At 40.2% G+C, this 72,089-nt stretch overlaps 1 protein-coding gene across 1 annotated transcript; it reads right to left on the bottom strand.

Annotated features, from left to right (window-relative positions):
• Window positions 39,757-48,793, bottom strand: LOC109226742 (ABC transporter G family member 28-like). The gene is made up of 14 exons (XM_019391588.1): window positions 48,394-48,793; window positions 47,475-47,551; window positions 46,958-47,248; window positions 46,727-46,790; window positions 46,464-46,610; window positions 46,263-46,297; window positions 45,524-45,597; window positions 44,046-44,905; window positions 43,302-43,598; window positions 42,323-42,811; window positions 41,850-41,998; window positions 40,714-41,003; window positions 40,499-40,629; window positions 39,757-40,265 (listed from the first exon to the last, which is right to left on the bottom strand). The coding sequence occupies exons 1-14, from the start codon at window positions 48,606-48,608 to the stop codon at window positions 40,109-40,111; spliced, it is 3,276 nt and encodes a 1,091-aa protein (XP_019247133.1). The 5' UTR covers window positions 48,609-48,793; the 3' UTR covers window positions 39,757-40,108.

Genomic DNA, 72,089 nt, shown 5'->3' with positions numbered 1-72,089 from the left:
AGGAAGAGCGGGTCTCAATAGCTTTTACCCGAATAGTGGTACGGGATCGAATTTCCACAGGGAGCTAATAGTGGAGTTGGATTTTCTGTCTAGTCTAGAGATGTGTTTGTACTCCTAATGTCACTTCAAACATTTTTGGTTTTCTTTGATTTTTATAACTACTATTATAAAACTAATGATTAAAACTAAATTATGCTACGAGAATATTGCTAAGTTGTATTTAATGGGAAGAAAGGCACTAGGGTCATGGCATCACCTAGGTGGCTAATTGACGGGTAGATGTTACCAAGGATAGATTGACATATTTGGGGCTTATGCTATAACCGTTGCACAATTGTACCCACTATCACACCTCTCGGTAGAGAGAGTGATTTTGCCCAATTGACTCTCTTGAGACCAATTGGGTAGGCCAATTAGATCAAGCAACTAGGGTTCAAGTAGGGTGATTACTCTCTCGAGGTTTAACCCGTTAATTGGGACTATCATTTCTCATGAGTCCATCCCAATTCCTTGTTGGGTCAATTTAGGGGTCATGGACTCTCTTTCTCAAGAAGAGTTAAACCCAGAAAGCTAGAATCAGTGTTTGCAACCACCAATCCTTAATTAAAAACTAAAATCAACCCAAATAACAAACACCCATAATCAATCTAACCTTAGATGGCAACACCCATCAGTTACCCACACTAGGGTTGAGCAGCAATCCTAGCTAATGGGTTTAGCTACTCATGCTAGGTACAGAAATTGAAGAAATAGATGAAGAACTAAGCATATTAATTAATTACTAAGAAGAAACTACAATAATAAAGAGCAAAAGTGCTAAAAATGGCTACAATATCGAGTCTCACGAGCTCAGCTGCGTTCAGAATATAAAACTTAACCTAAAAATGGTAAAATGTTCTATTTATACTAGACTGGAAAAACTGGACAAAAATACCCCTACGGGGTCAGTGCGGACCGTGCAAAAAGGACCGCGGCTGCGCTGGCTCTTGGACTTCTGGTTTCTGCTTCTCTGAAGTTGAGGACTGCAGACCGCGTGGAAATGCAGCGCGGCGGCGGTAGGAGTTGGTGCATCCGCACATAAAGGAGCGCGGGGCGCATTGCTTGAAATTGTCAAAACTTCAACTCTCTGAATCTCGTTTATGCGGACCGCACAAAAGTGTGAAGCGGCTGCGTAGCCTGCGCGGACCGCGAGAATCCAACCGCGGCCACGTAGCACTTCCACTGAATATGCCATGTCTCTGAACCTCCTAGTGCGGCCGCATCCACTTTTGCGCGGTCCGCACTAGGCCCTTTTTCCTCAATTCTCTAGGTCATTGATACTTGAGCAGGTTTCACTCCTTTGTGAGCCGATCTTTGACATTTCATCACTTTGTCGACCAAACCTGCAATCGAGCACAACCTATGAGCATTTTGGGGCTATTTTGTAGCAATTTATACTTAAAGCATAGGCAAGTAGGGGCATAAAACACGTTAAACTCCTAACTTATCAATGCCCCACGATAACCTGGGCGAGCTGACTGAGCATGCCTGAATGGGCGGCCTCTGCCATGCTGAAATTGGCCCCCATGATGAGTACCACTGAATCCACCCTGACTACAAGGCCTCTTAGCCTCCCTCTCAAACCTCTCCTGACCACGAACCATCTCAATCTGTCAAGCTATGTCAAAAACCTCATCAAAGGTAGCACCAGACACTCTCTCTCTGGTCATATGCAACCAAAGCTGATAACCGAGGCCATCTATAAACCTCCTGATCCTCTCTCGATCTGTGGAAACCAACCAGACCGCATGACGAGCCAACTCGGAGAACCGCATTTCATACTGCGAAACAGATCTGTCACCCTGACGAAGCTGCTCGAACTGCCTGCGCAGCTCCTCTCGGCGAGACTCAGGTACAAACTTCTCCAGGAAGAGAATAGAGAACTGCTGCCAAGAAAGGGGCGCTGCGTCAGCCGGCCTACGCCTCTCGTAAGCCTCCAACCATCTAAGTGCAGCCCCTGAAAACTGGAAAGTAGTGAATGAGACCCCGCTGGTCTCAAAAATACCCGCAGTCCGAAGCATCCTCTAACACTTATCCAAGAAATCCTGGGCATCCTCGCCCTCTACACCACTGAAAGTCGGAGGCTGAAGTCTCCCAAACCTCTCCAATCTGCGTTGCTCGTCCTCTGGCATAACCGGAGCTACATAACCCTGAGCAGCTGCAACCGGCTGGGCTTGTGGTGCCTCCAGTGTCTGCAATCTCTGAACAAACTTGTGTGGGCGGCGGGAGTCTGAGTGCCTCCCCCGGCCTGAGAAGTGGCTGCGGTAGTAGAAACTGCAACCGCCTGAGCAAGACTAGTGCACACGGTCAAGATCTGAGCCAAGGTCTCCTGAAGACCCGGAATGACAATAGGCAAAGCCGGTGCTTGAGCTGGTGCTGCTGGAGCGTCCACAACTGGGACCTGATCCTGAACTGGGGCTACTGGTGGATCTGCCGGTGCTGCCCTAGCTGTTGTGCGGGCTATACCCATGTCCCTACCACGGCCTCGACCGCGTCCTCGGCCTCTAGTGGCCCCAGCTGGTGGTACTGGTGGTCGTCCATCCTGAGCGGTAGCGCGTGTCCTCACCATCTGTGAGTGAATAGAATAACAGAAGTTTAGTACTAGAATCAACAAATTTGCACGATAGGAATTCAAGAATATGAAGTTTTTCTAAAGGTTCTGCAGCCTCCTGAGGATAAATACAGACGTCTCCGTACCGATCCGCGAGACTCTACTAAACCTGCTCATGACTCGTGAGACCTATGTAACATAGGCTCTGATACCAACTTGTCACGACCCTAAAACGGACCCGGTCGTGATGGCGCCTATCGTGAAACTAGGCCAGCCGACACAAACCCTAAACCAACCAGAAATTCATAATAAGTCAATTAAAGTCATTAATTAGCTAAAAATTCCATAACATAAGTCAAAATAGACAATGCGGAAACATAACACAGCCTGACATCAGGGTATCACCAGTCATGAGCAACTACATCTCGTCTAGGGATAAGAAAAGACAACATAGTCTGAAAGCAATTCTAAAACAGGACTAAATAAGATAGGAAGGAGAAGCACTGGGGTGCGAATGCCAAGCAGCTACCTAGCCAATTCCGAGGATCCGCTGGAAAGCAAATCAGCACTCACTATCGCAACCCGAGGCTCCTGGATCTACACACAAGGTGCAACGAGTAATGTGAGTACACCAACTCAGTAAGTAATAAAAGCAAAAGCAGCTGAGCAGTAATAAAGCACGTAAACCACGTCATAATGGTACAGCAAACAGTATGAGTCCAGAACAACACAGTAAAATAATAAAACTCGTAAAAGGTCAACTCAGTTCAGTAAAATCTATTAAAACATTTTTTTTCAATAGTTTCAAACGAGTGATGAAAACAGTGAGTAACAGGATAGAAACGTAAATAGCCCCTTGGGCAAAAACAAGTACCATAAACCGCCCCTCGGGCATATATCAACAGAACCAGCCCCTCGGGCTACATCACAATCACTCGTATCATCCTCTCGGGCAACAACATGAAACAACAACAGCCCTTCGGGCAATAGCACATCACACACTGGGTACCCGCGCTCACTGGGGGTGTACAGACTCCGGAGGGGCTCCTGCAGCCCAAGCGCTATCACAAGCCATCTCGTGGCATAACAAATCAGGCCCTCGTCCTCTCATATATCACAAATCATTGTAACATGCTGCCGGCCTCCCTTAGTCAGAACTCACTCAAGCCCCTCGGGCAAACAGTAAAATAGGTACTCGGCTCAAAATATCATTTATAACAACAAAAGGAGTAAATAAAACCCGAGTTATGAAACCAGTGAAAGTATAGCATGACTGAGTGTAAATATTACCAAAACAGTAAGGAAACAGTAGTAAAAAGCTCCTAAGGGTCCAAACAATCGGCACAAGTCCCAAACACGGCATTTAGCCCCAAACATAGTAATATTTTCGAAAACACAATAATATTGAATAATGTTCAATCAAATACGTGACTTAACAGTCGTACGGGACGAACCAAGTTACAATCCCCAACGGTGCACGACCCCACACTCGTCATCTAGCGTGTGCATCACCTCAAAATAGCACAACGATGTGAAATCTGGGGTTTCATACCCTCTGGACAACATTTACAATCATTACTTACCTCAATCTGGTCCAAACTCTAGCCCGCGATGCCTTTGCCTATCGAATTGGCCTCTGAAAGCTCTAAATCTATCCAAAACCAGAATATACTTATCAATATATGCTAAAGGAACAAAACCCACTCAAATCCTTACATTATCACGAGTTCGTACATATCAAATGTACCAAAATCCGACCACAAACGACCCCTCAAATCCCTAATCAAAGGTTTCCAATTTCAAGCCCTAGTTCTTCAATTTTTAACCCTTAATTTCCATAAATTACAAGCCTAATCAGTAAGGAAATGCCATAGGATCGAGTTTTAGGTTCAACAATCTTGCCTCAACGAAGTTCGCTTGAATTCCCTCTTCAAAATCTCCCAAAAAGCTCCAAAACCGACTCAAAAATGGTCCCGCAGACGCGCCCAATGAACCGCATCTGCCGCCAATCTCCAGCTAGCCCAAATCCGCTTCTGCGGCCTCCTCCCCGCATCTGTGGCATCGCACCTGCGGTCCCCAATCCGCTGTGCGGAAACAACTGAAGCAGAAAATCTGCAGCACATTCCAAAATCCAAACTCTCCGTCAACCATCCAAATCCATCCCGAGGCCTCGGGACCTCAACCAAACATTCCAACAAGTCACATAACACTATTCAAACTTGTACCAACCCTTGAAACACTTAAAACGACATCGAAACACCAAATCACACCGGATTCAAGCCTAAGGGCTCCAAAAGCTTCCAAATTTCGCTTTTGATCAAAAAGTCTACCAAACCTTGTCCGAATGACCTGAAATATTGCACACACGTCCCAAATGACACACGAACCTACTCCAATTTTTGGAATTCCATTCCGACCCCTATATCAAAATCTCAGCTACCAACCGGAAAACGCCAAAATTCCAATTTCGCCAATTCAAGCCTAAATCTACCCCGGACCTCCAAAACACATTCTGATCACGCTCCTAAGTCCCAAATCACCTCCCGAAGCTATCCGAATCATTAAAGCCAAATTCCGAGATCGTTTGCTCACAAGTCAACTTCTGGTTGACTTTTCCAACAAAAAGGTCAACTTAAGAGACTAAGTGTCTCATTGCTCTACCAAACCATTCCGAACCCGAACCAACCAATCGGATACCACATAATACATTTGAACAAGACATAAAGAAGAAGAAATGGAGAAAACGGAACGGTAACTCATGAAACGACCGGTCGGGTCGTTACACTTCCCCCGCGGGTTGGGTTAGGTGCCATCACGACTGGTGGATTTTGGATCGTGACATTTATGAGATATATTAAGAGATCCAATAGTCATTCAATAATCTTAGTTATAATTCTCTATCTTCCTCTTCTTTCACCGATATTTATTTTTAATTATAAAAATGATATGCCAATAAAATGCATAATTGAATGCTCGAATATTTCTCAAGTGTTACTTATTTTTTCTTCTTTTATTTTCTTTCTCATATCCAAACCGTCAAGCAAATGAGAAAGTGTTATCCTTTCTTGAATATCAAATTAATTACTCTTTTTTCCTACTAATCTTATAAAAAAGTTAAAAAAAATCAATATCTCTTGATTAACCAGATGGCATTACAACACAACTATCTTCTAAATTAGTAGAGAGAAGTCAAGAAAAATATCACTTAAGAGATACATAGTTGTAAACCACACAGAGAAGCGTAATAAATTTGAAAAAACTGGCGAGATAGAGTCTTTAAAACTGTCAAAAAGCCACTAAAAGGTACCAAGACACAAATCATGTCAATTGTTTCTGGATGAGGAAAATAATCTTATTGTCTCAAATTGTCATTTGCTTTGAGCATGTAACCATACTTTCTTAGTTCTTTCTAAAATAATGAAATAATAATCAAATTCAATATAAAATTTAGTAGAATCATTCCTATTTTTTATTTAAAAAAGAGCATTTTAATGCAAGACAAAAAGCCAAAGTTATTACTAACTATATATAAATTCTCACTATAACTATAAGCCTGCAACATAAAAACCAACAATGAGAAAAAAAAAGTCAAAAAAAAAACTTATTTACAAAAAATTTCTAATGAAAAGGAGAAGCTGGTCAATGAAGAAGAAGAGACAATGAAAGAGAAGATGTGCTTTAGTATTTATAGTAACTAAACTACAAGTAGTAACTTATATTTATAGAGTAATTGATGTTTTAACTAAAATACCAAACAAGAGGGGAGGCGATTTGTGTGGTGTCCAATTTTTCGCTTAAACTGATTATGGAAGGACCTGGTTCTTCTAAATATTCCTTAACCTACTATTGCTGAGATAGTAAATGCGGAAAGTAAAGAGCACAGGTATTTTATGTGGAAAACACCTGGCTCAAAAGGTAAAAAAACCACAACCCAGTAGGATTTTCCCAAACTCTCCATAAAATCATTGAGCCAAAAATTGCATTTACTAAACATTTTTGTAAACCTAGGATTAACTCTAATCCCGTTGTGGCAAACAGCCTCTAATTATTGCGACAACTTCAAGTTAACTCTAACTTGAATACTCTGAGTACCTATTACAATTGCCTCTAGATAAAGCTGAAAGGTACAATATGAAAACACCTACTACAATTGAACTAGAATAAAAGACAGACACTTGGAACTGGTTCTTCTATCTGGTTCATGTAGCTTCAGGTTTGCACACTTTAATCACACACGAACTGCTTGCAAAATGACTTGTTATTTTGCTCCAATTCACGTTTAACTTCAGCGTTTGTGCATACCTGTAAAATGAGAACATCCTGAAATATAATAGAGTTAGTAGATTAAGAAATAACTAGAGTTCTAATGCTACTCTTCCTTGGTGGAAGAGTTCTAGTTGATCTCAACTCTTAACTCTTCCCTTATATTGGATAGTGTTCTCTTTGATTAAGGAGTCCTTCTCCTTATCACTTATGCAACATTTTCGATCAGGAGATATCAATTATACCAAATTAAGCTTATCTCCTTCACATGCATCCCTCATGCTCGAATCTGCCCGTGTCTATAGGGATGGACCTAGAACATGCCTGAGCTTCCTTTGTCAATCTTCAAAACAAACCTTCACTTGGGCCAACAAATTCCCCCTTTTTGATGATGACAAACTCTGTTCTTTTCCATATGCTTAGGCCCTGTTTAAACTCAGCTCAACATCAACACAATGTCAGAAAATTTTTTCCTTTTTATCGCTTATCATCAAGGGCCGGGTACATTAGGTTATAAACATCATTGTTCAAAGTGTAAAGCACAACCTTTTTCCCCTTTTTGGTATCATCTAAAAGTTGCATAAAAAATGTGATATAACCAGATTTTATAACTTACTCATGGCCACTGGGCTACTTCAAATGCAAACATGGATTAATCATCATAAATCAAGCTAAGAATTTTAACCATCAAAGAAATAGAGACAAACAGTTAGAGCAAATGACACCGAATTTCATTGATGATTGATAAGATTCTACCACAAGGCATAAGAAGAAATAAAAATACCGGAAACATGAGCAAAAACAAACAAAAAAACCCGAACTTGGTCACTGGTTGATCTACACTAGGCTAGGAGGCTTAAGGCTGGGAAGGACCAGGAGCTTGGTTTTTGGCTTGGAGGAGTTTCAGTGTATCCTGAAGAATGCCATCATTCTTCTCCTTTTCTCTTTCCAGCTCAGTTCTGAGAGCATCTCTCTCAGTCTCCACCTCAACCAACCTCTTCTTCAGCCTTTCAATCTCAACATCCTTAGCCCCACTTTCTTGCACCAAGGCTCTGACCTTGGTATTCACTGGTACCTTCTTGGATGAACCAGGTTCTTTAGGAGTGGCATTGACTTTATAATGGCAAGCAAGCAGAGTATTAACCCCAAAATGATCCTTGTTTGTACCAACCTCCCACTTCTTCATAGGTACCTTTAAATGTGCAAGCAGAGTTGTGAGAATGAAGCCATAGGGAATGACATGAGACTTGGTGCCACTTATAACCCTATCAAGAAGCTGGATTATAAATCCATGCCAATTAATTTGCCTCCCACTATCCGAACACTCAATGAGGACCAAGTCTATAAAGCTTGCAATATGCCTCCTTTCCTGCCTTGGCAGAATGCACTTGTTGACGAATTCAAATAGCACTTCGTGGGGTGGCGTCATCTCACTCTTGTACACATCCTTAGGCTCAATTTCCTCCTTATTGTCACCAAATTTTCTGGTAACGGCAAGGGCAGTAGGAAGATTTTCTAGGCTTGGCCACTTGAGCTTTGTATAGTCATTGTACCCCTCAGCAGGTACACCCATAATTTCTCCCAACTCCTTCATATCAAAAGAGACTTGCACTCCTTTCACCATACTAGTAACCCTTCCATTTTTCACTGCAGCATTTGCCATAAACTTAACAATATCATTCCTGGCCAACCTGCCATCCATCTGAAGGACCATGTCCTTCCAGCCTTGCAACTCCAATTTTTCCAAAAGAAACATCATTCCTTCCTCCTCCAAATCCCTGAGAAGTCTGCCCTTCAGAATTATTCTCTTGCTAAAATTGGCCATTTTGTCCTTCTCAGTGTCTGAGTCATCTTCTTCCTCTCCACTCCATTCTTCTTCCTCAGCAAGTTTCACTTGTTTTGATTTCACAGCAGACTTGGTCCTTTTTGCCATAGTGGATGGTTCAGCAGACTTTGACTTTGTAATAGAATTCTTAGTGGAAGTCTTTACTTTTTTGGGTTTGGGAGTCAGAATCTCCACTTCTTCAGTCTCTTCTTCATCTCGAAGGACTAGGTCTATCTCATCAACATCAACAGCCTCAACAGGCTCATCCATCTTTTTCTTTCCCTTAACAACCGCTTTTCTTTTACTTTCCTCCAAGGCTTTCTGGTGTTCTGCCTCATTCTGCTTTAGCTGGCTTCTTGTGTCTCTTCCTCTTGTGGGAGGACTTTCAACAGTAACAGAGGGGGCAACCTTCTTTTTCTTGTTTTCCCTAGCAGTGCTAGGGGTTTTAACCTTTGAACTCCCTCTCTTCTTTAGATTATAGCTTTCAACCACCTTCTTCAGTAGGTCTACGAGGGTTTCTTCTATAGATGAACCAGGTTCATCTCCATTTTTTCCAAGTTGAATAAGCCCTTCAACGGCTTCACCAAACCTACTTCTCCCTATTTTCTTAACACTCTCCTCTACTCTACCAGATTCCTCTTCCCAAACAACCATTGCACCTATGTCTTTGGTTAAACTCACAGGAGTGGGTGAAGAATCAACCACTCCGTTACCCTTCCCCTCTCAGCACTTCTAACACCCTTGCTCTCTTTTTCTTTTCCTTTTTCATTTTTACCACCAACTTCTCCTGCTATAGACCTTACCAACATAAATCTATTATCCAAATTTGCAGCAACTTCAGAAATGGTTTCAGGAGTAACTATAGAGCCAGAAGATACCTATTCAGTTTCGGAAGAACCAGTTTCTTCCCCCTGGATAGCATATCTGAACGATTCATTGGATTTCTGAGATTCCTCCTCCCTACTCGCCTTTAATTGTTCATTAATTTTCTTAATCTGCTCTCTACCAGCAACATCTTGCAAGCCATCTGTTTTACTCTTTTCTTAGTGGTTAGGGTTTTGAAGGAATGATAGTGGGTGAGGAGGTGGTTTCTTATGGTGGTGATAAAGGGTTTTCAGAAGGGTTAGACATTTCTGGGCTAGGGTATAGGAGAGAACGAGTTTTTTTGTGAAAGTAGAAGAGGAGAGAAATCTGAGAGAATTTGGCCAGCTTGAATATTAAGAAGTGAAGAAACAAATAACTCCTCATCATTATAAATTAGTGGAGTTCTATTGAGTAACGGCAGCTTTGCTGAAGTCTAATCAGACTGCAATTCAGTTCGAAAAGACGTTCAAAGTTTTCCCTAGAATCTAGGCAGTTTTAATGCGATTAGGACTCTTTTGAACAGAACTGGTTCATATGTAACGGATAAGTCTAAAAGAATTTTGGAATTAGGTAGGACTCTGCTCATGACTCAAATATTGTTATTACAAATTATGTAGAGTGTAGAAAGCATACCTATCGATCTTGATGAACCAGGTTCTTCACTAAAGCTTCTCTTGTGTTAGTCCAAATTTCCCAAGATAAAATATCATTAGAGATTAATGAGTCATATTAACACATGCCACAAGAGTATACTATTGGAAGTATGAGATTGAGCAAGATCTAATCTACTTATGTACAAAATTTACAAATTTTCTAACCAAAAAAAAAGTTCATTCAATTTTTTTTATTGTGAGATTTTGAACTGATCCTTTTAGGTGATCTTAATCATCCCTAATTCTAACATATTCCTTTCAAAGTGATCTCTACTTAGAGATTTTGTGAAGATGTCAGTTATTTGTTTGTCAGTAGCACAAAATTTCACAATGATCAAACCCTTTTCATAGTTGTCCCTCAAAAAGTGATGCCTAACATCTATGTGCTTAGTTCTCTTATGATGAACTGGGTTCTTGGTCATACTAATTGCACTAGTGTTTCACAAAAGATGGGGATGCAACCAACATCAATTCCAAAGTCCATTAAATGTTGTTTAATCCACAACAAACGAGCACAACATGAATCAACAGCAACATACTCAGCCTCAGCAGTAGATAAGGCCACAGAGTTTTGCTTTTGGGTATCCAAAGACACAAGACATGAGCCAAGAAAGTGAGCCATACCTGAGGTGCTCTTTCTATCCACAAGAAAACCTGCATAATTAGCATCAGCGTATCCCACCAGATTGAAATTACTACCTTTTGGATACCACACACAAAGGTCAGTGGTGCCTTTTAGATATCTCAAAATTCTCTTGACAGCAGACAAGTGAGACTCTTTTGGGTTTGCCTAAAATCTTGCACAAAGCCCTACACTGAAAAAAATCTCAGGTCTACTAGTAGTGAGATATAACAATGACCCAATCATTCCCCTATAAAACTTCTGATCAAGAGATGAACCAAATTCATCTATATCCAACTTTGTAGTTGTTGCAATAGGAGTGTCAATTTCTTTGGAATCTTCCATTTTAAACCTTTTAAGCAACCCTTTTACATACTTCTGCTGATGGATCATAGTTCCATTTGAATTTTGTTTAATTTGTAAGCCTAAAAAGAAATTAAGCTCACCCATCATGCTCATTTCAAATTCACTCCCCATTAGTTTAGCAAATTCTTTACTTAGCTTATAAGTAGTTGCTACAAGGATTATATCATCAACATATATCTGAACTACCAAGAGATATTTACCTTTTTCTTTCAAGAACAAAGTATTGTCAATTTTACCTCTCTTGTAGTCATGCTCAAGCAAAAAATTTGATAGCCTTTCACACCATGCTCTTGGAGCCTGCTTGATCCCATAAAGTGCCTTGTCAAGTTTGTACACATGATCAGGATATTCCTTGCTTTCAAAGCCCGAAGGTTGCTTGATAAACACTTCTTCTTTGAGATAGCCATTAAGGAAGGCACTCTTAACATCCATCTGATGGAGGGTGAATTCCATGTAAGCAGCAAAGGCTATGAGGAGTCTTATTGCTTCCAACCTTGCAACTGGAGCAAAAGTCTCATCATAGTCTATGCCCTCCTCTTGACTATATCCTTGAACCACCAATCTTGCCTTGTTCTTTGTAACTGTTCCATCTTCATCGAGTTTATTTCTGAAGACCCATTTTGTGCCAATTACTGATCTGTCCTTGGGTATTGGTACCAGATGCCAAACTTGAATCCTTTCAAATTGGTTGAGTTCATCTTGCATTGCATTTACCCAGTCTGCATCCTGCAAAGCCTCAGCAACATTTTTAGGTTCAATAAGAGATAATAAAGCATCAAAAGCAAAAAGATTTTTTAATGAAGATCTGGTTTTGATTCAAGAGGTTGGATCAGTGATTATGTTCTCAATAGGATGAGAACTTTGATATTTGTAAGATTTCACAACCCACTAGTTTCCTCTTGATGTTCCTTCAATGTTTTGTTGCTGTGTAGCAGGTTCATGGACAGGTTCCCTTGAGGCTTGAGAATCTGTTCCTCTTTGTTCAGTTCCCCCTATCAGGTTGCCCTGGGTAGAAGAACTTGTTCCATCACCTGTTCCTTCCTCTGGTACAGCTTCAGTCTGGGTTGTGGTTTCATTTAAGTCTCTTACCAGCCCAATTCCTTCATCATCATGTTCCTGTCTCTCACAGAAAGAATGTTAGTTTCATCAAAAACCACATGAACACTTTCTTCTACACACATAGTTCTTTTGTTATAGACCCTACATGCTTTACTAGATGAAGAATACTCCCTCATCACTTATGGGATCAAACTTACCTAGGGAGTCTTTACCATTATTATACACAAAGCACTTGCATACAAATGCCCTAAGATGGGATATGTTTGTTTTTCTCCCTTTAAGTAACTCATAGGGAGTCTTCTCCACAAGAGGTCTAGTCATGCACCTATTTATGATGTGGCATGCAGTATTTACAGCTTCTGCCCAGAAGCTATGATGCAGTTTACTAGAAAGAAGCACAGTCCTAGCCATATCTTCAAGTGTCCTATTCTTTCTTTCAACTACTCCATTTTTTTGTGGAGTCCTAGGAGCAGAGAAGTTATTATCTATGCCATGCTCATCAAAAAATTCAGCAAATTTAGCATTTTCAAATTCAGTGCCATGATCGGACCTAATTGGTGCAAGTTGATTACCTAGTTATTTCTGAGTTTTTCTAACAAAAGAAATGATCATATCAAATGCTTCATCCTTATATGTTAAAAAAAATGTCCAAGTAAACCTATAGTAATCATCAACAAGCACCATTTCATATCTTTTACCATCTCTATTTAATGTTCTCATTGGACCACAGAGGTCCATATGGACCAGTTCCATCGTCTTGGTGGTACTTTTCACTTTCTTGCATTTAAAAGAGGATCTTACCTGCTTCCCTTGCACAAGCCTCACAAATTTTATCTTCCTTAAACTTGATGTTAGGCAACCCTATCACTAGGTCATTGGAGACTAATTTGTTGAGTTGACTCAGACTTGTATGTCCAAGTCTCTTATGCCAAAGGAGGGTATCATTGTCCAACACACTTAAGCAAGTGAATTCATTTTCTGAAAGAGTGGACAGGTCTACAATATAAATATTGTTTACTGTTTTTCCCTGCAAAACAACCTTTTCAGTGATAAGATTAATCACAAAATATTTGGCAGAGGTGAATGCTACCAAGTTACCTCTATCACACAGTTGTGATACACTAATTAGACTGTATTTTAAGCCATCTATCAAGTAGACATTCTCAATAGAGTGAGAATCCGTCTTACCTACCTTTCCAACCCCAATGATCTCACCTTTCTTTCCATTTCCAAAGGAGACATTACCTCCTTTGAGGTCCTCAAGTGAAAGGAATTGGTTCTTGCTTCCTGTCATATGCTTTGAGCAGCCACTATCCATGTACCATATTTGGCTGCTCCCCTTCACTTGGACCTGCAAAAGGAAATCAGGGGTTAGTCTTAGGAACGCAAACTAGTTTGGGTCCCTTTCTATAAGCAAAAGGATGAATCAAATTCTTTTTAGCCCAACTTGGTAGCCTATTCTTCCCTTGAACAAATTCTTTGTTCTTTTGGCTTGCCTTTTCTTTTGCATTGCATTCACTTTTATAGTGACCAGTTTTACCACAGTGAGTACAAATCTTGTTCTCAAGAAGTGTAAGGTACTTGCTTTTGGGACCCCATTTAGGTGGCAGATTCCCAAAGCCAAGTCCTCTTCTATTGCTATTATGATGTTCCTGTAGCCATGAAAGTGCATCGGAGGACCTGTTCCATTTACAAGTTCTGTCTAATTCGTGCTTGACTTTGCCTAGATCCTCCTTCAAAATTCTTACCTGCTCATCATTCTTATACCACCCATCTTTTAGTTTACCTATATTTCTTCTAGAGTGAGTTGTGTGCAGTCAGTTGTCTTCTTACTTGTTCCTATTTTCAGTTTTAGGTTTTCAGATCTAAGTTCTAGGACATTTGATTCAAGTGCATGAACCTGATTCTTTAAAGCAGTATTTTCACTTACAGTCTCACTAACCCTAAGTTCCAGGTTCTTACACTTTGCTTTCAAAATCACACATTCCTTAGACAGCTATTCCTTTTCATTGTTTACATCCTCAGATTCATCAATGAAATCTAGAAGTAATTCAGATAGCTTTTCTTTGGACAAAAATTTAATCTTGTCTTTGAGATGAATCACACTTACCTAAGATTACTCATTAGATTCTCCAATGGCCATAAGTGTTTATTGATCTCCATCTTCATCATATGTGCTTGTACAACAAAATATATAGCAAGTGTAGTATGAGTACGCAAACAACACGTACCCAGTAGTATCCAGTCTAATCTCGAAGAAGTAGTGACGAGAGGTCGACTCCGACACATACTAGTGGTCCGACAGTAATGTACTAATAATATAATTAGTCGTGGATTTTATTAAAAATAGCAGTAAACTTAAGGAAATCATGAATCAAGTAAACAATCCTTTGATAACAAGGGATTTCCAAATTCATTTTCATCATTTCTCAATTTATCTCGGACCAGGGAGGCAATATCATTATTTATAAATTTCAAGGCAAGCAACACAGGCATGCGCAAATCATGCCGAGGTTGTACGGCTCGATCCAACATAATATTTAAAATGTGCACTGCTAGAGGGTCGAATGGCGCGAACCATAGATACATATATTTAATCTGCTGAGGTATTCGGCCCGTTCCACAAAGATAAACACATTCAAACACTTATTCAAGAATTCATCAGGGAACAATTGTCCAAGGAAATGGCAATTTATCTTTTAACAGTCAAGAAAATAATGTTTAGCCTTGTACAAATTTATTTACCAAGTTCGATATGATTTAAGCACTTTAAGTTGACAATAAGGTTGTTGCAAGCAAAGTATAATTTTGGGTCCTAGACTACCCGGACTTAAGCATAATAGTACTCGTCACCACGTGCGTAAGTAGCCCCACAAATAGGAGCACATATTGATTTATTTCACCTATGGGGTAAATTTCCCCTTACAAGGTTAGAAAGGAGACTTATCTTGCCCCCAAGTTCCATAACCGACTTCCAAGCCCTTCCGACGACTCAAACCAATGCTCAACGCTCCAAAACTAGCCAATAATTATGCAACCCATTAATATATACTCAAATACTCATTATAATCCAATTTATAACAATTTCTAACCCCGACCGAAAAGTCGATAAAAATCACGCTCGGGCCCACGTGCCCGGATTCCAAAAAATTTCGAAGATAAACTTTACCCATGACACCACGAATCGAATATATAATTTATTTCAAATTTCATGTCCAATTTCGTGGTCAAAATCCAAAAATATAATTTCTAGCTTTTTCTTCAAAAACCCCAAATTTCTACTAATTTCCAAGTTTAAATCCTTATACAAACCATGTATTTAACTTGTAATAAGTGAGAATCACTTACCTTGACATAGATGATAAAAATCTCCCTTCCAAGAGCTCCAAAAATCGCACAACCAAATAAAACATGGAGGAAAAATGGCCAAATCCCATCTTCAAAACAATCTGCCCAGGCCAAGCCCTTCTTCGCGTTTGCGAAGGACAAAAACCCAACTGCCTTAAATTCCTCTTTGCGTTCGCGGTCCCACACCCACGTTCGCCAAGGCTTAGCACTTCTAGGCCCAGCTCCCTTCCTTCTTCGCGTTCCCGACCACTGCGTCGCGTTCGCGTAAGCTTGACCAATTCTTGCCTCGCGTTCGCGTCCACTCCCGTTCGCGAAGGTCAAATCCAGCAGCCCCAAAATTTCTTCTTCGCGAACGCGGGACTTCCTTCGCGTTCGCGAAGAAGGAAACCAGACACCAGAATCAGCAGTTCCAAAACAGCTCCAAATGATCCGAAACCACCCCGAAACACATTCGAGGCCCCCGGGACCTTAACCAACTATACCAACACATCCCAAAACACATTAAGAACTTAGTCGGGGCTTCTAATCACATCAAACAACGTCGAATTCATGGATTGCACCTCATTCCAAGCTTAATGAACTTTAGAATTTCAAACTTCCACATTCGATGCCGAAACCTATCAAATCACGTCCGATTGACCTTAAATTTAGCACACAAGTCATATTTAACATTACCAACCTACTCCAACTTCCTAAATCGGAATCTAACCCCGATATCAAAAAGGTCCCCTTCCAGTCAAACTTTCAAATTTCTAACTTTCGCCAAACGACTCCAAAATGACCTACGGACCTCCAAATCCACTTCCGGACGCGCTCCCAATACCAGAATCACTATACGGAGCTATTCTCAGACTCGGAATCCCAAACAGACATTGATAATATTGAAATGCACTTCAGCCCAAATTTATGAAATTCTTCCAAAAATGCTAACTTCCACAATAGGAGCCGAAACGCTCCCGGGTCATCCAAAACTTGATCAGGACATACGCCCAAGTCCAAAAACATCATAGAACATGTTGGAATATTCAAATCCCGATTCCGAGGTCATCTACTCAAAAATCCAATATTAGCAATTTCTTCCAACCTAAAGCTTTCGAAATAAGAATTTTCTTTCCAATTCAACTCCGAACTTCCGAAATTCCAATTCCGACCATAAATACAAGTCATAATACCTAAAGTGAAGCTTCTCAAAGTCTCAAACCGCCGAACAACGAGCTATATCTCAAAATGACTGGTCGGGTTGTTACATTCTCTCCCACTTAAATGTACGTTCATCCTCGAACGTGCTAACAACTGCTCTGGAGTTGTCCGAAATCATTGTTTAACACCTCGTGCACCTACCCGTGTTGCCGCAACTCATTTGAGCACACCAGCTCGAGCCAGTCTGAAGATTCTCCCTTTTTACTTAGCCAAATAAGCCTTAGAGTCCAATTCCAACATTCGAAATTCTCTGCCATGATTGTTCCCATTATACGAACACCGTATCAATCACTACACGATGCACCGATACATGATTGCATACCTTTCCTGAATTAACGCTATGCACTTCATAACTCACATGACTATAATAACATCCTCTAATAACAATAGCCTAAATTCCACGAATCTAATGCTCACAGTGCACCTCATGACATATATATGTCTTGTTCAAACTCTTGCAATACCGCCACGATAGAAGAGATGTGTAGAAATTTATAGCCAAATGCAGAGTCAACAAATCATTAAATCTCTCCTCATGACTAGAATCATCACCCCATTATGAACCAAATAATGGTATTTGCTCTTTAATGTACTTCATATAATCCGATCGCACTGATCCCAGATCCAATAATCTCGTCTCAACCAGTATAAGATGTTCAGGCAATAAGCCACCTCAGACGCAGCCAAAAGTCTCATGTGATCCCATAATGTGCCAATAAGCTACAAACTCGAACGTGATACGTAAGGAAAACGAACTCTGGAAGGGACTATGCAACCCACGTAAATAACTAGACAACCGAAAAGGTGTTATGAACCTTCCTCAGAAAAAGGGAAACAAAACACACAAAAATGGATATAAGGGATTGTACTCAACATCACACTGTTGCGACGTGCAACCCGATCCAAACAACATACCCGTGACGGCATGCCACCCGATGCACACATAAAATTTATATAAGGAGATACTTACCATCCCGAAAGTTCTGGTTTATGCATAATATTTTGAAGTGGGTGAGTTGTTACAACACAGATGGGGTGACATTGAAAGTATGGTTTAGCTTCCTAGAGGCACTTATCAAAGTGAGCGCTAACTTTTCTAGGTGGTGATATCTAGTTTCGGCCTCACCTAAGGTTCGGCTAACATAATAAACAGGAAATTGTGTACCTTGTTCTTCCCGGACTAAGACTCCACTTATCGCTATCTCTGATACTGCAAGTATAAGTACAGCTGTTCATTTGCCCTCGGCGTATTAAGTAGCGGCGGGCTCGATAAGAATCGTTTAAGCTCCTCCAAGGCCTATTGGCATTCTGGAGTCTATGTGAAGTTATTGTTCTTCTTCAGTAACGAGAAAAATTGATGGTTCTTATCGTAGGACCTCGAGATGAATCGCCCCAGGGTCGCAATGCGTCCGGTTAACCTCTGCATGGCCTTTATGTTGTCTAATACCGAGATGTCCTAGATAGCTTTGATCTTCTCAGGGTTGATCTAGATCCCTCGTTTGGATACCATGAACCCGAAGAACTTACCTGATCCGACTCCGAATGCAAATTTTTTTGGATTCAGCTTCATGTTGTACTTCTTCAATATACGGAAGGTTTCCTGCAAATGCTTCAAATGGTCCTCTACTCCCAGGGACTTAACTAACATATCATCAATGTAAACTTCCATTGATTTCCCTATTCGTTCTTCGAATATCCAGTTTACTAGGCATTGGTAAGTGGCACCAGCATTTTTTAACCCAAATGGCATTACATTGTAACAGTAGGTACAATATTTAGTGATGAACGAGGTTTTTTCCTTGTCATCCGGGTCCATTTGAATTTGGTTGTACCCGAAGTAGGCATCGAGAAAATTGAGAATCTGGTGGCCGGCCGTGGCATCGATCATGCGTTCGATATTAGGCAGAGGAAAAGAATCCTTGGGACATGCTTTATTTAAATCCTTGTAATCTACACACATTTTAAGTTTGTTTCCTTTATTAGGGACTGCTACTACGTTTGCTAGCCATTCGGGGTATTTTACTTCCCGGATGGACCCTATTTTAAGAAGCTTGGTTGCCTCGTCTTTGATGAAGGCGTGCTTGACCTCGGACTGGGGTCTTCTTTTCTGCATCACTGGATGGAACTTCGGGTCCAAGCTTAATTTATGGGTGGTGATTTTCGGTGGGATCCCTGTCATATCGTGGTGGGACCAGGAAAAACAATCCATGTTAGTTATAAGAAATTGAATAAGTTTTTTCCTGAGCTCGGAGGTTAACCTAGTGACCAGGTATACCTTTTTATCGGGTTGATGCTCGATCAGCGTGACTTGCTCCAGCTCTTCGACTGTCGATTTGGTAGCGTCGGACTCATCAGGGACTATGAAGGATCAAGGAACCCCGTAATCATCGTCTTTGTTAGTCCCATGTTCGTCCTGCTAGGTCGAGGCTGGCATCGATGATTGGTATTTGGCTTCCTATTTTGCTTTCAAACCTGAGACCTTTGTCTATGAGAGTGTTGGTATTAGAATTACTTCATCGACGGCAAACATCTCTTTTGCGGCAGGTTGTTCCCCGTAAACCGTCTTTGTCCCCTCTGGTGTTGGAATCTTTGATACCTGGTGAAGGGTCGAGGGCACGGCCCTCATGTTGTGGATCCATGGTCTTCCGGATAGGGCGTTCTATCTCATGTCCCCCTCGATTACGTAAAACTTGGTATCCTGGGTGGTACCGGCTACGTTTACTAGCAACGTTATTTCTCCCTTAGTAGTTTTGCAAGACATGTTGAATCCATTTAGCACTCCGGCGGCGGGTACGATCTGGTCCTGTAGGCCGAGCTGTTCTACGACCCTCGATCGAATGATATTGGCCGAGCTACTTGGATCAATTAGCACATGTTTAACTCGAGTTTCATTCATGAGTACAGATATTACCAGTGCATCATTATGGGGCTATGTGATTCCTTCCGCATCCTCATCATTGAAAAACAAAGTCCCTTTTGGCATGTAATCTCGAGTTCATTTTTCCCTCGTGATTGATACTTTGGTACGCTTAAACATTGGACCTTGAGGAACATTGACTCCTCCGATGATTATATGGATGACATGCTGTGGTTCGACTTGTTCATTTGTTTGTTGGAGTCCCTATTTTTGAAGTGATTCTTAGCTCGATCGCTCAGAATCTCCCGAAAATGCCCGTTGTTGAATAACCGGGCTACTTCTTCTCTTAATTGCCGACAATCTTCCGTTCTTTGGCCATGGGTGCCATGATGTTCGCACCTTTGGTTGGGATCTCTTCGAGTTGGATCGGTCAGCAAAGGTCGAGGCCATCTGGTATCCTTGATGCGTCTGATAGCTGATATGATGGAGGTTGCGTCGACATTAAAGTTGTACTCTGATAACAGAGGTGCTTCATTGAGTCTGATAGGCTTGTCGAAGCCGCTCTTGCTCATGATCCCTCGAGAGCTCTAACATCGATCACTTCTCCTTTCATTCCGTACAGGATTCCGCCTAGGTCCGTTGTTCCTGTGTGGAGATATGGTTGGTATCGATCTATGTTCGACCTTGGTTCTCGATCAATATCCCTTTTAACTCTATCGACGAGTCTGATAGGATAAACGGACCCGAAAGGGGACCCAAGTTGATCTTCCTCGACCCTGATCTTCGACTGATACCGATTGTGCACATCGACCCAAGTGATAACTAGGTATTCTATCAAATTTTGCTTCAACTGCTGTGAAGCCACCGAACTTTGAACGTTGAGACCTTGAGTGAAGGCTTGATTAGCCCAATCGTCGGCTACCGGTGGCAAGTCCATCCGTTCTATTTGGAATCAAGACACGAACTCTCTGAGCATCTTGTTTTCCTTTTGCCTTACCTTGAAAAGGTCTGACTTCCTCTTTCGACCTTGATGGCCCCGGCATGTGCCTTTACAAAAGAATCTGCAAGCATAGCAAATGAGTCAATAGCATTAGGCGGTAAATTATGGTACCATATCATAGCACCCTTCAACAGGGTCTCTCCGAATTTCTTTAGTAGGACGGATTCAATTTCGTCATCCTCTAGGTTATTCCCTTTCATAGCGCACGTGTAAGAGGTGACGTGCTCGTTCGGATCAATCGTCCCATTATATTTAAGAATCTCGAGCATGCGGAACTTCTTGGGCATTGGCTTCGGAGCCGCACTCGATGGGAAAGGTTTGCGAATTTTTTGGAATCCAGTCCTTTCAATATTGGTGGTGCTCCCAGGATTTGATCGACCTTGGAGTTATAAGTTTCCACCTTCTTGTCATTTTCCTCGATCTTCTTTTCCCCTGACTCGATTCTCTTTGTCAATTCTTCGAGCATCCTCATGATAGCAGGATTGGTCTTCAATTCTTTCTCGCTCGATTTCCTTGAAACTGATTCGACCTTGTGTACAATTTTCTGGGATGGTTCGAGCTCGACCCTACTCGGTGTGTGATTCTGATTTTGGAGTTGGGCTATGGCCTGTTGGGCCTACAACATTTCGAAGATCACTTGCAAGTTGACCCCGCCGTCCTTGCTGCCGCGTGCACTTTGAGCAGCTGATCGATTGTCCCCGTAGACGCTGCACTCGGGATCGACTGCCAAATTAGCATTGAGGATAATTTCACTGTAATCCGTGATAAAATCCTCACAATATGCATCCCCAAGCACTTGGCCAACCATTGGCTTCCTTGCAAAAAGAGAGGAGAACCACTGCTCAATTCCAAACGTGAATCCAATGCTCACTTGCAGACTATATATGTTCTTATCCGCTTTTCTTCCTGGTGGAAGGCACCTTCATGCTGCTAAACATGCTTATTAAGAGAATTTAAGGATCAAGAATTTAGTATGATAGTATCCATGTTTTTGCCTTTTCAAATTCACAACGCATATTGGCCAAATTATATGAATGAATTGATTTCATAATAAAAGTTGCAATAAGTACACAGTAATAATTAATAGCTATTATTTAAATAATTACATTTTTTTGAAGGAGGAAAAAAAGTCTTAAAATGAAGGAAAATAACAAAAATCTGAGGAAAAAAAGATAAATATGAATCTTGGACAATGAGAAGTGCCATGTCAGCACTTAATTTCCCTGCTTTTATTTATAATATATATATATATATATATATATATATATATATATATAATTATATATATATATATATATATATATATATATATTATATATATATATCTTCTTCTCTCGATGATCACATGGTAAGTCCCTGTATTTCACATATCCCTCTCCTATTTTTCGCTCTTATCTCTTGGTTATTGTTAGTTGTAACATGTGAAACTCTCACGAGCGCAAGTTTTGCCAAAAAATCCCAATAGTTAAAACTTTGACACTTGTTCTCTATTTGCTCTTAGCTCTCACTTCTCTTCCCAAGTCTAGCAAGGCCTTCCCTGACCACCCTCTCTTATCTAAACATTACAGATGTGCCAACTTCGACTATCAACAAGAGATAAATATTGTCTGGACAGATCTGTGCGATTCAATTAGTGGCTTAACTGTGGAAAAAAAGACTATGGAGCTTACTTACAAGTCACTATTGTCTTGTTTACAACAACAACAAACCCACTATAATCCCATAAGTGGGATCATGGGAAGGTAGTGTGTACGCAGACAAAACTACTATTGTCTTGTTTACGTGTTTAAAATAAATGTTGGAAGTCATGGCTGTTTTGGTGGTGTATTGGGAACTGAGTTTATACATATCGAAGTGATTGAAAGATGACATGTCATGACACGTAGGCAGATCAAAGAATGATGATTAGCAAAGAGGCACGAGTTGCAACAGATACGAGCGGAAGCACAAGAAGAGGCACGAACAAATATTCAAAAAGACTCAACGCTCGTACCTATTTAAGTCTAAAAGCTGAGAAGAATGAACCTGACAGCACAGGAGAGCCCAGATACAGTATTTAATAAGAATTAAATACTGAAAGCGTTAGAAAATCTGTATTAAATTACAATAATTATGTAACGTAGCATTTAATGCCTTTAATCGTCCATAATGACCTTATTATGACAAAGGCAAAACGTATAACTTAGAAATAGCTATAAAAGGGAGAAGACTAATCATTTGTAGGGACACACAATATCAACTGAATATACTGATTTACTTTGTTTTCTGCTATCTATCTTATTGTCATCAAAAAATCAATTTCTTTTATTCATTTACGATTATCAGTAACTCGAGTTCTTCTAAAAATAAAGCTTTGACCGAAATTCTATTTTTTGGTTAAATAAATTGGTTCCGTTACCGAGAATATGATAATCTATTCTTTCTTAACCTAACCTATTTCTTTACATCAACAATCATGTCAAATGTTAACGATAACACCCAAGGAAACCAAAGAAACTATCAACTCCAAGGGGACCCACAAGATGTTCACACTCCGATTCCTTCTCCACAAAGCTCGCCTCGGCAGTCTCGAGAAGGAACTCCTGATGGATCTCACTCAAACGCAAATGCTCAATTTGACAACGATGAAGCTATCAATGAAGCTTTGCAGAAGCTGATCGCTCAACAGCTCAATAAAGCTCTTAAGGCCTTTGTCAACCAGTTACCTGTTGCACCATCAACACCAATTCCAAATACCAATACTTTGGAAAACCCTCGTTCTGGGCTTGTTAATTCAGGCAGTGGCGGAATTCCCAGTGAGTCACGAGATGGAGAACCAGGTAACTTAGTCAATTCCGATTTACAAAATTTAGTTTTAACGTTGCAGAAATAGCTCAAGGAGCAAAGTGACATATAGAGCAAATACCTGGAGTACCGCCTGTAATCAAAGGAATAGATATGGATAAATATTCATAGCAAACTTGGAAGCCAAGCGCTGCTCCTCTACCAATTCCAAAGAAATTCAAAATGCCCGACATTCCAAAATACGATGGAACAACTGATCCACGAGACCACGTGACTGCATTCACAACTGGCATAAAAGGCAACGACTTGACCAAACAAGAAATTGAATCAGTATTGGTCAAAAAATTTGGTGAAACACTCACTAAGGGAGCATTAACATGGTATTCTCTTTTACCCGAAAATTCCATAAGTTCTTTTACTGAGCTTGCAGATTCATTTATCGAAGCACATTCGGGGGCTCAAAAAGTCGAAAAGAGAATGGAGGATATTTTCAAAATCAAACAAGGGGACTCCGAGTTGCTCAGAGAGTTCGTGGATAGGTTTCAGCGTGAGAGAATGACGTTACCACATGTACCAGATAATTGGGCAGCTATAGCTTTCACTAGTAATTTGAATGAGAAAAGCTCAGAAGCCACGAGGCGGCTCAAGGAAAGTCTTCGTGAATTCCCAGCAACGACATGGAATGACGTTTACAATAGGTATAGCACGAAGTTAAGGATCGAAGAAGATATTATCTCACGATCTCAAAAAGAAGAAAAGGTAAGTTCAAGATGGGCGGAAACAGAAAAAAGGTCCGGTAAAAACAGGTAAGAACCATATATGGGCCCAGCTGGAAAAGATTCACAGTCAAAGCATGATCATTCAAGGTACGATCATAGATCTAGAAATAGAGAATCGGGCTCATCATCGAGGTGTGGAAATGATCGTAACACACGTGAGTCACGAGATGATGATAGAAATTTGAAGGCACGATTTGGCGGTTATAATTTTAATGTAAGCACTTCCCAGCTCGTAGTTGTTTTATGAAGCATGGGAGATAAGGTGTGGTGGCCAAAAAAATGAGGTCAAATCCAAACAGACGCAATCCCGAACACTGGTGCGAATTTCACAATGATCATGGTCACAACACGGCAGATTGTAGGTTGCTACAGGGTGAAGTTGATCATCTGTTGAAGCAAGGATATCTCACTGAGTTATTCAGCGAGAAAGGTAAGCAAGCATATATGAAGAATAGGCAGGAAACCCCTAAACCGCCTTCTCCAAAAAGGACCGTTAATGTTATAAGCGGGGGCGAAGAAATCAATGGTGTGACGTATACAGCAGCAAATAAAGTTTCCAAAGTCAGGATTACCCACGGGAAGCGGGTGCGAAGAAAGCATTACGTTTGATGATGAAGATGCGGATGGCGTATTAACTCCACATAACGACGCACTGGTAATATCTTTACTTATACATGACACTAATGTGAAACAAGTTTTGATTGATCCAGGTAGTTCCGTGAACATTATTCTACTAAGAGTACTATATGAGATGCAAGCTGAGGATAAATTAGTACCAAAAGCGCATACTTTGTCTGGATTCGACAATTCCAGCGTTGTGACGAAAGGGGAAGTAATACTTACTACATTCGCAGAAGGAGTTGTCAAAGATACGAAGTTTCAGGTAGTGGAGATGGAAAAGGCTTACAACATAATTCTAGGGAGGCCATGGATCCACGAGATGGATGTTGTTCCATCGACCTTACATCAAGTCATTAAATTTCCATCACCATGGGGAATATGTCAAATCCGTGGAGATCAACAGACATCCAGGAGCATCAACTCCGTAGCAGATTCAAGTACGAGAAATGAAGAAAAATAGCAATTACAGAATCCAGTTGAGGATACCACAACGCAAACTTCAACTGAACAGGGGCGAACAGATGTGGATTCAAGGTCCGATTCCATTGAAGAACCAGAAGAAAACGAAAATATCAAAACAACGATCGAAGAGCTGGAGGCTGTAGTATTATTTGTACAATGGCTTGAAAGGAAAATCTACATAGGGGCCAATCTCAGCCAAGACATGAAACGTAAGTTGATTGAATTTTTAAAAGCTAACGTGGATTGTTTTGCTTGGTCCCATTCTGATATGACAGGTATACCACCGGAGGTAATGACTCACAAATTAAATGAAGACCCGTCTTATCCACCTATCAAACAAACGAAGAGAAAGCAAGGAACTTTCAAAAATCAGGTGATTCAAGATGAGGTCCAAAAATTATTAAAGATTGGGTCTATCCGCGAGGTAAAGTATCCTAATTGGTTAGCCAACACTGTTGTGGTACCTAAAAAGAATAGTAAATGGCGAGTTTGTGTAGATTACACAGACCTTAACAAAGCTTGTCCTAAAGATTCTTTTTCATTACCACATATAGATCAACTAATTGATGCTACTGCACGACATGAGTTGTTAAGTTTTTTAAATGCATACTCAGGATACAACCAAATCAAAATGGATCCCATAGATGAAGAAAAAACTTCATTTATAACAGACAGGGGGACTTACTGTTATAAAGTAATGCCTTTTGGTCTCAAAAATGCTAGTGCAACATATCATAGACTAGTGACCAAAATGTTTCAAGAACACTTGGGAAAAACTATGGAGGTCTATATAGACGATATGCTCGTTAAAACTCAACATTCAGGGGATCACATATCACACTTGTCTGATACGTTTCAGATCTTGCAAAAATTCAATATGAAATTAAATCCTGAGAAATGTGCATTCGGTGTTCCATCAGGTAAGTTTTTGGGTTTTCTTGTTTCTAACCGTGGTATTGAAGTAAATCCCGCACAGATTAAGGCCATTGAAGAAATCCCTAACATGCTTACAAGCAAAAAAGAAGTGCAGAGGTTGACAGGAAGAGTTAGAGCCTTGGGGAGATTTATTTCCAAATCATCAGAAAAGTGCTTTAAATTCTTTTCAGCTCTTAAAAAGCAAGATCAGTTCGAATGGACTGAGGAATGTCAACAGGCACTCAAAAATTTGAAGACATACTTATCAAATCTGCCATTGCTCGCCAAACCGAAAGTTGGAGAAAGATTGCTCATCTACCTTGCTGTCTCCGAAGAGCGGTAAGTGCAGTGTTAGTTCGTGAAGATCAAGGTAAACAATCTCCGATTTATTATGTCAGCAAATCTATATTAGATGCGGAGACGCGGTATCCTCAATTAGAAAAGCTTGCACTTGCACTAATCATGGCATCTAGAAAATTAAGGCCTTATTTTCAGTGTCACCCTATTGCTGCAGTAACTGCTTATCCATATTACACAAACATGAGTTGTCAGGTAGGTTAGCCAAATGGGCTATAGAATTAAGTGAATATGACATCACATACCAGCCTAGAACCGCGATAAAATCTCAGGTGTTAGCAGATTTTGTGGCTGATTTTAGCCAAGTAATGCACCTAGAAGCAGAAAAAGAATTACAGGTGTTCAACGGATCTAATCCTGGAATTTGGACCTCATTTACTGATGGTTCGTCTAATGTGAAGGGTGCAGGCTTAGGCATTGTTTTGGTACCACCTATGGGTGAGACCAGTCGGCAAGCCATTAAATGTTATTCTATAACTAACAATGAAGCAGAGTATGAAGCTGTGGTTGCAGGTTTAGAACTAGCACGGGAACTCGGCATTAATCAGATTGTAATCAAAAGCGATTCGCAACTTGTAGTTAACCAAATGCTGGGGACTTATACAGCCAGGGAAGCACGAATGCAATAGTATTTAAAGAAGGTACGGGATCTGATCAGGCAATTCCAAACCTGGAAAGTTATGCAAATACCAAGAGATGAAAATGTCGAGGCGGACGCCCTAGCCAATCTCGCATCTGCGGCAGATGTGTCAAGCAATGAAAATGCTTCCGTAATTCATTTGTTTCATTCAGTACTCGATCCAGATAAAAATGAGGTAAATTTTAATAACTTAACCTGGGATTGGAGGAATGAGATTGTTGCTTTTTTGTAGTATGGAACCGTCCCTAAAGATAAGAAAAAAGCTCACTCGCTTCGGAAAAAGGCTGCTCGATATTGTTTAAAGCAAGGCAATCTTTATCGAAAAATGTTCGGTGGTCCCTTAGCAAGATGCCTCGGGCCTTCTCAGACAGAATATGTAATGAGAGAAATACACGAAGGGCATTGTGGAAATCACGCAGGAGGAAGATCACTGGTAAGAACCATGATTAGAGCAGGTTATTATTGGCCTAAAATGGAAGAAGAAGCGGAAAGTTTCGTGGCTAAATGTGATAAATGTCAAAGATACAGTAATAACATGCATAGACCTGCGGAGTTGTTACATCCGGTTATTGCACCGTGGCCTTTTATGAAATGGGGGATGGATATCGTGGGTCCACTACCACAAGCAAAAGGACAGGTAAAATTTTTGCTTGTACTCACCGACTATTTTACTAAATGGGTGGAAGCAGGAGCATTCAAACAGGTGCGGGAAAAAGAAGTTAGAGATTTCATTTAGCGAAATATCATATGTCGATTCGGTGTGCCAAAGGAAATCGTGTGTGATAATGGCCCTCAATTTATAGGCGCACAAATCATAGAGTTTTTTCAAAGTTGGCAGATCAAAAGGATTACATCCACACCTTATCATCCGGTGGGTAATGGCCAAGCTGAGTCAACAAACAAAGTCATTATCAACAATTTAAAGAAGCGTTTAGAGGAATCCAAAGTTAATTGGCCGGAGTTGTTACCTGGTGTTTTATGGGCATACCGCACAACAACAAAGACAAGTACGGGAGAAACACCATTCTCATTGGTTTATGGAGCTGAAGCCTTAATTCCAGTTGAGATAGGAGAGCCAAGAACGAGGTTTACACAAGCATTAGAAGAATCCAATGACGAAGAAATGCTTATAAACCTTGTTCTACTTGAAGGAAAAAGGGAAGTTGCATTAATAAGAATGGCAGCACAAAAGCAGGTCTTGGAACGATACTACAATCGCAAAGCACGCCTAAGATACTTCAAGATTGGGGATTCGTGCTCAAAAATGTTTGCCGATCTACGAAGACAGCTAATGCGGGAAAACTGAGTCCAACCTGGGAGGGACCCTACAGGATTCATGGTATCGCAGGAAAAGGAGCATACGAGCTGCAAACGATGGATGGATAGATACTACCTTCACATTGGAATGCCGTTCACTTGAAAAGATACTATTTCTAAGGAATACCCACGGTCAGGTATCCGTACTCTTAAATTTTATTTTTGAATTGTTAAAATTTTACTAATGATTTTAGAAGATAGGCAAAAAGCTAACCCGTACTAAATGATGAGTCACGACCCACAAGGCATGTGGAATCAATTCTCCCGGTCTAGGGTTACAATTATTCTGATAGAAATTGAAACGGGTTAAGCAGTCTTCATCTATAATCGCACCTTCGCGTCCCGTATGTTTTTCCTTTTCAGGGAAAGGACCAAATGAGAGGAATAATCAAGTGCTCGAGACTTCATACTTCAAAGCTCAAACACTTGGGGGACTATATAATATACATAGACATGTGTATAAAGAAGGCAAAGAAGATTGGGAAATAATCAAAGATCAAACCTGAGAAGTTCACTCATTGAATGAGTCAAGTGCAGAGTAAAGTCACGAGCTAAGGCCAAAGAAAAACCTTATTATAGTTAGGGTAAAGGCAATGTACTGAAACGGGTTATAAATAAAAACCGTGTGTTCATTTTCTTTTTTGAAATCTGTTATAAGAAAAACAGTTACGAGAAAGTTATAGAAGTAATTCAAATACATGTAAAGTGTTACTCAAAACTAGACAAAGTTCAAATAAAAACTTATCAAAGTTATTTCAAGAAACATGTGTATTCCTATTTCGTTCATCGTATATTAACACCATTATGAAGTTGAGACGTCTTCTTCATTAAGTGTCGAATATAAAAGGGCCCTCTTTTATAAAATTCATGATTAATTCAAGTATTCATGAAGTTAAAAATAAAAGCATTTTTGAAAAATAAAAATGCAAGTTATTCAGTAAGTCCTTAAAAAAAATAAAGGCAAGAATAAACAAAACAGAATCAAACAGCAACGAAAACTTCTTCATATTAGAAAAGTTTAGACTAAGTATGAACTTAGTCATAAACCAAATGTTATTTATACAAAATGCCCCATTAAAGGTCTGGGGACTTAACGTTTTCAATAAACCCTTAAAAAGACCAAGGGTTTCCACCACATACCATCAAAAGAAAAAAAAAACAAAGGAATTTAAACAACATAAGCTTTTCACTGGGAAGTTGAAGGAATTGAAGCAGGGACATCAACAGCAGCGGGCTCAACTTGACTTGAAGGAGTGAAGATACCCGTATCATCTTCAAAATTTTCAGAAGCTTCAGCCACGGGAGAAGAAAAATCTTGGCTCTGCTGAGTCTTCTCAATAGTCTCTTTGATCTTGGCTAACTCAGATTCCAAGTTAAAATTCTCTTGGCTAGCTTCAACGAGGATATCATGGCGAGAATTTTAAAATGCCCAACTCACTTCAATGGCAGTTTTATCTTCAAGGATTTCATAATCTCTTTCCGGGTCAGCAATTTCATTTCTTAACTTTTCATTTTCAGCCAAGGCAGATTCATAAGAAGCTTGAAGAGAAGCGTGGGAATTTTCTAAAGAACAAACCTTATCAGAAGATACCCGAAGGTCTTCTTGAGTTTGAGTCAAATTCTGCACGAGTTCACCAGCATACGCTTCTTTTTCACCCAAGAGAGCCTTCAACTCTCTAATTTCTTCACTTGCCTGGGACAATTGCTCGGAAAAAGAGGTTTCCAGATGAGCCTTTTCCTTATCTGCTTGTTTTGAAGAAGCTCTTTCAACTGCCAATTCTGAAGTCAAAGCCCGTACCTGCTGCTCTAAGGTACTTTTACTTTCTTCTAAGGTTTCCACCTCGATTTGAAGACTATCACACTGTTCCTTCCAATTATCTGCCTCCATTTGATAGTCACGCGTTAGTTGTTCTGAGAGGTAACTCTTTTCATCATCTCTGTGCCAATTAAGTTGACCTAAGCAAAAAAGAGAAGGGAAGAATTAGAACTCTGAAAAATAGAAAAAGGATAAAGTAAAGCTTGAAAAAGGGATACCTTTAAAGAAGCATGCACTATATCGTTCATCAAGGTCAAAGAATTGTGGCTATCAAGCTTAGCTCTTTCAACTGGACCAATCAAAGGTTTTAGCCACACGTGTGCTTGACCTGATTTTCTTAAAAGGTTACCTTCAGCAGGAACTTAAATGGTGACTTGCCTCACAGCAGTACTCTACTTGAGGAACCAACCTCAGTATGATGAACAGGTGGAGGAGGAATTGTTGAAGGAGGAACAGTAGAAGCAGTAAAAAGAGTCTGGGGAGGAACGGAAACAGCCACGATCGGCAAAGAAGGAGTCACAGGAACGGAAGTAGAAAAAGAAGCCCGGGGTGCTTCATCAGAAACCGGACCAAAATCTTCACTACCGAACCCATGGTTAAAAAGCTGCTCAACAGAATCACGAGCAGCAGCGGGAACATCATCAACATCATCAGGGATCACCACCGGGGCTTCAACAGACTCGGTAAGAGGAATAGAACGGCAGGGGAATGCTTCATCATCAGAGATAATACGTCTACGAGCCCGTGGCCTTGTTACCAAGGAACCCCCATCTTCCTCTTCTTCAGAGTCTTGGTCATCAACGGCTTTTCTTTTTGATGAAGAGCCCAAAATTATTTCTTGGGCCCTTTCCAAAAAAATACGAGAAGCCACGACCGCCTCAACACTAATCCCTCGAACAGCAAATCCTGATAAAAAGAAGGATTAAAATAAGTTCAGAAAAAAGCAATATGTGAAATTAAAAAAAGAAACTTTTACCGTGAGTTTTCACTTTCCAACCAAATCGTTGGGAAAGAGTCTTCCAAGATCTACCCTCCATTGGGGCAGTATTCAACAGCTTTCCTACCCAAACACAGAAATTGGGAACATCGTCCACAACAACCATGGTTGCTGGAAAAGAAAAGGAAAATTAGAATAAATAATCATCAAAATTGAAGGGAAAAAGGTACGAGAAAATTACTCACGAGCAAATTCCACTTCTCAGGGAAGGGAACATTTCCATCACCCACCAAGCCAACGGTGGGGGCAGCAACAAACCTGGCATACCAGCCACGGTCTCTGTCATCCTCTGGACTAACCAGAACTCTTTTGCTCCTTGCTACTAGAGTGAAAACACCATTGCAAAAGAGTCTGGGGGAGTAAAGATGAATTAGATGGGAGAAATTAAAAGGCACACCGGCCATATTGGTCAAATGCCTCAAACAGGCAACAGCCCTCCACACTATAGTGCCAATCTGACCTAAACATACGTCGAAAAAATGACAGAATTCTAGAATGACGGGGTCAATAGCAGGTTTGAATCCTAAGGTGAAAGGATATGTATAAACAAAGGAAAATCCCGTCAAATAAGAGGTTATTCTTTGGTTCGCATTAGGAATTATGATGGGGAAGTCATGACTTGAATGGCAGTCTTTACGAACTAAAGAAATCAGACCTTCAGTGATCTGAGTTGGGTAAATATCAGCACGATCTAAAGAAGATACTTGATTTCTAAGAGACTCTCTATCATTATAGAAAGATAGTTCCGCAGGAACTATCTCCTCTACTAGAGGTTCACGAAGAGGCTCAGAGGATTCCTTACCTCTAGTGGAAGATCTATGTGAAAGAGAACCTCTGGTTCTAGAAGAAGGGCCAGAACTGGATAAAGGAAGAGAAGAACCATGTATGGATGAAGACCCTAAATTACGTAGTCTACCTCCTCCTTTTCTACTCCTATTAGGGACAAGAGGAAAGTTATCAACTATGGGGACTCTCCTAGGGTTAGGGTCTGGCGAAGCTATAACAGTACCAGGAAGGTAAAGAACAAGAATTGAATATTCTAAAAGTTTTACGAGGAAGATGGAAACAAGAATTAAATACTCTGAAAGCGTTATGTGGAGAAGACAAAGGTGAAAAACTATACTAGGAAGCAACCGTCAAAGGAAAAGGTGCAATGATGGAAAGGTCATAATGAGAATTGTCGCTTCGTGATTAGTGAAGCCGTAGAAAAGCCTTAAAAAGCGCTGCAAAGTCGTAGAGCCAATAAAAGGACGCCACGTGTAATGAGCATTAAATGGAAGTGACAATTGAAGCGTCGATTCTATCATAGCATTAATGGCGGTAAATATTCCCGCTTTAATGAAATCCACTTCCCAAATATTCAATTGATGAATAAATGGCAAGTGGAGGGACTATCTGCATTGGGTAAAACTGAGTTTATACATATCGAAGTGATTGAAAGATGACATGTCATGACACGTAGGCAGGTCAAAGAATGATGATTAGTAAAGAGGCACGAGTTGCAACAGATACGAGCGGAAGCACAAGAACAGGCACGAACAAATATTCAAAAAGACTCAACGCTCGTACCTATTTAAGTCTAAAAGCTGAGAAGAATGAACCTGACAGTACAGGAGAGCCCAGATACAGTATTTAATAAGCATTAAATACTGAAAGCGTTAGAGAATCTGTATCAAATTACAATGATTATGTAACGTAGCATTTAATGCCTTTAATCGTCCATAATGACCTTATTATGACAAAGGCAAAACGTATAACTTAGAAATAGCTATAAAAGGGAGAAGACTGATCATTTGTAGGGACACACAATATCAACTGAATATACTGATTTACTTTGTTTTCTGCTATCTATCTTATTGTCATCAAAAAATCAATTTCTTTTATTCATTTACGATTATCAGTAATCCGAGTTCGTCTAAAAATAAAGTTTTGACCGAAATTCCATTTTTTGGTTAAACAGGTGATGCTTTTACCCGTTAGTGTTAAAGTGATTCTTCTTCCTTTATTAGCCCCTGCTTCTCTTTAAGCTAATAGATCAAATACTGAAAGATAATTTTTGCTCCATGTAATTGAATATATTTACTTGATTGAATTGACTTCCAACTTTATTTAACTTATCTCTCTGTAACTAAAGTTTGTTGTTGTCGTTTTATTAGCTTCGGTTGCTCAAACGGTTTTGTGGACATCGGTATTATGAGATGATTTAATTGTGGATAGGTTTCTTCTGAGGATAACCCAGGAAAATTACTAAATAGGTGAAGAATTTTGGGAGAAGCTGGGGAAGATATAGCTGAACTTTATCTTGAGACGCAGTATTTGGGGAAAAGACAAATATGATTTAAGATAATAAGGTAATAACTGATTTTATTGCCCTGAATTAGTGGTGATTCAGCAGCGAATGAGTTATTGGAGTAACAATATTGACCTGTACCGAATAGCTAATTTTCTTTGGTTTGCATCTATTCTTGATGGTTAATTTTGTTAGGACCGAAAAAGCAGGTGTCATGCGGAAGCTAGCAAAGCAAACGTTGAACGATGATAAATCACACAACAAAGAGAAATCTACCAAAAGAGACACAAACATTTAACGTGGTTCGGTCAACTACCTACGTCCACAATGGAGATGAGCAATCCACTATATAAAAAGAGAGTACAAAATATCGAGAGAACAACCTCACGAAGAGGCAAACACAAGTGACACTCTAACACTTGTCCCGCAAAGTTCTCCTCCTGAACATAACTCTCAAAGCCCATATGGCTACATTGTGAATGCTATTGAATGAGAAGGATGGATCTTCAATTTATAGAACTCCAAACCTTTTCCTACACGAAAAAGGACTAGCCAAATATGGGAGATTTGTAATTTCCTTCTACTAGAAGGAAAACCCAATTAAGGTAAATATGTTGCCCTTTCTTTCAACAGATAGGAAAACCAAATATGGTAAGAAAATCTGGACAAGCACCTAACAATTCTCCCCCTTGGCCTGAATTTTCTGACAAAATAAACTTCATCCACCTTCTTCAGATAGCCTTCAACAGGTCGCATCTCCAAACCTTTATAGAACTCCAAACCTTTTCCTACACGAAAAAAGACTAGCCAAATATGGGAGATTTGTAATTTCCTTCTACTAGAAGGAAAACCCAATTAAGGTAAATATGTTGCCCTTTCTTTCAACAGATAGGAAAACCAAATATGGTAAGAAAATCTGGACAAGCACCTAACAATTCTCCCCCTTGGCCTGAATTTTCTGACAAAATAAACTTGCTCCACCTTCTTCAGACAGCCTTCAACAGGTCGCATCTCCAAATCTCCACCATAAAGTTTGTCTCAACATGCTTAGCACACCGGTCAAATTTCTCAGACAAAAATCATGATTATCGTCAAATAGGTTGCGGCTAGAACTGAACCTGTCTCGAACCTCGCTCTGATACCACTTGTTGTATTGAGGAAGAGGCAAACCCGAAAATAAAGAAGATAAAGAACACCAAATATTAACGTGAAAACCCTTCAAATCGAAGGTAAAAACCACGGGATCACAAAGATCCAAAAAGCTCCACTATAACAATAAGAGGGTTATAAAAGTTCTCCAAATTGGCTACACAACAAGCTCCCCACACGGAGCAACAATAGCAACAAGAGCAACAACTAATCAATTGAAGAAAGAGTATAATCCACAAAAACGAAGCTACTATTTGAGGCTCAAAATCAGATGCTACAAGCCTCCAAATCCGATCTCCACCGTTCAAATCCAAGACCAAGATGTTACAAATACTAAGTCAAAATTTTAGCCCAATCCAACGGTTAAGGAATTAGAAAACGTGATTTTGAAGTTGGCTGATCGGAATAAAAATCTGCAGCAAAACAAATACTTTTCTTCTCTCTTCTCTCTTGATGAAAGCTCTCTCTAAATCACTATTATGTGCTTAAGTATTTCAAAGACTTGTATCAATGAGCATAGAATAATTCTCCAAGGTTGTCCTATTTATAGATCATGAGCGGTGCTTTCTCTTAAAGCCAAAACCCACTCAAAATAGGAATAAACACCGAATCCAATTCCGAATAGGAATGAAAATCAAAAGAGAATAGGATTAGGCTATTGGGCTTTTGGCTGGACAACATGGGCATGAGCCCAACAAACTCCCCCTCCAGCCAAGGGGCCAAATGTGTCTTCAAGTAGAGGAACTATTGACAGGCTTCATGCCTGCCAATTTTCTGCAAAATTCATGTTTATCTGCAGCCACCGCTTTTGTAAGCATATCCAAAGGATTTTCATCATTGTGTATCTTCTCAACCTCAAATAATTTCTCTTCCACGGCCATTCTTATCCAATGATACTTTTTATTTATATGTTTGGTCTTAGAATGAAAAGTGGAGTGCTTGGTGAGACAGATAGCACTCTGATTATCACAAAATAAGATGTACCTTGGCTGCTCAAAGCCAAGACCATTAATAAACTCCTTAATCCATAATAGTTCTTTGGCACCTTCTGTGACAGCAATATATTTGGCTTCTATGGTGGATAGAGCTATGCACTTCTGTAGTCTAGATTGCCAAGAAACAGCTCCCCTTGCAAAAGTGATCAAATAACCGGAAGTCGATCTTGAATTATCAAGATTGCCTCCTAAATCAGAGTCTGTGTAACAAACAAGTTCAGGCTTTCCATTGCCAAAGCACAGCTTCAAATCTGCAGTACCTTTCAAATACCTTAATATCCATTTTACTGCATCCCAATATTCTTTTCCAGGATTGGAAAGAAATCTACTAATAGTACCAACGGCATGTGCAATATCTGGTCTAGTGAAAACCATAGCATACATCAAGCTACCAACGACAGAAGAGTAAGGAATACGAGACATCTCCTTTTTCTCTTCATCAGTAGATGGACTCTGACTAATACTCAATTTGAAGTGTTTAGCAAGAGGTGTACTAACCACTTTTGCATCTGTCATATTGAACCTCTTGAGTACCTTCTCAATGTATTGTTTTTGGGACAGAAATAACTCATTTCTGTCTCTAGGTCAGTGGATTTGAATGCCCAAGATTTTCTTTGCTGGCCCCAAGTCCTTCTTCGCAAACGATTTGCTCAACTGCTTCTTAAGGACTGCGATTCTGGATTTATTCTTGCCAACAATAAGCATGTCATCCACATAAAGCAATAAAATAATAAAACCATCATCAGAGAACTTCTGGAAGAATACACAGTGGTCTGAAGAAGTTTTCTTGTACCCTTGTTCTTCTATGACAGATTCAAACTTCAAATACCATTGCCTTGGAGCTTGTTTCAATCCATACAGGCTCTTTTTCAATTTGCAGACATAATTTTCTTTTCCCTTAGTTACAAAACCCTCAAGTTGCTTCATATAAATCTCCTCATCCAAATCACCATGAAGAAAAGCAGTCTTCGCATCCATCTGCTCAACCTCTAAATCTAGACTTGCGGCTAAGCCTAGAACCACACGAATAGAAGACATCTTCACAACAGGGGAGAAAATTTCATCAAAGTCAACTCCCTTCTTCTGGCCAAAACCTTTAACAACTAACCTCGCCTTGTATCTAGGCGCAGAGGTATGGTTATCTTGCTTTATTCTGAATATCCATTTGTTAGATAAAGCTCTCTTACCTTTCGCCAATTTCACTAACTCATATGTGCCATTCTCATGGAGTGACTTCATCTCATCTTCCATCTCTTCGATCCAATGATCTTTGTGATTATCTTGCATGGCTTTATCATAATTCTCAGGTTCTCCCATGTCAGTCAAAAGTACATACTCATCAGGAGGATAGCGCATGGATTTTTGCTTCTCCCTTGTAGATTTTCTAAGAGAGGTTTTAGGAGCATTCGAAGTAGTTACCTGTGCAGGAATTGGTTGCTGATCAACCACAACTTCATCAACTGGAGCATCCATAACATCTATACCATGATGATCATTTTGATCTTGATCACTATCTCCATCATTGTCTTGGGTTCCTTCATGTACAATAGGTGCCTTAGCAAACTGGATCAATATCAACTAAGCTCTCATTACTCTGAGAATCTATCTTCTCAGCTTTCTCAATATCTTCAATAGTTTGGTCTTCAAAGAATATTGCATCACGACTTCTAATAAGTTTATTGTCAACTGGATCATACAAACGATACCCAAACTCATCTTGACCATAACCGATAAAGATGCACTGCTTAGTTTTGACATCCAGTTCGATCTCTCATTTTAGGAATATGCACACAAGCTTTACACCAAAAATTCTCAAGTGATCATAAGAAAATTATGACAAACACCTAACAATTCTCCCCCTTGGCCTGAATTTTCTGACAAAATAAACTTGATCCACCTTCTTCACATAGCCTTCAACAGGTCGCATCTCCAAATCTCCACCACAAAGTTTGTCTCAACGTGCGTAGCACTCCGGTCAAGTTTCTCAGACAAAAAAACCACGATTATCGTCAAATATGTTGCAGCTAGAACTGAACACGCCAAGATGAACCTGTCTTGATCCTCGCTCTGATACCACTTGTTAGGACCGAAAAAACAGGTGTCATGCTGAAGCTAGCAAAGCAAACCTTGAACGACGATAAATCACACAACAAAGAGAAATCTACCAAAAGAGACACAAACATTTAACGTGGTTCGGTCAACTGACCTACGTCCATGAGCAATCCACTATATAAAAAGAGAGTACAAAATATCGAGAGAACAACCTCACGAAGAGGCAAACACAAGTGACACTCTAACACTTGTCCCGCAAAGTTCTCCTCCTGAACATAACTCTCAAAGACCATATGGCTACATTGTGAATGCTACTGAATGAGAAGGATGGATCTTCAATTTATAGAACTCCAAACCTTTTCCTACACGAAAAAGGACTAGCCAAATATGGGAGATTTGTAATTTTCTTCTACAAGAAGGAAAACCCAATTAAGGTAAATATGTTGCCCTTTCCTTCAACAGATAGGAAAACCAAATATGTTAAGAAAATCTGGACAAGCACCTAACAAATTTACCTTGCTTTGTTTTTTCTGCACTATTTTGCAGTTGGTTTATCTGCTAAGCTGAATCGTGGGAAGCATCACAGGAGGCAAAGAAGAGAGTTAACTACTGATTTTTAAATAATATTCAATTAAAGAACTTAATATTGATTAACCTCTTTATTGGTTGTGGAAGTATTTTGTAAATTTTATAGTTGCCTAAATTAAGTATGTATTACGGTTATTCTTCTAGTTATATATTATGCTTTGGACCACTAAAGTGGAATTTGTTTCACTTGAATGGGTCATGTTCTTAATCAAGAAATACTGAATGTTATAACGCTAACTTTTTGTTAGTCCGCAATTTATATGTGAACTAGTGTACTTTTCTGCGCTTCGCCCACTAAAAAGAAAATCAAAATATGCTGAATATAAGTGTCTTAACATTTGTGAAAGAATTTTTTTTCTTTTCATGATTCAACCATCTTTTTAAGATTCATTTAACATCCTAAATGGCAGGAAGAATCCCATTTCGTGTCAATTCCGCATTTCATGCGATGGCAATGGGAAACAGGTTTTGGTTGTTCTTTGTTTACTTTTTTGACCATTGAAAAGAACAGCAATAAGTGGGCAGTGGGTAACCCATCCTTCCCTTTTATTTTCTCTCGATTTTCCATGCAATGACATGATCCATTTCATGTGGTGTTTCATTTCCCCCCCTACCACTCCCTTTAATTTTACCCCCATTTTATACAGTCTTCTAATGAGCAAAACAACCAAGAAAGTGCAAAAAAGAGAAGAAAATGTGATTATTTTGTATCGAACAATCTCCTCCAAAAGAAAATAAGCTTGAGCCAAAGTAGCAAATGAGTCAAAACCAATCTTCACATTGTTGTGGCAGTGTGGATGCACCATTTTTAGATATGGCCTAATGATATATAGTAGTTCAAAAATTGTCAACTAAGAAATTTGGGAAATCGATCAACTCCAAACAAGAACTTCCCAAACCCTACAAGTGGCCTGGAATTCAGGATAACGTAGTATATCACAATATTCCTTAGACCATGCCGTGTCGGTAATAATAAAATGAAAGGAGGTTTTCGGAATCTATTTGACTATTTAAAACATAGACATTTGATGCATCCGTCCATAAGTACGGCAATACAATAATACAACGTGCTAAAGGAATACAAGATAGACCTCTATTGAATGACTTTTCAGGTGTGGAATCCTTCTGTATATATGATTGTAAGAAAATTGGATTTCCTTCCCTACAGTACAGGTATATATTTCGTCATGCAAATTTGCAAGAATTTTTACACTTGTCCCTTTCTTTTTAATGAAACCAGGCATTCAAGTATAATAACTTTCCATTTATTTCTTCAATTAAACTCGCCAAATAAAACACACCCACTTTCTTTTTTATTATTCACAGGCATTTAATTGTACCTAATGAGAGGCGAAAGATTGGAATTGATTTTCTGTTGGCTCCAGAAATAGCTGCCATTACCAGCAGTATATTTTTCAAAAGACGGCACCTGCCATTTCTGTTGAAGGGTCATAGCTAATTACAAGATTCAGGAAGCAAGGTAACACTTCCAGAGAAACTAAAATTCGCTCATATGTACATTTACATTTCTGCCAAAATTGTTGACTTCAGTTGCCACAGACCATTTTACATTGTGGCAAGAGGATAGCCATATACAAGGTTCCTTTACATTGTGGCATTTTGTTAGTGAGTCCGCAAACATGCATTTTTCCATGTTTATGCTAGATTGCCAAGCAATGAACCAAGAGAGCAAGAAGACTTATTTTTTCTGGAAAGTCACCAAACAAAAGAATGCTACACAACGGCTGAGAAAGCCGACGAGGATGAGGTATAGCAAGCAAGGATACCAGTGACCAAGATCATAGTTCCTTGCCTTTAGTAAACCACATCTTGAGATCAGCCATACACCAGAGTACCTGGAAGCAGAATAAAAGAAGACTAGGAACTTTACACTTGAGTGAGTTGAAGAAACATTTTTAGTGCCAAACAGATATAATTGATTCTGAATGCCTGATGGTTAAAGACAAGCTAATTGTAAACCTAGCAGGAATTGATGATGCCGGGGCAAGATAGTTTTAAAGCATTAAAGAAATAAACCATTCCTGACATATATTACTAGATACAAAGAGAGAGATAGGATGAACCAAACCTTCTAGCTGTTGCAAGCAAAAATGCTTCTAAAGCCCACTTAGGAAAGCAAAAATTTCCTATTTCTGCCATAAGTGGGTCGCCGTCTTGGTTTGCAATGAGTGTCAAAACGACTGGTAACAACACTGACCACTGACAGACAAAATTAGTTTGTAAGTATAGAGTCACAGTAAAGAGTTCACATATTATATCACTATTAAAGTTCAAAACACCCACCAGTTGGGCTGGACCAGGTTCAAAGTAGATAGCCAAAGCATAAGCTATTCCCGTAACGCAGTATACGAGACAAAGCAAGACAAGATAATTATCCCAAATAGTGGATCTTGGATTATTGAAGAAATAGAACATTGATAGATAAACTGCAGGCTTTACAATTGTATTGAAATGGTCAAGTGTATCCTTGGCCATAAAGTAAGCCAAGCTGCTCATGCCGGATGCACTCTCTCTCCAGTAGTATACTTTTTCTAGAGCAAATGACCTCAATGCTGCAATCTTGCCAAGGAGAGCTGGAAGTCAGGAATAAACATTATGTTAATTAGACCCGAGCAATGTTTTAGCACAAATGAAAAAGGCTAATCTCAGGATTGCCAGTTAAAAACCTTTCATAAAGAATGGGGAAACATCAAGCAAAACAAACTAAGATACAATTATTTTTTAAAGTTTCATGGTTTTCTACCATGTAGACAAGACATACTTCCAGAGAAACAGATACCATGATTAATCATTAATCCAAGTTCTTAATCTTAATATCCGACTTTAAAATCATTAAAGTGTGAAGAAGATGCTATATTTGCTCACTGCTTGGAAGCTTCTGCTTTTCTTCTCTAACTTTTGCACTTCTACTATTACACTATCTCAGTTTCTGTCATATCTTACCTTTTCTGTGATTCAGGATGCTTTCTCTTTGTTAGTGATAATGATGGGAGTCATGTGACTAGTAATGAAGTTCAAATAATAGCAAAGAACTACTTTACTCAACTAGAAAAGAAGTTTCCAGCTTGATATGATAATTTACACAGTATGCTAATCTCCAAGAGCAGCATATATTTTTGCAAAAACTATTTCAAATTGTTAGAATGAAAAAAAAAATGGAGTTATTAGTGATGAGTTAGAGATAAACTGCTAAGAGAAATCATGATCTGTGTTTTGCAAATTTCTCAAGCAGAACTCAAAATTTGATGCACCGTTCTAAAACTTGTAAAGTTCCTCTTTAACATTTCCCTCTCAAAGTTTTGGAAATAAAAGCTTACCTGTCTTAAACTTCAAAGTTAAATGTCCTTTGACCAATTGTAAATGCTGAAGTAAAATGAGACAAGTGAACATATATCTGCTGTCTCAAAGTTTTAACTTACAAACTGCAATGACTGTATAAAGGTAACCCTGTGCTCCGAAGCTTTCATCACTCACTTTAGCAAGTGTTCCTAAACAGATCCCAGCAAGTAATAGTATAAGAAAATCAACCGCCTGTATCTTCGCTTCTCGTAGTCGCTGCTTGCCGAGTCTGACTAATATGCAGAATCAAATTGTTAGTAGATGCCATTCAACGAATATCACAGACAAAACTGAAATATTGATAACGCAAAAAACATGCTGTGCACATATTTTCCTCATAAACTGTGACTAAATACCTCACATGATATTCATAAAACTGCTTGTCTTAGCTACTATATAAATATATATAGCCTAATTATGGGAAAGCACATTGGACAAATTCAAAATATTCGAACACGAATTGAAGAACAAAATAAGTGACTTGCTAGCGTATCTTAACAAACAAATAAAAAGATTACTCTATAATATTAGAAATAAAGGGAGCTAGTCATACCTTCCAAGGAAATACCTATATTGGAGGAGGACACCAGGTGTTTTCCGATTTGACAAGTCCGCTGAGGCCAAAAGTTTGTGCTGTATATGGTCCTTCTTCTGTTCAACATTGGATTTGACATCCGACCACAGCTCTCCTGCAAAAGATAGATCAGGACCAGCCGCTGCAGAACTTCCTCCATGTGCTGAATTATCCCCAGCCAAAGAAGCTGCTGATCCCGAAGAAGCTAACATGTCTGGTGGTACTGGGTAACCATTATGAAGCATCCATCTAAGAGGAAGATCTTTATAGGTTACTCCTATACTTGCCGGGAGTTTATAAATTCCCTCTAAAATATCAATGAAGTGATCTGGAGGATTAACACGATCCGGGACATTGATCCCAAGTCCTGCAAAGTACTCTTCAACTTTGGATACTGGTCCATGGTATGCTGTAAGGCCACCTTTCGCTAGAAGTATCAAATCGTCAAACATCCTGAACAAAGTATAGCTGAAACAAGAGAGTTTCTGTCACTTAGTGTGAGGAGAATACAACTTTGGCTAACACGTGTATAATTAGATACAGAACAGGACAACTAATCTAATAAATCAATTAGGGAAATCAGCAATTAACAAAGAACTATCTGTTACGAAATTACTTTTGCAAACAAAAAGCAACGAAGATATTAAATATGAATGTGCAATTAAGGAATGACTTTGTGAGGAAATGTGTTATGCTCTTACTTCTTCTAGCTCTCTAGAAACAGGACTAATAAAGAAGCGTTTTAAGATGAGATCCAAAGTCAAAATGTTGTTCCACAACGTAGGAACGGAGAGCAAAATTCCTTTTGGTATGACTGCTGGAAACTATTCATGACCATGCCTCATGTTTCCAGAGTAAGTATTTCGGTTGTTATATTGGAAGATATTCCCAATATATAGTACAATTGGCATTTTGATTGGAAGACCGAAGAGATTAAAAGTATGTCTGCAAACATTACCTTGGTTGGTGAACCACCATGCATATATTCACTCCTTCAAGAGCTTCACGACGAAGTGCTCTAAGCAATAACTGAGAAGAAGAGCTATCCAGACCAGAAGTTGGTTCATCCAAAATTAACAAAGAAGGTTCTATAACCATCTCGAGCCCAACATTTACTCGCTTCCTCTGGCCCCCAGAGATGCCTCGCTTCTCCACTGTCCCCACAAGAGAATCTCTCACCTGTTGCAATCCCAGGGACTCTATGACTCTTTCAACAACTAAAACTTTTTCTGGTTTTGGCAAATCAGCAGCCAATCTGGAAGAACAATTCAACATTGACGAGCAGATGAGAATCAATTGCAAAGCTAGTAGTGGCAAACTAGAATGCGAACTGTAACAAACAGAAATAAGAAGCAAGGCTAACTTTTTTCCTGATAGGAGTAATAAAAACAGGTCCTAATTTTTGAAAACAACAAATTACTGGACTCTATAGCCTCTGAAGTAGCAGTCTCATGGTAGAAGGGAACTTACGAAGAAAAATGCACATAGTAAGAATTGAACTTTGGTAACTTGCAAACATATTTGTCAGAACATGTGGACAACAAACTCAAAACTCTAAACAAACTCACTGAGAAGTCAAAGATTGACTATTCTACTTGAAATCGAGGACAACTTTAAGTTCAGAAATTACAGCGACTTGGAAGATATTGAGTCAGCAATAACTAAACTATAGGTAGATAGTAACAAATCTATTGTAGCATACCTGCACCGAGCACTAAACCAAAGATTCTCCTCCACTGTCAAATTTCCATGCACTATATCATCTTGAGGAACGTAGCCAATAATTTTTTTGTATGACTGAATAGAGTCGGACTTCCCATTTATGAGAACAGAACCAGTTGTAGTACACCCTGCAGCTTTTCCAGTCAATGCAGAAAGAAATGTTGTCTTTCCAGCCCCAGATGGACCCATAACAGCAGAAACGCGACCAGGCGATAATCTCCCTGTTACACACCTCAATAGATGCTTGTTTTTTCCCTTCAAAGTTAGTGTCAAATCTTGGAAGTAGACTTCAATAGGAGGTCTGGGCCTTATCTCAAACTCACTTGCCATGTTGATTACTCCAGAAAAGGTCATATCTTTGTTCTGCTCCTGCAGAGCTTTTTCTTTCTCAATTTGCCCATATGCATATCTAAAAATTTGAGTCCTTGAATGCAATTGTTTACCCTTGTTCTTTTTAAAATTTTTATCCCCAGTCTCAATGTTGGAACCTTCACTATCAGGGTTCTCTGCAGATTCATTGATCATCTTCTTGAGGTTGTTTTGCTTCTTTGCTTTTGCTTGAGACATACCTGGGGGCAAGGGCAAGCCAGAATCTTTACCAGGTTTACTTTGATCACTATCCTTCTGCAGGTCCTGCCTTGTCGACTTTCTACGGGAGAATGTCTTTGACAATTGAGAACCCATGCTAGCAAGGTTAGATTTCCATTTGTTTTGTGCCTGAGCACTTTCCCTTGCACTTCTTGCACCGGCTTCTCTGGACTTGGCTTGTTTTCTTTCTCTGCTGCTTAGAACTTGGTCAGAACAGTTGTATATAATGAGAAGTATAAGCATGATTCCACCCTATTGAAAACGAAAAAACCAGTTGAGAAATTCTTGTGTAAAATCTGAATCTTAAGTATGTGCATCTTTTATGGTGAATAATGACTTGAAGAGAAACACCATATACATTAGAAATCCAATATCTCTACAGCATGAAAAGGTATACAGCATTTCTTTTTTCAGATAGAAGGAGAACCTGTAAAACAATTACTTAAAAGAGCATTTCATAGTTCCGTTAACACAAACATCCAAATTACCAGGCCCAAACAACTCTATATTCACATGGTTCAGTTGATATAGTCTGAATGTGTCAGTGTTATAATGAAATGTGTACCAATTTATGTTTTCACAGTCGATGACTAATAGATCAAAATGAAAAAACTTTCTAGAGATCAATAATCCTCTGATGAATCACCGAGCAACTAATAGGGCAAATATTGACTCTGTTAAAAGTCAAGATATTAGAATATATCTAGGTTAATAGTATAGAATATTCATTCAGATTATGTAATAGTTAGAAACCTCGGTATGACGCATAGACATGCAATGCTAACCAACTCAAGAGCTTTATTTCCATAAGCACAACAATAAAATGGATAGTCATTCACTGGATAACTTAAGAATAAGATGATGACTTACAAAAAACATTATACCATAAGCAGTGATATTTTGGTTTGCTGCCTGACGTTCACAAGTTGCAAATGTATAGCAGCCTGCATGAACATTCATCACTGTTACTCATTTGTGATCATTTGTCATGTTCAAGTCCCAAAATGTTTCACGAATTGTCAATCGAGAAGAACATGCAAAGAGTTCTTACTTAATATACATCCATTTTGTCGTCGCAAAAACATGTGCTATTGACTTGAAGTTACAAGACTACGTGATTCAAAGCAAGACAACAAGAATGTAGTCTCGCCTCACGAAAGCACAAGGAACTCAAATAAAACATCCTCTTAGGAGAAAGAATTCAAAGCCAATTGTTACAGTGTGCGAAGTAGATCAATTATTTTCACATCCTGACATGTCCTGGACCTTTCCAGCCATTATTATTATATTTTCAAATTTATTTGATCTTCAATGGTAGACAGAAGCTCAAGGAAAGACAATTATTGAGATGACAACAAGTCTAATTTGGATCTGAGTACCCAAGTATTTCTCTAACTGTATGCTACCTGGAGCTACAAGCTGCACACTCCCAAATAATATCGGTATGTTTTTGTTTCTTCCTCCTTTTTTTTCTCCCAGAAGATTTGATGAGTGGTTTTTAACCAGTACTAATGTCTAGAATTCATTTTCTGTTATTCGTATATAAAATAAGCAAAAATAACTAGAAATACTGAAATATAGCTGACTGTTATTGAAGAGATAGACTTACTTGTCTGTACTGTTGAACCAGCTCTGCAGTAATGTCTGAAAAATGCATAAAATAGCTGTAGGTTAGTAAATGGGGTTAAGCATGAGCTATGAACATGAGCAAAAAGATGCAACAGACTACATAATGTCATCTACTGGCTAAACTTGCTGGGGAGAAAAGAGAAGCATACATGAGCTACTCTTTTGGGAGAAAAATAAATACCCTTTATTGCAAGGATTCTTCTGGGTGGTAGTTGGACAGTAAAATCCTGCCGAACAAAAAAGTTCAGTAGCACTTATAAAATCAGCCCACACATCTGCTCCACCACAAGTATGATTGGTCTCTCCAGGAGGAAGTTGATATTGGTAGCTGCTTATTTTCAGGAAGGCGATATGATCAGGTCAAGAAAGTGAATGTGTGTGTGTGTGTGTGTGTGTGAAAAGAATAATAGTAATAACAACTCCAGCGGGAAATATGAAACTTACGGATCACATATACCAGTGGTCGTGTTGAGTTTTGCAAGAGGGCAATAAGCACCCATCGGACAGGCTTCAAGGGAAGAAAAGGAAGACAAACCAATAAGAGGGAAAGAACAAGATTATCAGCAAGGTATATACTAAATTTCACAGCTTCTGATTAATTGTTAGAGCAAACAAATGCAGAAATCAGTCCAAGATGCTGCCAGTTATTTTTAACTTGGAGAATCCAATACTTACGGATCATGCAGGTGAGACCATGAGGACAAAAGAAGCCTTCACAACAAGACTGACATTCTAGAGTTCTAGCTGGCATCTCCTTATCGTTTTCGAAGTCAACCTTAACATCTTTTCCAACACTACAAGCCCATCCTGGCTCACATCCAGAAATCCATGATGACAGATTACAGTTCTTGTTAGGTTTCAGGTAATTGGAACTTCTTGCTGCGCCACTTTCATCCGCCACTTCCAGTAAACTAGTCGAGTAGAACTTTATTTCTGCTGCCGTACACAACCGCTGCTGAACATCCCCTATCACGCAACCAAACACATTGTGAATATCAAGAATGAAAGGAGTTTCACATATTGATGATTAATCACAAGAAAAGTGAATCTATTATACTCAAATGTACTTGGTCAGAAACTATAATACTATATTTTAACATCATTCTGCAAGATTGTAATTGTGATCCGTATTATGAACTAGACAAGTGGATCTCAAACTAGAAAAGATGAGAATTTATCCAGCACTTGGTACCTTTTGTCGTTCTAAGACATGCTGCCAAAAAATCTGAGTTTTCGGAGAAATTGAAAGCAGCATCAAACTCTTCATCTCTGTAACATAATCAAAATTTATCAGCCGAAACCAAACTGTAACCTTCCATAGACTTGAATCATCAACGCCGAATATATATCATCACAAAAATGAAACAAATTAGAAGAAGAAAAATATTTCCATTCCCCTATATATAACACAAGATTATTGGCAGAATCTTTGAAAACTGACTTCATGATTAATGCTGATAATTTCACCAAATCGTTACTCATTGACTTATGTTGCTCCACATTTAATACTTAACAGAGAAGTAGAAGAATCTGCTCTTTCTAAAGTAGGAAACAAACAGATTTCTTAGGCAAGTGTGCTTTTACGACATACTACTACATATGCATCACAGATTCCCAGTGTTATTATTTCTTCTAGTATGATTAAGAAAGTTGGAAAAAAATGGTGTCCTATTCAACCAGAATAAATATTGAGAATTCATATAGCCAAACACAACTAATTTGGGGATTGAGCAGTTTCACGTGAATGGATACTCAGAGGTAAAAATGCCAGCCCGGTATACTAAGCTCCCGTTATGCGCGGGCCACAAGGGTCTATTGTACGCAGCCTTACCTTACATTTCTGCAAGAGGCTGTTTCTATGGCTTGAACCGGTGACCTCCTGGTCACATGGCAGGAACTTTGCCAGTGATGCCAAGGCTCCTCTTACGCCGAGGTAGAACGTGAAAAATTGAATTTGAAAAATTCAACTTATAAGACATTGGAACAATTAGAAAATTACAATGGCGTAACTTCTGTAACATAGCAAATTTAACAGAGAATTACATTTTACATGTTCCACGTTCTTATGCGCGTACAAAAACTCACGTTCATTCAATATAATAATGACTTACACATCTTCAATGCAAAAATCCAATTGGCCTTTAAGTTTTTGGGTCATAATGGCGCCCATATCCTTGACACGCGTAGCGAGAACACTCTTCAGTAGCTGAATTCCCATGGTGTTATTGGTATTTGCCTGCTGTCCAACTGCAGAATTCGCCATGGTAAGCAAAACCGCCAAAAATAAAATTACATTTTTGTGGTTCCCTTGTTTTAGTCTGCACATTTTTCATCAATATGAGACAATGATTCTATGGCGATTTTGGGAAATTTGTCTGTGATTTTTTGAAGAACCAAAAAGTGGGAAGAATGTGAGAGTTTAGTTTTGTCGGGGAAAAGAAATGGCGGGGAGGTGATGTAGGAAAGCAGAGAGACGAAACACGCTAAAGGGGAAACTGTATTAGAGTTCGAATTTTGCGGCTACCTGTCTTAAAATTGTGAACAATTCTTAAAATATAGGATCTTTTACTATTATTTGGTGGTCATTATTTTAATATTTCAATTGCTATATGAATTTTGAAAAATAGAATAGGTACTTAACATGTACTCTTTCCGTTTCAATTCATCCGAACTTATTTTTTTTAGTTCGTGCAAAAAAGAATGGCTTCTTTTTATATTTGGAAATAATTTATCTTTATGCAATGAATTATAGCCACACAAAATATATGTGCTTCATTTTACACCACAAGTTCAAAAATCTTCTCTTGTTTCTTAAACTTTGTGCTCAGTCAAATGAGTTCTCAAAAATTGAAACAGGGGGAGTATTAAGTGAATTTTATATACCCTCCTCCATTATACTGCAAGAACGAAACATTTTCTTCGGTGTTCTTATTTTGGAGTACAAGTTGATTTGTTCAGCTATCAATGTAAATTTAAAAGTTCCTTTTTTACAAAAATTTCATTTGAAGTTTTAGTTTCTCACCCTCTTTTTATTTGCTTATTCATTTACAAAAAAACAGTTTAGTGTTTTTTAAATAGTGAGTGAAGCTGAATGACCATTCATAAAATTATTTTAATATAGTAGTAATAGATTGTATACGGTCAAAATCGGGCTTGCCCAATTTTGTACAACTGACCAAAATTGAGAAGGAAGATCAAGGCTCGACCTCGGTTATGCCAGAACGAGGTACGGAGATGGATTGGTAAGCTCGTGGATGACCGATCGAGATCGAGGCCAGCCGTGATCGAGAACGAAGCGAAAAAGATATCGAGCAAGATCGAAGGAGGCCTGCTACGACAGATAACAGAAAGCCGAGATATCTGTGATGGGGCGAGGATCGTGGAGGAAATCTCGGCACGTATCGAGTCAGGATCAGATGTTTAGCTATCATGGGATTTACTTCTGTACTTAGAATTGTACCATAAATAGGATTCCTCTATTATATAAAGAGGGTCCTAATCATTTTGTAATCATCTTACATTCACGCAGAACAAAGCAATATATCAAATTTTCTCTTGCAAGCTCTATTATTCTAGTTCATACTTTTCAATAGCATACTCATTGGGTTCGAGGGCAGTCTAGCTCGAGGGCCGTAGTTGTTCATCACATTGGTTTGCTTTATTTTATTGTTAATTTCTAATATTAATTCTTTTATTTATCAGTTTGTGCCAAGTGAAATCACATATCCTTAAGAAGAGAAAGTCAGAGAAAAAGAAGTCATAGACTTCATCTGGGATCACATCATATGTCGATTCGAGATGCCCTCCGAGATCGTATGTGATAATGGAAAGCAATTCATCGGTAGCAAAGTGACTAAGTTTCTCGAGGATCACAAGATCAAAAGAATCCTATCGACGCCTTATCATCCTAGCGGGAACGGACAAGCCGAGTCGACCAATAAAACCATCATTCAGAACCTTAAGAAGAGATTGACCGATGCCAAATGAAAGTGGAGAGAGATACTGCCCGAGGTCCTATGGGCATACCGCACAACATCGAAGTCCAGCACCGGAGCAACACCGTTCTCATTAGTCTATGGCATCGAAGCTCTAATCTCGGTCGAAGTCGGAGAACCCATCATCAGATTTCAATATGCAACAGAAAAGTCAAATAACGAGGCCATGAATACGAGCTTAGAATTGTTGGACGAAAGACGCGAAGCTACCCTCGTCCGATTGGCTGCTCAAAAATAGCGGATCGAAAGGTACTACAATCGAAGAGCCAATCTTTGACATTTTAACATCTGGGACTTGGTGCTAAGAAAGGTCACCCTCAACACTCGAAATCCAAATGAAGGAAAGCTGGGTCCAAACTGGGAAGAACCGTACCAGGTTCTCGAAATTACCGGAAAAGGGTTCTACAAGCTCGGTACAATGAACGCCGATCAATTACCGAGCAATTGGAACATATCGCACCTAAAACGATACTACTGCTAAGGTACGACCTTCTCCATTTTCATTTATATTTTAAACTAACTCCTACAGGTGTTCGATCAGAAACAGCAATGGACTCCTCAACACGAAGACTTTAGGTCTGAAAGCACACATTGCACTCTTTTTCCCTTAGGCCGGTTTTGTCCCAAAAGGATTTTCCGGCGAGGTTTTTAACGAGGCAACCATTGATTGTGCTAACTTAGAACAAGTCAACAGTATCTGAGGCTTCTTTACTATCAACCTCGAATACTGGGGGACATTACCCTCGAATGTCAACTTTGTTGCGAGGAAATTACTTCATGGCATCAGGGCATCGATAGGAAAATTTGTAAGGGCCAAACGGTCGAACAAACCATGCCCCCGCATAGTTTGCTCGAGCCCTGACACAGAACATGTACGCATGTATAATCAATTATAAAGAGAAGTGTTTTTCCTTGCCAATATCTCATGTCTTAAAAAAAATTTCCTACTTTACAATTCATACTCTCAATCTATTATGTAAACAGGCTCAAGGGCCAATCATAACCAGAGTTTGGATAATTATCCCCATACTCGGGGACTGCCGTCCGAAAAATAAATGAGATCAAATTAGCAAAACTTCGTGTAGCACGCCGGAAAATTTCGAAGTACTTAAGCGTTATTAAGAAAGTTAATGTGTGCTAATTATATTATTTCGTATGCAGACGAGGACTATTAATATGATGGATATCAATTGGATATGATAATAAGTGTACGAGGTATATTATAAGTGATGTGGGGTCTAAGGATAGCCCTAAGTCCAAGTCAAGTTGGAAATTACATGATAGACTAAAGTTTCAAATAAGTACGCACATGACCTGACTTTGGATGGGCATATATAGATATATATATATAAAGATTTATGTGTATTACAATCAAATGAAAGGCCTTTGAGTCTAGTTTCTAACGCTTCAAACCATTTGTCGTTTGGACATTCCTACAAGAAATTATGACCAAATTATCAAAGGTTGGCGGAGGAGTCTGCAGATGCGAAGCATCCGGGGCCGCGTCCGAAAGAATGGCTGGCAGTGAAGTGCTGCCATAGCATCCAAGGCCGCGTCCGAAGCCCCGAAATCTGGGCCTATAAATACCAAGTCGGGGGAGAGAGTATTTTGAGTATTGGGGGTTAGGGTTCTTGAGGTAAAGGGGCGATTTTAAGCTCAAATCAAGTTCAATCAACCAAGGTAAGTTGTTAATGTTGTTTTGGGTTGACTCTTACTCAATATACACGAGTTCTAACATCATTCTTGCATCCAAATACTAGATTTCATCATCAAATCCTCAAGAACACTAAAATTACCAAAGTTGTAATTTTTCAAGATTGAGCTACTAAAGGTAATTTCAATGCTTCAAACTCGTTTATTATGAGTAGTTAGAAGTATTTGAAGCATTTGTTACAAGTTTTAATGGTTGAAAGATTGGATTATAAAACTCTTATTCATGGCATGAATAGTATTTTTGAGAAAATAAGAGAGAAGATGAATGGTAATCTTGGCGATGAAATTTATGAATACAATGAACCCATGGAATTACTTGTTAGCAAATGATGGAAGTGATCAACTAAGTAATCACCCGAATTGTATATTTTACAAGTGTTGATTATGGAAGAGGATAAATAGTAACTTGGCGGCAATGTACAATTGATGTAGTATCATTAGCGACTTCGAATGGGTATTAAAATATAAGAATGAAGTTGAATGGTCTAACTTGTAAATCTATTTGGCGATTTGAGTTGTTGGAAGCTTATATCCAACTTATGAGCCATACATGGATGTTGATCAATATCTTAGGTCAAATTTTGATATAATTAGGATATATAATTATAGATATCGACATGTTGGTGATGTTGAACATTTTAATCAACGTTGGGATGATGGAGGAGGATTGAAAGCTTGTGAATGTTAATAAAGCGAAAGCGGGGTAAGTTGATTAAAACTTACTCTTCTTCAGGGATTTTCTCTAAAAGCATGTTTCGAGTTAATACTTAAGTTGTTGCAAATGTGCTTTCGTGCTTGTGGGGACAAACAAGTACGGATGTCTCCATATACTAGAATATTATGTTGCATATGTAGTGTCATATCGTTTTATAGAATTTTATTTTAAATCGTATTGGCAAAATGACACTCAAGGTAAATGTTATAAGTTTTTATCAAAACTTACGTATGGACAAGAGTATATATATTTGAGTGCAAAAGATAAGTTTTCATGGAAAGTATTTCTTTTGGAAATTGACGAACAGAATAACACTTGTGGTTTCTTTTAAAGATTGATGTTAAATTGCTAAAGGCTTTAGTATGTAAAAGGTTATTTATTTAGTTTTTGTTCAAATGATTTAGATTTTTCTATAAATGTTATGAGTTGATAAAAATAGATCATTTGAAGCTACTATGCTATGAATCTATTTTTGAAGTATTAAATGTGTTGGGAGTTACTTGTGTTCACCGAGATTGACTTCGGATATACTGTGTTCGTTTTCATGAAACTACACGTGCCGGTGTAGGCGTAGATGGCCACTTTGTGGTATAGACTACGGCAGAGTGCTCTCCCTCGAGAGAGTAATATTTTGTGCTATTATTAGCATGGCTGAGTCGATTCGTACGGCACTATGATGAGACAACCTGAGCAAGTAGGGTATATGATACTTGCCACTAGGTACATAACCTAGTTGACCTTCTTATGTCGGTGATGGTATAGTACTCCCAATGAAAGGTAAGGATGATTTTCTTATGTTTAGACCTAAGGAGCCGAAAGTGATTTCAATGACTTAAAGCAAATGAAATTATTTTGTATGATTTTATCCAAAATCTTGGGTTGGTGTAAATATTTTAAAAGTTTATATTGTGGGTTATATTTCACTTGGCTTTTATTCAAAATGACAAGGCTCATGAATTGATAGAATTTCTTATCGTTTTATTTCAAATATTGGTGCATTATTTTTATAAAGTTTGTCCCAAGAACTTAAGTTAGAGAGAGTCTATGGCACTTATTGAGTACCGATGTGGTGTACTCAGCCCTTAGGGGCCCCCTCCAGGGCCCTACTTACTTTACATGTTTCAGGATGAGTATGATACGTGGCATGCGGCCAGGACTAGGATGACCCTCTTCCTGGTGAGGCACCACTCCTATTTCGTGGTAGCTATCATGTTGTTTTTCTTAATTTATGCTAGTCCGGTATTGGCCCAAGTGCTTAATTCTATTCTTTGGTATAGAGGCTCCATAGATAGTTGTGAAAGGTTGTATTAACGGGGTTGTAAACGACATACATGAAAATATAATTGTTTTACTTAGTCTCATTGTTATTATCATGAAATGTGATATGTGTGATTTTGAATTGGAAAATATTTATCATTTAACTTGAAAATGTATATAATTTTCAAGGAGCTTCCGCGGTTAAATTGATTTTCATGCATATGATTTGGGTGCATCATATGGGTTGGTTCACTCGGATTGAGTAGTGTGCCGGGTGCTGGTCACGTAGATTTGGTTTGTGACACTTCGAGATCGTAAGACCTTTTAGGCAACTCTCAATTTTATAGGCCATAGCCATCCCACTCGGGGACTGACACTTCGGGCAAGCTCGATGTGAAACAGGAAAAATAAGCCCAAGGGGAAAATCCTGAACTAAATAGGCTACGGCCAAATTAACGCGGATCGGAGACGTCCAATTTTCATAACAAAACAGGCCTCTGAATTCTTCCATAAACCGGATAAAAAGGCTACCCCCGGCAAAATCATACAAGGCTTCGATAATATCAAGCCTCGAAAACTCTAAAAGTTGAAAAGGGTAGAAAAGCCTTATATATATATATATATATATATATATATATATATATATATATATATATATATATATATATATATNATATATGTGTGTGTGTGTGTGTGTGTGTGTGTGTGATTAAATGATCATTCTACAAAGGCCAGATTGGTCGGATACAAAAAATTTTACAAAGGCCTAAGGGCTACTTTCACTCCGAGTTCGAGAAACCATTCTCACTCTATTGAAAGCCTAAGGACTGCCTTATTTCGAGTTCGAGCAGACCCTTACCTTGAGTTCAAGAAATCATTCTCACTCGACTAAAAGCCTAAATGCAACCTTATTTCAAGTTCGATCGGGTCCTCACTCAATCATTAAGCTTAACGGTTACATAAACTCAAAATTCGAGTTATCATTCGGGGTCCATCGATTAGAAAAGATCGAAGACAAGGCTTAATATCGGCCCTTACCTTTCCCAAAATCGTGGACCCTCGAACACGGCTTCGCGATATTATGCTAAGGCATTTTTACATGGAATAACAAAAAAGGAAAAGGATGACAGATTCATAAGTCGAAGAACGGAAGGAAATTTTATATATATATATATATCAAAGTTTTTTTTACAAGGGCCATATGGCCCGATCAAAAATTCTTTACAAAGGTCGATCGGCCTCAAAACAAAAGCGAGAAACACTAGGCCTAAGCAGCACGGTCTTTGTCGGAGGAAGCTTCTTTGCCCTCGGAGTCTTCTCCGTCATATCTGCTCACATTCTCGGAATCCTCATTGGGACATGCTAGCTTCCAAGCCTTTGCTTCCTCAGCCTTGGCGATCTCGAGCTCAGCAGATATATCAAAACTTCGAGAAAGGACCCCCTCGAGCCTGTCACTTCGAATGATCCATCATGCCTTTGGCCTATTCTAGGGTGGCTTCGGCATCTACTTTGTATTGGGCCGCAGTAGCTCGGGCCTTAGTATTGGCCACGGCCGCTTCAGATCTAGCGACCTCGAGCTCTTTGGCCAAACTAGCTAAATTGGATTCGAGTTTCTCGACCTTCTTCGCCTGAACCAAGGCATTCTCTCTTACATATCGAAGCTGCGATTTGGCCGAATCCAGCTCTACTTGAACGGTTTCCTTTTGTGCAACCAAAATGTCCATACATCCCTTGAATTATTCAGCTTCGGTTCGCACTTTATCTGTTTGCTCTTGGAGGCCCTTGATTTGTTCGAGCCTCTGTCGAACCTGCAGAATGGGATTGTTAGTTGTTATCCCCGACTCGTCCTCACTATCTTGAAGAACTCGAAATACCTGCTCAGCCATCTCAGCATGCGCATCTCGAGCCTCCACCAGGTCTTCCTGAAGCTTTTCACTAAGAAGCTTGTAAGTATTGCACTTCTCAGTGAGGCCCTGGACCTTGGACTTGTGTTCCTCTCGGACTCGAAAAAAGGCCTCGTGATGCAACACCGAAGCCTACGAGGAAGGAATAAATGTTAGAGATATCTACAAGTCAAAGTCATGAAAAGATAATGGCCCTTGAACTTACCCAATTCAGAGCATGCTGGGCCTCGTTGAACAAGTAGGCAACATCCACTACATCCATTTTGGCTTGGTCCTCCTCAGTGACCAAGCATCGAAGATAGCTAGCCACCCCTACGGGGGTAGAGAAAACTTGAGTATCTTCCGGGATCGAGATGATAAGAGGCCGCTTGCGCTCGGGGTCGACGCTGGGGGCCGGGAATTGGTTGGTCAGTTTAAATCTCGAAGAAGCCTCATTCGAGCTAATCTTCGGTATGTCTAAGTCACCCAGACCGGTGACGTATTCCACTTCAGCAAAATAGCCGCCGAAAAAGTCTTCTGCTCGTGTACCTCTTCGCCGGGGAAAGTCTCCATCGCCCGAGCATCCTTAATTGTCGTATCAGAGAACAAAGGCAATGAGGAGAAATCTCCAATCTCCATTGCCCCAAGTGAATCTTTTGGGGCTCCGCCTTCGTCACGGGAAGCATCGGGCGTGGTCTGCACCGGCCTCGACCGCCTCTTTAGTGGCCTCCCCACCTCGAGGCGAGGCATCTTTGACTCTTTCCAGTTTGGGCTCATCAGGTGGGGGCAAAGCAACTTCGGCTCCCGCCTGCCCAATGGTTCTTTGAACCTTGGTGCCAGCTCGCACACGAGTCACCAATCCAGAGCTTTCTTCTTCTTCTTCGTCTTCATCTTTGGTCTCGTCCATTATCTGTTGGACGGACTCCAGAGATACGTGGATGATATTCTCCTTAGGCTTACGGGGCCTCCTGGCCGGCCTTTTCTTTTCCGGTCCTGGAGAACTCGGAGCCTCATTCCTTTTCTTCTCTTTGCCCTGCTTCGCGGCAGATGGGGAAAGGAGTGCCTCTTCTTCAGCAGAGGGGGGGCTCATTGGCACATCCTTCCCGAGGCCTACAAAATGAAAAGGAGGAGTAAGTACAATAACAAAACCCAAATGAAAACCTTTCTAAGGAAAGAAGATTACAATGGTTACGAGCCTCCCATTGGCCCTTTGACAACTCCATCCAAGCACGCTCGAAATAAGTTTTTTATGACATCAATCCCTTGACCCATTGCCTCAGGTCGGAGATTAATTCCGGCACAATGGCCACAGCTGTAACACAAAAAACTTAGATGAGGGGAAGACAAGAAAGCAAAACCGCAAAAATAGATATTCAAAGATAAAGCAGTACTTACCTTTCATGTACCGCTTTTTAGGAAACGGCATATCTTCGGCGGGGATTAGATCTGAATTCTTTATTCGGACAAATCCGCCTATCCAACCTCGGTCTCGGGTCTCGTCTATGCTCGAGAACGGGGGTTTAGTGGCTCGGCGATAAAGCTTGATCATGCCTCCACGATAAAGCCGGGGGTTGTAGAGGCACATGAGGTGCTCGAGGCTAAAAGGATGCCCCTCGATCTTGCTTACAAAGAATCGGAGGAGGATCACGATCCTCCAAAATGACGGGTGGATTTGGCCCAAAGTGATATCGTACCTCTTGCAAAAGGCAACGATGATAGGATCTAAGGGATTTATCGTGAAGTGGTAGGTATAGACACTCAGATACCCCTTCCTGTGAGTTGTGATGGATTCCTCGGTGCTTGGCACTACTACATACTTGCCTACCCAGTTGCACTCCCCTTTCACCTTCTCGAGGCGACCTTCTGTAATCGTACATATGTACCTCAATAGGGTTCACATCAACCCGGTGTCGAGGGTGTATTCTCCACCTTGAAATCAGCAGCACTGGCACACTCCGTCGGAACGAAGTCTGTATGGGAATGTTTCGCGGCGGCGGACTTTGATGAAGAGGCGGTTTCTTTGTGTTGGACGGTTTTTGAAGTTTTAGCCATTCTTGTAAGTAAAGAAGGACGAAATGGGGGAAGAACGCTAGATGAAATGAGAAAAGAGATTTGGAAATACAAAGCTCTGAAGAAGGCAAAGATTTTGAAGATTAGAGTGAAGGAGATCTGTAAGTAAAGTTTGAAAGATGAAGAAAGATGACCTTATAGGTTGAAAACGACGGTTCAATACTGGTAGTGGCCGACCGGCAACTGACGCCCCTTAATTGCCTAGGGAACTGAACCGACGGGATATTTCCGTCACCTCTGCCGCTTACGTCATGATAAACTGAGGGAAAATTCGTAGACTCAATTCGTTTCTTGTCATTGCACTCTAAAAATAAGGGGGACTATCTGTATACGGTCAAAATTGGGCTTGCCCAATTTTGTACAACCGACCAAAATCAGGAAGGAAGATCAAGGCTCGACCTCGGTTATGCCAGAACGAGGTACGGAGATAGATTGTTAAGCTCGTGGATCAATGGCCGATCGAGATCAAGGCCAGTCGTTATCGAGAATGAAGCGAAAAAGAGATCGAGCAAGATCAAAGGGGCCTGCTACGACGGATAACAGAAAGCCGAGATATCCGTGATCGGGCGAGGATCATGGCGGAAATCTCGGCACGTATCGAGTCAGGATCGAATGTTTAGTCTATCATGGGATTTACTTTTGTAATTAGAATTGTACCATAAATAGGATTCCTCTATTATATAAAGAGGGTCCTAATCATTTTGTAATCATCTTACATTCACGCATAACTAAGCAGTATATCAAATTTTCTCTTGCAAGCTCAGTTATTCTAGTTCATACTTTACAATAGCATACTCATTGGGTTCGAGGGCAGTCCAGCTCGAGGGCCGTAGTTGTTCGTCATATTGGTTTGCTTTATTTTATTGTTAATTCCTAGCATTAATTCTTATATTTATCAGTTTGTGCCAAGTGAAATCACATATCCTTAAAATCACTTATAAGTTTAATTGTTATCCGAATTTCAGGGTAAACATAAATATAAAAAAAATAAGAACAAATAAGGTCGATGAGTAACTTTATTCAACCTCAACCAGACTTAATGTTTGTGGATTGTGTAGATTGGTGGGTACGTATCCATAAATTATTTAGTTGCACGTGAATTTATCCAGAAAATAGTACTATAGTTGCACACATGACCAAACGCACATCGTATGAAATTTTTATATATGTTTCATCGGTTGATTTTTTTTTTCCCAGCCTCAAATATTAGTGTTTTTGACAATTTGAATTTATTTTATAATATTTGAAGTTTTAGATACCTTATTGCTTTAGATTAGTAGCGTCTTAATTAAGGAGTACAACATTTAAAAAAGGGATTAAAAGTAACGGAAAATATATTTGGACAATTTAAGAAAGGCCCAAATGTCCAGAATGGGGGTATAATGGTAACTTCGCACGGCTTTTGAGGGCATAATGGATATTTAAGCATTTTCGTTTTCCAGATATACCCTTTAGCAGATTTGTTTTTTAATTTAATTTTTTCCCTCCAATTCTCTCTCATTAGTTTAATTGTCTTACCTTCTCTATGCTTCTTCCACATTTACACATGCATGCTACACTATTTTTCATAAAGCAATTTATACTCATATACATATACAATACCAATTAAACGAAATAAACTAAAAAATACGCATAGTATACTAAAATAATACGATTAAACTACTGTATTATAGTTTCTATATTACTGTATCACTAAAATAATATTGTATTACTTTCTAACCCTAACACTTAAATATAGAGTGCTTCAACAAAGAAGCCACTACAACAAATGTGATTTTTAACCACGAAAATATTAGCTACAATAGAAAATTTGTCACTAATTATCGATTTTCTGTGACAAAAATTATATTTCGTACTTAAATACATGAGGCACATACTTTTAGTGACAAAACATAAATTTCGTAGCAACATTTTTGTCTACTAAAGTTTCCCACAAAAAAATGAATTGGCGCCAAATATTGATTAATATTAGCCACAAAATTAATATTATTGGTGAAAAATTAGTTTCGTCACTAATGTTGTAGACAATTGGTGACAAATAATTGTTCATCTTAAAATTAGTTATATTTTCGCTACGAAATAGTTTCGCCACTAAAAGTTTTATATTTTTTTGCAACCTCAGTTTTTGTCACTAATAGCATAAACAAATTAGTGACGATCAGTGTATCATCTCTATTTTACCTATGAAATCATTAGGTACCTAAAAAGTTCATCACTAATTATTGTTTTTTTGAACAAAAATTAGAGTTGTACTTAAATGAACACGCACATATATTTAGTGAAGAAAAAAAAAATTCGTAGCGATAGTTTTTTTTTTACTCAGGTTTTCCACCAAAAAAATGGATTGTCGCTAATTATTTAGTAACATTAGTCACAATATCTAATGTTATTGGTGACAAACTAGTTTCATCTCTAATATTGTAGGCAATTAGTGAAAATCATTATTTGTCTAAAATTAGTTATATTTTAGGCTTTAGCGGTGAAAAAGCTTGGTGGCTAAGAGGGTGTTTGGCTAAGCTTATAAGCTGGTCCACTTTCCAGTAGGACTTAAAGTCTCTTTGTAGAGACCCTATGCAACCTTTGCACTTCCCAGTAGTCATATATCCGTTCCTCCATGCAGATATTACACATCCTAGCAGCCCCTTCTACTCCTCCATGCATCTATTACACTTCCCAGTAGCCCCTTCCACTCCATCATGCAACCATTACACTTTTCAGTAGTCAATTTCACTCCTCTATGCACCATTACACTCCTCCATGCAACCATTACTCTCCTCCATGACTACAATTAATTATCGAAGCTTGTCTTTATCCATCCGCTTATACAGATTTTGGAATCTTTTTTATCTTCTGCCATATAGTGGCAGTGCACTTCACAGATTTTGGATTTTTTTAAAATTTTTTTAAACTTCTGCCATATAGTGGCAATGCACTTCATAGGTTTTATCTCATAGTCTTAACCTTCAGCTTGGTGGTTGAATTCTAATTAATAAAGGATCGGCCTCCAAAATTTTGTATTGGTAAATACAATTTTTGATTTTTCCACTTCTCTATGAGCAAATTAATAAAGGAAGGCGGCAAGAGAGGTGCTAGGGATATCGAAGGGTTTTTCCGGCAGGCACCAAGGCGACTGGTGGTGGAATGACGTAGTCCAAGGTAAAGTGGAGGCGAACAAGGTAGCGTACGCGAAGTGGGCAGGGAGCACAAGCGAGGAGGAAAGGAGAGCGAATAGAGAGAGGTACAAGGTGGCAAGGAAGGAGGCAAAGTTGGCGGTCACGGAGGCTAAGAATGCAGCGTTTGGCCGCCTATACGAGGAATTAGGGGAGAAAGGCGGGGACAGGAAGTTGTTTCGGCTGGCTAAAGCGAGGGAGAGGAAGGCCCGGGATCTGGACCAAGTAAGGTGCATCAAAGACGAGGATGGTAGAGTATTGATGGGAGAGTCCCAGATTAAGCAGAGATGGCAGACGTACTTCTATGGTCTTCTGAACGAGGAGGGGGACCGGGATATAGCGCTAGGGGACTTGGGGCATTCGGAGAGTCTCCGAGATTTTAGGTATTGCAGGCGCATTAAGGTAGAGGAGGTCATGGGGGCTTTGCGCAAGATGAGTAGTGGTAGAGCGACCGGGCCAGATGAAATCCCGGTTGAGTTTTGGAAGTGTGTGGGTAGAGCAGGATTGGAGTGGTTGACTGGGTTGTTCAATGTAATTTTTAGGACGAAGAGGATGCCGGAGGAGTGGAGGTCAAGTACAGTGGTACCGTTGTACAAGAACAAAGGTGATATCCAGTGTTGTAACAACTATAGGGGTATCAAGTTACTTAGCCATACCATGAAGGTCTGGGAGAGAGTGGTGGAGGTGAGGGTGAGGAAGACGACGTCTATATCCGACAATCAGTTTGGGTTCACACCGGGTCGCTCCACTACGGAAGCTATACACCTTATTAGGAGGTTGGTGGAGCAGTACAGGGATAGGAAGAAGGATCTGCACATGGTGTTTATTGACTTGGAGAAAGCGTATGACAAGGTCCCCAGGGAGGTGCTCTGGAGATGTTTTGAGGCAAAGGGCGTGCCGGTAGCCTACATAAGAGCAATCAAGGACATGTATGATGGAGCTAAGACTAAGGTTAGGACTGTGGGAGGCGACTCGGAGCATTTCCCGGTTGTTATGGGATTACACCAAGGCTCTGCGCTTAGCCCGTTCTTATTTGCCTTGGTGATGGATGCATTGACACACCACATTCAAGGGGACGTGCCATGGTGTATGTTATTTGCTGATGACATAGTTCTAATTGATGAGACGAGGGTCGGTGTTAACGAGAGATTGGAGGTTTGGAGACAGACCCTCGAGTCTAAGGGTTTAAAATTGAGCAGGTCTAAGACAGAGTACCTGGAGTGCAAGTTTAGCGCTGAGTCGAGGGAAGTAGGCAGGGACGTGAGGCTTGGATCACGGGTCATCCCCAAGAGAGATAGCTTCAAGTATCTTGGGTCGATGATCCAGGGGGACGGAGAGATCGACGAGGACGTCACTCACCGTATAGGGGCGGGCTGGATGAAATGGAGGCTTGCATCGGGAGTCTTGTGTGACAAGAAAGTACCACCGTTACTCAAAGGTAAGTTTTATAGAGCTGTGGTTAGACCGGCCATGTTGTATGGGGCAGAGTGTTGGCCGGTTAAGAACTCCCATATCCAGAGGATGAAGGTAGCAGAGATGAGGATGTTGAGGTGGATGTGCGGGCACACTAGGATAGACAAGATTAGAAATGAGGATATTCGGAAGAAGGTGGGCGTGGCACCTGTGGATGTCAAGATGCGGGAGGCGAGGCTCAGATGGTTCAGGCATGTGCGGAGGAGAAGCCTTGATGCTCCGGTGAGGAGGTGTGAGCGGTTGGCCGTGGTGGGTACGAGAAGAGGTAGAGGGAGGCCTAAGAAGTACTGGGGAGAGGTGATCAGGCAGGACATGGCACGTCTGCAGATTTCTGAGGATATGGCCCTTGATAGGAAGGTTTGGAGGTCAAGCAATAGGGTTGTAGGGTAGGGGGTAGTAGGGCTGTGCGTACTTCATACCGGGGGTGAGGCGGGGTTGGATTAGGGTTAATCTTAGATAGCTTGCAGTTTATGTTTCCACATTATTCTTGCTGTTTATCTTAGCCCCGGGCCTTAGTTACTGGTTACTGTTATTGCATGTCATTTATCTTTTGTTTGTTATGCTTCTGTTACTATTATGGTTTCTACTGGAGTTACTAATGAATTGTCTCCTTCTCTTTTTCTTTTTTCTGAGCCGAGGGTCTATCGGAAACAGCCTCTCTGCCCTATCGGGGTAGGCGTAAGGTCTGCGTACACATTACCCTCCTCAGACCCCACTTTGTGGGATTTTACTCGGTAGTTGTTGTTGTTGTTGTTTTTTTTAAAAAAAAATCTTCCTAGTCTTGTTCTTGGTTGTAAAATGATAGAAAAGAATAGAGGGATTTCTGCACTAAATATATTGTTAAATAATTTCTCAATTTTAATTAGCCATTTTTAAAACCAATAGTCTTCTTAAAATAAATAAATATAACAATAATAAATGGAAAAAATACAAATAATATTATAAGGAACAATCATATTAATCCATTAATTTGATCAATTTGAAGTCAGTACATATAACTAAAGAGAACAAATTATCAAGCTAAGCATTAGTTTATCCTAGCACTTCAACAGAGAAGATCACAACCCCTGATGTAGCCTGAACTAGTTCAAAGAGAAGAACACTCCCTTTCTTCAGATTATTGTCGACAACAAATTGTTTTAACCCATTAACGAGTCTTCTCCGAACACCACTTGTGAGAGTCACAGCCCACTCCTTCCCATTATATCGAAGCATTGTTTTAACCGAAATAGGAGGAAGATAGCCACAGATACTCTTTGGAAGAAACTGCAAGAACATAATGTAAAGATAGGGTTCAGGGTTCATTGCTAGTTGGGATAATCAACAGTTATCAAATCATGAAAATATTAAAAAAATACCAGATAATCACGCTTGATGACGATCTGGGCACGTCCATCCGAAACCATGGATAGAATTCATCTTCAATCCATCCGTTAGCATTCATGTTTAGAGTATCTATTTTGTTTAAAGAGTTGGAAATGTTGTTCTTGTGCTTAAGAGATATATAAAGATTCAAAACTTTCTATTTCCCTCCAATCATATTTTTACTTTTCCCTTTGTTTCCCTCCGCAAATTGTATTTGACATTTTAGTCCAAAAATATCATCTTGTTTTCCCTCCTAATAAAGAAGTTAGAATACATTTTAGTTCTAAAATTTAATCATGATTTTCCATATATTATAATTAAGATTTTTGGTGAAGATTATTATAATTAAGATTAACCAATAAAAACATGTCGAATTATATATTTACTATTAAATAAATAAGGCCATACTAGTGAATGGACTTATATGGTTGTTATAGGCCGATATGTATGAAATTAATATAAACGCCTATTATATAAACGGTCAATATTACTAAGAATCACAACGATATAATTAGCATAGATTATATGACTACAACCATATTAGTGAATGGACTTATATGGTTGCTATAGGCCGATATGTATGAAATTAATATGAACGGCTATTATATAAACGGTCGATATTACTAAGAATCACAACAATATAATTACCCTAGGTTATATGACTTCAACCATATTAGTCAATGGACTTATATGGATGCTATAGGCCGATACATATGACCATAATGAATTAAATTATATAAACGGCTATTATATAAACGGTCGATATTACAAAGAATCATAACGATATAATTAGCATAGGTTATATGACTACAACCATATTAGTCAATGGACTTATATGGTTGCTATAGGCCGATATGTATGAAATTAATATAAACGGCTATTATATAAACGGTCGATATTACTAAGAATCACAAAGATATAATTAGCATAGGTTATATGACTACAACCATATTAGTAAATGGACTTATATGGTTGCTATAGGCCGATATGTATGAAATTAATATAAACGGCTATTATATAAACGGTCGATATTACTAATCACAACAATATAATTACCATAGGTTATATGACTTCAACCATATTAGTCAGTGGACTTATATGGTTGCTATAGACCGATATGTATGAAATTAATATAAACGGCTATTATATAAACGATTGATATTACTAAGAATCACAACGATATAATTAGCTGTGATGACCCAACCCGTCATCACGTGAGTTACCGCCCCGTTTTCCCCATTTTCTATTTCTTTATGCTTCATTATCAGTGTTGGGTGTGAACGAGTTGATTTGGATTGGCTTTAGAAGGAAATGAGACACTTAGTCTCTTTAAGGAAGGCTTGTTTTGGAAAAGTCAACCGGATGTTGACTTATGTGTTAGGAGGCTCGGATTTGGATTCCGATGATTCGGTTAGCTTCGGGGGATGATTTGTGACTTAGGAGTGTGATCGGAAGTGATTTTGGAGGTCCGGTGTAGAATTAGGCTTGAATTGGCGAAGCTAGTATTTTGGCGAATTCCGGTTGATAGGTGAGATTTTGATCCGAGGGTCGGAATGGAATTCCGAGAGTTGCTGTAGCTTCATTAGGTGATTTGGGATGTGTGTGCAAAATTTTAGGTCATTCGGAGGTGTTTCGGTTGGGTTTTTGATCGAATGCGTATTTCGGAAGTTTTTAAAGAACTTAGGCTTGAATTCGATGAGAAATGGTGGTTTTTGTGTTGTTTGAGGTGTTTTGATGATTGGAGCAAGTTTGAATGATGTTTTAGGATGCGTTGCTGCTTTTGGTTGAGGTCCCAGGGGCCTCGGGGTGATTTCGGATGGCCAATCAGACCAATTGAGCATTTGAAAGTTGCAGGTTTTTCCCAGCTATTTTCGTTGCAGAGTTTTGTTCACTGCGATCGCGGAGGTGATGTCGCGATCGCATAGAAGCAGTTGGAGGGTTAGGAGTTTTGTTCAATGCGATCGCGTTCCAGTGGTTGCGATCGCAGAGGTCTATCATGTAATGCATCGCGATCGCATTGGTTCCTATGCTATCGCATAGAAGGAATTGAAGGTCAGCTATTTTGTTCTACGTGATCGCGGCTGGGGGCCCGCGTTCGCATAGCTTAAGGGAACTGTGCATCGCGATCGCAAGGGTTTTTACATGATCGCATAGAGTTAATCTGGAGGAGGAAATTTTTGTGCATTGCGATCGCAAGCCTTGGGCTGCGATCGCGTATAAGAAAAACTGGGCTGACGGAAGGGTTTTATTAATATTTCATCCGCGAACTAAGTCACATTTTCCTCCATTCTTGAACACCTTGAGAGCTTTTGGACGGGAATTGAAGAGGGTTTCGACGGGGATTGATTGGAGGTAAGTCCTATGAACTAAAAACACGTTTTTATTGTAGATTTAGACTGAAAAACTAAGGAATTAAGGAGTTAGAATGGAGGTTAGGGCTTCAACTTAAGAGAGTTAAGAATGGGAATTTGAGGGGTCATTTGGACTCCGATTTTGGTAATCTTTATATGTATAGACTCGTGGCGAGATAAGCAATCCGTAGATGTTAAATTTTCTGATTTTCGAGAAGTGGGCCCGAGGTTCGGGTTTTGCTAATTTCGAGATTTCAGCTATTTTTCGATTGTTTTCGCTTGGGTATTGTTCCATTGGCATATTGTGACGTATTCGTTGTGGTTTTGATCAGATTCGACGCACGAGGAGGTCGATTCGGGAGGCAAGGGCATAGCGAGCTAGGATTTTGGCCGGCTTGAGGTGAGTAATAGATGTAAATGCTATTCTGAGGGTTTGAAACCCCATGTTTGCACATCGTAGTGCTATATTGAGGTGACTTGCACGCCGGGTAGCGAGCGTGGGGTAGAGCACCATTGGGGATTGTGGCTTGGTCCGTCCCGGTAGATGAATATACTGCGTATTTGACTGAAATTCACTTATTATCATTTTAATTGAGCTAATTTCTATGTTTGGGCTTCGTGCCAATTGATTGAATCCTTCAGGGATTATTATTATCGGTTTCTTACCATTTTTACATATCATTGAACTCAGTCCTAGTATTTAATACTGTTTTGCAAACTCAGCCACTTTTTCATAAACTTGATTCTTAATTAATATTTTTAATAAAGTTTGGGCTGAATATTTCTATATGATTGTGCCCGAGAGGCTTATGTGATTTGGACTGAGTATGGGATCGGGCTGCACGCCGCAACGGTATGATATTGAAATTGATATGAGGCCGAGGGCCTAGTTGATGCCACGAGATGGCTTATTATTGCGCTTGGGCCGTAAAGGGCCCTTCCCGGAGTCTGCACACCCCCAGTGAGCGTCGTCAACGATAAATAAATGGAGCGGGCTGCACGCCGCAGCTAGTACTGGAGAGTACCGGTCTATGTGTTGTATTGCATATTGATTGCCATTTACTTATTTATCTGTTCTGGTATTTCCATAAATGTTTTCACTGATTTACTGATTTTATGCTACTGGGTTCAGGTTGCTGTATTTATAGAATTACTTTGTGCCTATTCAGGATTTCTTATTCTCAGCCTTTATTTATGTTTATTACTCACTGGGTCGGAGTACTCACATTACTCCCTGTACCTTGCGTGCAGATCCAGGTACTATTGAGGCTGAGTGAGGACTTCTCTGCCTAGCATCATATTTGGGAGTTTCAAGATAGCTGCATTTGACGTTTGCAGTCCTGATCTTCCTTCTATCTTATTTATTTTATTTTCGCATGTCTAGAGAACGATATGTAGTAGGTTGATTCTCATGTATTAGAGGCTCAGACTCGTGATACCGGATTCTTCGGGCTGTGTAGCTGTTTTATATTTGGGATTCCGCATGTTTTAACTAAATTTCAGAATTTTAGTAGTATGACTTAGTAATTTATCTGTGTTAATTAATTCATAAGCTGGATAAAATGGTTAAGGTTATTTTTTTGGTCGGGCTTGCCTAGCAGTGTGTTGGGCGCCATCACGACCGGGGTTGGGGTCGTGACAAGTTGGTATCAGAGCCTAGGTTACTTGGTCTCGCGAGTCATGAGCCGGTTGGTAGAGTCTCGTGGATCGGTACGGAGACGTCTGTACTTATCCTCGGGAGGCTGCCGAACCTTTAGGAAAACTTCACATTCTTGAAACTCTTGTCGTGCGGCTTTGTTGAACTGAGAACTAAACTTCTATTATTCTATTCTCTCACAGATGGTGAGGACACGAGCTACCGGACGTGACGGACGACCACCAGTGCCACCTACTGAGGCCGCCAGAGGCCGTGGACGCGGTAGTGGTCGTGGCAGAGGCAGAGCAGCCGGGGCAGCACCTGCTGATCCACCAATTGCCCCAGCTTAGGATCAGGCTCTAGCTGTGGATACTCCAGCAGCACCTGTTCAGACACCAGCTGTGCCTATCGGGATTCCGGGTCTTCAGGAGACCTTGGCACAGATATTATCAGTTTGCACTGGCCTGGCTCAAGCAGTTTCAGCCACCACAGCAGCAGCAACTACTTCACAGGCCGGGGTGGGCAATCAGACCCCCGTGTCTCTCGCACACCTGAGCAGGGAGTGCAGGGACTACAGACACTAGAGGCACCTCCAGCTCAGTAGGTTGCACCAGTTCAGGGCTTCGTGGTTCCAGCTATGCCAGACGATGAGCAGCATCGTCTCGAGAGGTTTGGGAGGCTCCAGCCTCCGACATTCAGTGGTGCTAAGGGGAAGGATGCCTAGGGTTTTCTTGACAGATGTCAGCGTATGCTCCGTACGGTAGGGATCCTTGAGTCGAGTGGTGTGGCATTTACTGCGTTTCAGTTCACGGGGGCTGCTCTTACTTGGTGGGAGGACTTTGAGAGGCGTAGGCCTGCCGGTGCAGCACCTCTGACTTGGCAGCAGTTCTCAGCTCTTTTCCTGGAGAAATATGTACCTCAGTCCCGCAGAGAGGAGCTGCGTAGGCAGTTTGAGTGGTTGACACAGGGGGATATGACAGTGACTCAGTACGAGATGAGATTTTCACAGTTAGCTCGTCATGTTATTTGGATGGTTCCGTCAGATCGTGAGAGGATTAGGAGATTTGTGGATGGCCTTAACTACCATCTCCGTATTCTGATGACTAGAGAGAGAGTACTGGGTGCTACGTTTGAGGAGGTGGTGGATATCGCTCGTGAGATCAAGTCAGTTCGCCGTAGAGAACGAGAGGAGATGGAGGCTAAGAGGCCTCGTGGATCGGGCAGTTACAGTGGTGCTCCTTCGAGGGGCCAGTTCCAGCAGGGTAGATGTCGTTCTTTCAGGCCTGCTCAGTCGGCCCGTCCAGAGTATTGTGGGGGATCTTCAGGCCGTGGTCATCATGGGCCCCAGCAGGGTCAGTCTTCACTCAGCGCCCTCCCAGCTCAGAGTTCATCTCATGCCCCAGCAGTTCAGGGTTCTTCTGCGTCGAGTGCATCTGCTAGTCACTCCGGTGCGAGGGGTTCCCTTCAGTCCCCATCTCCAGTACCGGGCAGCTATTATGAGTGCGGAGAGTTTGGTCACTTGAGGAGGCAGTGCCCTCGCCTTCGTGGCAGACAGCATCAGCAGAGGGGCCAGCCCTCGACTTCTGCTCCAGTTACTTCATCACTCGCCCAGTTAGCTAAGGGTGGAGATCAGGCAGCCAGGGGTCGTCCCAGAGGTGGAGATCGATCAGGCAGTGTCCAGGCTCGTTTCTACGCTATGCCGGGTAGGACAGATGCCATTGCTTTAGACGCGGTCATTATAGGTATTATTTCAGTCTGTCACAGAGATGCCTCAGTATTATTTGATCCCGGTTCTACCTATTCATATGTGTCTTCATATTTTGCTCATCATTTGGGTATATCCCGAGGGTGTCTTGCCTTACCTGTTCATGTATCTACTCCGGTGGGCGACACTATTGTTATAGACCACGTATTCCGGTCATGTTTGGTGACTATTGGGGGTCTGGAGACCCGAGTTGATTTATTGCTATTGAGCATGGTAGACTTCGATGTTATCCTGGGCATGGACTGGTTATCTCCGTGTCATGCTATCCTGGACTGTCATGCTAAGACAGTCACTTTGGCTATGCCGGGTGTACCACGGATCGAGTGGCATGGTGTGACTGATTATATCCCTAGTAGAGTTATTTCTTTCTTGAAGGCCCAGCGTATGGTTGGGAAGGGTTGTCTTTCCTATTTGGCGTTTGTGAGAGATGTGGGAGCTGAGACTCCTAGCATTGATTCTGTCCCAGTTGTGAGGGATTTTCCCGATGTGTTTCCCGTAGACCTGCCGGGCATGTGCCGGACAGGGATATTGATTTCGGTATTGACCTGGTGTCGGGCACTCAGCCCATTTCTATTCCACCATATCGTATGGCACCAGCGGAGTTGAAAGAATTGAAGGAGCAGCTTCAGGAGCTCCTGGATAAGGGGTTCATTCGGTCTAGTGTGTCACCTTGGGGTGCACCAGTTCTGTTTGTGAAGAAGAAGGATGGCACAATGAGAATGTGTATCGATTATAGGCAATTGAACAAAGTAACAGTGAAGAACAAGTATCCCCTGCCTCGTATAGATGATTTGTTTGACCAGCTTCAGGGAGCGAGGGTGTTTTCCAAGATTGATCTCCGTTCGGGTTATCACCAGTTGAAGATCAGGGATTCAGATATTCATAAGATTGCTTTCAAGACTAGATATGGTCACTATGAGTTTCTTGTCATGTCTTTCGGGCTGACCAATGCCCCAGCAGCATTCATGCATCTGATGAACAGTGTATTTCGGCCTTGTCTGGATTCATTTGTCATAGTGTTCATTGATGATATTCTGGTATAGTCGCATAGTTAGGAGGAGCACGCGCAGCATTTGCGAGTTATATTGCAGAGATTGAGGGAGGAGAGGCTTTATGCAAAGTTCTCCAAGTGTGAGTTCTGGATCGGTTCAGTGGCTTTCTTGGGACACGTGGTGTCCAGCGAGGGTATTCAGGTTGACCCGAAGAAGATAGAGGCGGTGCAGAGTTGGCCTAGACTATCCTCAGCCATAGAGATTCGTAGTTTCCTTGGGTTGGCAGGCTATTATCGCCGGTTTATTCAGGGTTTTTCCTCTATTGCATCGCCCTTGACCAAGTTGACTCAGAAGGGTATTTCATTTGTATGGTCGGACGAGTGTGAGGAGAGCTTTCAGAAGCTCAAGACAACTTTGACCACAACTCCAGTATTGGTTTTGCCATCAGCTTCAGGTTCTTATACGGTATATTGCGATGCTTCGCGAGTGGGGATTGGTTGTGTTTTGATGCAGGAAAGTAGAATTATTGCTTATGCTTCTCGTCAATTAAAGCCCCATGAGCAGAACTACCCCGTTCATGATTTGGAGCTAGCTGCTATAGTTCATGCACTGAAGATTTGGAGGCATTACTTGTATGGCGTATCCTGTGAGGTATTCACTGATCATCGCAGTCTTCAGCATTTGTTCAAGCAAAAGGATCTTAATTTGAGGCAGCGTAGATGGTTAGAGTTACTTAAGGATTATGACATTACTATTCTGTATCACCCGGGGAAGGCCAACGTAGTGGCTAATGCTTTAAGCCGGAAGTCGGTAAGTATGGGGAGTTTAGCATACATTCCAGTTGAGGAGAGGCCATTTGCAGTTGTTGTTCAGGCCTTGGCCAACCGATTTGTGAGACTAGATATTTCAGAGCCCAACCGGGTGTTGGCTTGTGTGGTTTCTCGGTCTTCTTTGTATGACCGCATCAGGGAGTGTCAGTATGATGATCCGCATTTGCTAGTCCTTAAGGACAAAGTTCAGCATGATGATGCTAGGGACGTGACCATTGGTGATGATGGTGTGTTGAGGATGCAAGTCCGGATTTGCGTGCCCAATGTTGATGGGCTTTGGGAGTTGATATTGGAGGACGCCCATAGCTCGCGGTATTCCATTCATCCGGGTGCTGCGAAGATGTATCAGGATCATAGACAGCACTATTGGTGGCGGAGGATGAAGAGAGATATTGTGGAGTATGTAGCCCGGTGTCTTAATTGTCAGCAGGTGAAATATGAACATCAGAGACCGGGTGGCTTGCACCAGCAGATGGTTATTCCTGAGTGGAAGTAGGAGAGGATCACTATGGATTTCGTTACCGGACTCCCTCGGACTTTGAAGAAATTTGATGCTATCTGGGTGATTGTAGACAGGCCGACCAAGTCCGCG

Source organism: Nicotiana attenuata, chromosome 6 (assembly GCF_001879085.1).
Source record: "Nicotiana attenuata strain UT chromosome 6, NIATTr2, whole genome shotgun sequence".
In the NCBI taxonomy this organism is placed as follows: Eukaryota; Viridiplantae; Streptophyta; class Magnoliopsida; order Solanales; family Solanaceae; genus Nicotiana; species Nicotiana attenuata.
Note: the sequence above shows the minus strand (reverse complement) of the source record. Positions and strands in the feature narration are given on the sequence as shown.

Coding starts and splice junctions, on each gene's coding strand:
- LOC109226742 (XM_019391588.1), bottom strand. CDS start 48,608: ATGTGCAGACTAAAACAAGGGAACCACAAAAATGTAATTTTATTTTTG. Junction 46,791..46,957: donor TGGTCTCACCTGCATGATCC/GTAAGTATTGGA, acceptor CTTCCCTTGAAG/CCTGTCCGATGGGTGCTTAT. Junction 46,298..46,463: donor AAGAATCCTTGCAATAAAGG/GTATTTATTTTT, acceptor TGCATTTTTCAG/ACATTACTGCAGAGCTGGTT.